Below are 72,089 nucleotides of genomic sequence, written 5' to 3'. Positions count from 1 at the left end.
TGACTGGCCTCGGCTGTCGGTCCTTGATAGCGTATCCACATTCATTTTCCTGATCCTTTTTGGAACACACGATGGTTTATTATCGCCGATGCGTACAGCAGACATCCATTAGTCATCCCAATGTTTGGCTTGCCACAAACTATCGTTTCAGATGATGGGACGCAGTTTTCTTCATTGGAATTTCAACAGTTTTGACAATAAAATGGGATTCATCATGTATGAATGACTCTGTTCTGTCTTCAGTCAAACGGGGTAGAGCCAAACGTCGGAGATCATCGCCATTGTTTCTTTGTGTGTGCCATCGTGCTAGTGCTTCAGTGTTTCACAGCCGACGCTCCATCGTTCACGTGTATCATTTCAGTCATCAGTGTTCGTGTACAAATGCCGAACTTTTTTTCTTTGACTACACTTGTGAACAGCTCCTTGTTTTTTACTCTTGTGTCTACTGTTTCTTTTTTTGTCCACCATTGTTTTGTTTTTCTGTATCTTCCTTGTTTCTATTTGTACTGTCTGTGGCCGAAGAGCGGCGCAATATTGCCGCTGCCGGCCCACCTTTTTGTATAAGGTGTTAAAATAACAATAAAGAAAATAAATAACTAAATAAATTCTTTAGTCTCCTGCCACACCTTGGCAGACGTGACACCACCAGCAGTCGACCAGCGACGTAATTCACCCAAGACGGTTGTCAGTAGTTTTGTGTAAGATGTATATTGTAATTAATCGACCATGTCTTATTACGATTCATAAAAACGTAGCGGTTGGTATTGAGGCACCAGCACATGGAACAGGAGCACGTTTACCTCACAAGGTTGGAAACGCTGAACACCCCATCGCATTCGCATCTAAGATGTTCAACAACGCTCAAATCAACTACGCTCAGCTGGAAAAGAAATCCCTAGCTTATGGAGTCATGAAATTTCATCGCTAACTGGATGGCAGAATTTTTTTTTTCTCGTGAATGATCATAATTCACGGTCTACTCTTTCTCATCTGACCAAAGATGTGCCTGAGCGTGCAGCACAGAAACTGCATCGTTGGTCATCCCGTGTTTCGGATTACCAGTAAGAAATTCTTTAAAGCTCCACGGCACAGAAAGCAAACACGGACGCTCTGTCTGGCTTACCTATAGTAAGTGATACGGAATTGGATGCTTCTCGCCTTCAGATAGATCAGGCCGATTCGCAAGCACTGCAGACTTTTCTGACAGATTGTCTGTGGATCGCACAAGATACTGAACGCAATCTGTCGCTACGCTCAAGTATTACATTCAGATTCGTTAGCCTCGTAACCCGAAATCAACTTTACATCCAGCAGTGTGCTAACACCACGGACACCACAACAGCCTCTCTCTTGAAGATGCTGTGACTTTACTGCATACTGCTAAACAAACGTCATGATTCCCGTATCATTGCAACAAAACGTTTTGAGACTTCGAGACAGAAAGCAGTGGAAAATCGTTCAGACAGAACTGCCTGCACAGCTCACTGTTGAAAAGCGCTTTCAGCAGATGACTGCTCACTACAATGGTTGCGTGGACGACCAGGAAGTGCTGTGACTGGCCTCGGCTGTCGGTCCTTGATAGCGTATCCACATTCATTTTCCTGATCCTTTTTGGAACACACGATGGTTTATTATCGCCGATGCGTACAGCAGACATCCATTAGTCATCCCAATGTTTGGCTTGCCACAAACTATCGTTTCAGATGATGGGACGCAGTTTTCTTCATTGGAATTTCAACAGTTTTGACAATAAAATGGGATTCATCATGTATGAATGACTCTGTTCTGTCTTCAGTCAAACGGGGTAGAGCCAAACGTTTCGTTGACACTTCCAAGGCCCAGATGTCCAACCTTCATGCTTTCCACTCGAAAGAAAATGCTTTGTTATTAATAAAATTTTCTCGGTCTTCCAGCCGCGTCAGGTGGCTAAAATCCCACGAGCTTTCGACCGAGCTCTCCTCAGCCACTGTCAGGTGGTGAATGACTGCCGTGTCACCGTGGCCTCGCCGCTACAAAGCCGTGCTGCTGGCTGTGACCTCACTGGTGCCCTCTTCCTCGCCAAACATGGTATTGTTTTCGTCCCGCATTCGGTGCACCCGCTTCAACCCCGTGATGTGAAGAGTCGCGAACCGCCATCCTTGTTGATGGTGTTCTCAGATATTTTTATTTCTATCGCTTCTTTTATGACGCTATCCCAAAATTCCTTCGCCCTCATAATGACAGATGTTTCGTCGAACAAAAATCGGAGTCGATTTTCTAAACTGTGTTCCGCCAAGGCTGAATTTTCAGGACAGTATAGGCGTAAGCACGTCTCGCGTTGCTCCACAGTGACATAGTGTATTCTGTAAACTCCATGGGTTCTAAGCCCTAGATCGTCCTTCACAGGCCTCATAAGCTGCAATATTTTTGCTGGGGGCCTGAACGCTGATGACACGTTGTGTCTCTTCAGGAGAGCCTAATCTTTCTTGACACTTTATCACAGAAAGGCAAAAACGCAAGTTTCTTGTCCTCTTCTTTGGTGGAGTTTCTCCTGGGTGTCTCACCAGAAATGGCCTCCTGTGATACCTGGCCGTGATCGTAGCCATTTGCCCGGAAGACTTTTCGGAAATGGCTTAGTTCTAGTGGCAGACTTTCATCGCCTGAGACTACTTTAGCACGGCGGACGATGGTGTCCAGAAGGACGTGTTTTTGTGCCGGATGTTGCTGGCTAAGAGAGTGCAGGTACTGATCCGTGTTTATAGGCTTGCTGCAGACACTGAGACTGATGTGTCCATTTGTTTTCCGGCGAACAAGGACGTCAAGGAAGGGCAAGCACCATGTATGTCTACTTCCGTCGTAAAAGGAATGTTGGTGAATGCCGTTCAGATGCTCTAAGAATTCTTTCAGTTTTTCACTTCCGTGGGGCCAGAAGATGAAAGTGTCGTCAACGTAACGATAAAAGCAACTTGGCTTATCTGGAGCATGTCCAAAGTCACGTCTTCGAATTTCTCCATAAAAAGGTTGGCTATGGATGGAGCTAACGGATTTCCCATCGCCACACGATCCAACGGGTTGAAATATTGGCCTCCCAGATAGGAAATACGATGATACCAACGTGTGTTCAAATGGTCCCACAATTGTGCGATTGATAAAAACATGAGTATACTTGATGTGATGCACACAGCGACCCACATGCAGCGTAAGGAGGTTGGCCAGACGTTTTGCCAGTTTGTAAGTTGGTGGCCCAGTAGTGTTCACAATGGGGCGGAGAGGGGAACCGATTTTGTCGATCTTTGGTAGCCAATAAAGCGCGGGTGGTCTCGGCGCCTGCCCGGGAATATTTCATTCATGTCGCTGTGAGACCATGCATGTTGTTTTGTTTTGTTATGTTTTCCAGCACGTTTCCCACTCTGTCTTTCCACGACGGTTCCCTGGCAAAATTGTTGCATCGTCCTGCATCGTCCTGCATCAGCCTGCTTCAGATGTCGACTTCGCAATGAAATCGTGCACAGACGGCAGAGATTTCTGTTGTTGTTGTTGTTGTTGTTGTTGTGGTCTTCAGTCCAAAGACTGGTTTGATGCAGCTCTCCATGCTACTGTATCCTGTGCAAGCTTCTTCGTCTCCTAGTACCTACTGAAACTTACATCCTTCTGAATCTGCTTAGTGTATTTTTACCCTCCACGTTGCCCTGCAATACTAATCCCTCCAGAGATTTCTATCGCGCTATAACAGACCCCAGAACTGGAAATCAGGTGTTGTCATTCAGACGGTTGGGCAAGCTTGTATAAATTCGCGGCAAATTAGGCACCGAACGACGTCACCAAAGCCCACTTCTTTTTCATGAGCATAGTGACCCTGCCATATATTTTCCTTTTTCAGAAACGCTGGCTGCATCCCAGAGTGCTGCTGGCAGCCTTTGCCAGTGCCTGATGTTGGGGCACGTGTGTCAGCAGACGACTCTGGCACGGATGTTGACCACTGCCCGCCTGCCGCAGCCACCACGTCTGTCGCTGTTTGCAGCGGCGTCAGTCACGGACAGCGAGTCCGCATCAGGCATAGCGCCACTCAACTGCTGCACCCATATGTGGCGCTGGATCTGCTCTCTATGTCCGTTTCTTTTTTTTTCAGAATTTTCCGGTGGTTCGTAATGCAAATGTCAGGATGCTGGTTGGCGCCATCTGCCATCGTTCGCATCCAGCTCCGTCAGCTGCAGAAGGGCCCTTCCCCAGGACATCGCCCGCATCCCCACTATATGACTACGGCGCGCAATTTGTTTTCGGGGGAGTAGAGGAAGGGATGCGACATCGACGGTGTCTGTGCCGACCGCACACATTTTCGCAGAAGATGGCTCAACACAGAAGTTTTGTCTCAAGTACAGATAGTGTTGAGGATCAGTGGACTAAGTTCATAACCATCGTACAATATGCGTTAGATGAGTATGTGCCAATCAAGATCGTAAGAGATGGAAAAGAGCCACCGTGGTACAACAACCGAGTTAGAAAACTGCTGCGGAAGCAAAGGGTACTTCACAGCAAACATAAACATAGCCAAAGCCTTGCAGACAAACAAATATTACGCGAAGCGAAATGTAGTGTGAGGAGTGCTATGCGAGAGGCGTTCAATGAATTCGAAAGTAAACTTCTATGTACTGATTTGGCAGAAAATCCTAAGAAATTTTGGTCCTATGTCAAAGCGGTAGGTGGATCAAAACAAAATGTCCAGACACCCTGTGACCAAAATGGTACTGAAACAGAGGATGACAGACTAAAGGCCGAAATACTAAATGTCTTCTTCCAAAGCTGTTTCACAGAGGAAGACAGCACTGTAGTTCCTTCTCTAGATTGTCGCACAGATGACAAAATGGTAGGTATCGAAATAGACGACAAAGGGATAGAGAAACAATTAAAATCGCTCAAAAGAGGAAAGGCCGCTGGACCTGATGGGATACCAGTTCGATTTTACACAGAGTACGCGAAGGAACTTGCCCCCCTTCTTGCAGCGGTGTACCGTAGGTCTCTAGAAGAGCGAAGCGTTCCAAAGGATTGGAAAAGGGCACAGGTCATCCCCGTTTTCAAGAAGGGGCGTCGAACAGATGTGCAGATCTATAGACCTATATATCTAAAGTCGATCAGTTGTAGAATTTTGAAACAAGTATTATGTTCGAGTATAATGACTTTTCTGGAGACTAGAAATCTAGTCTGTAGGAATCAGCATGGGTTTCGAAAGAGACGGTCGTGTGAAACCCAGCTCGCGCTATTCGTCCACGAGACTCACAGGGCCGTAGACACGGGTTCACAGGTAGATGCCGTGTTTCTTGACTTCCGCAAGGCGTTTGACACAGTTCCCCACAGTCGTTTAATGAACAAAGTAAGAGCATACGGACTATCAGAACAATTGTGTGATTGGATTGAGGAGTTCCTAGATCACAGAACGCAGCATGTCATTCTCAATGGAGAGAAGTCTTCCGAAGTAAGAGTGATTTCAGGTGTGCCGCAGGGGAGTGTCATAGCGTAAGTAGGCTGTTTAGGTTTTCTTATTGGTAACGCCACATAGCGCTCTGTATGAAAAATCACTGGCTGTGCTGTGCGCAGTCTGTGGCTAGTTTGCATTGTTGTCTGCCATTGTAGTGTCGGGCAGCGGAAGCTGGATGCTAACAGCGCGTAGCGTTGTGCAGTTGGAGGTGAGCCGCCAGCAGTGGTGGACGTGGGGAGAGAGATGGCGGAGTTTTGAAATTTGTAAGAATTGGTGTCATGAACTGATATATATATATATATATATATATATATATATATATATATATATATATATATATATATATATATATATATATATTATGACTATTAAGGTAAATACATTGTTTGTTATGTATTAAAATCTTTCATTTGCTAACTATGCCTATTAGTAGTTAGTGCCTTCAGTAGTTTGAATCTTTTATTTAGCTGGCAGTAGTGGCGCTCGCTGTATTGCAGTAGCTTGAGTATCGAAGATTTTTGTAAGGTAAGTGATTTTTGAAACGTATAAGTTAATGTTAGTCAGGGCCATTCTTTCGTAGGGATTTTTGGAAGTCAGATTGCGTTGCGCCAAAAATATTGTGTTTCAGTTTAAGCACAGTCTTGTATACATTTTTCAAAGGGGACGTTTCATATGTCGACCCTTAGCCAAGGATACCTCACTGGAATCTTCTGATTTTTTCTTGTAGTTTGTGTAATTAATGTAGATTTTGTTTATTGCTAGCGCGTAATTGTAGAGAGAATCTCCTTTGTAGTTGTAGTCTTTCATTGTTGTACAGTACAACAGTTGTGGCATGCACGTAAAGTTGCACCAAGTATTTCGCAGCTGCGCTTGCAATTGACTAGATATTATTTACAATGCTACGTTAATGTGTTCTCTTATTTTTGCTCTTCAAATTGTGCTTTTCTGTGTTGACGTGTGAAATATTGTGACAATAATGGCGTGTGAAAAACGTAATACTAGGCTCCAAAGTAAACTGAGAAATGACAATGAAGACGAAAGCAGTGTGTTAGCACCACCGAGTAATGAATTAACTAATGTACAGAGTAGTAATTTGGTAATAGTGCATAGGGAAATGGAGCGGGCTGCAAACAATGGTGTAGACAGTGAAACAAGTAGTGAACAGGGAACAATTATCGATCGATCAGTCGGCAACAGCTCGCCTCAGGATTCCGAAATGACAGGACACATTCTTGCAAATACTGTAGATTCAGGTTTTGCGTCCTCACCGTTTTCTCAAATAAGTCAAGACACTTTTTCTGTTTTTCAAACTGCGAATATTGCCGGTTCAAATGCATCGCCGAATAGCACTAAGGAACATGTTTCAGACACCAGTGCATTGTTATTACAATTAATGCAACAAATGGGACAAAAGCTTCAAAAGTTAGACACAATGGAACAAAATCAGAGACAAACACAGCAAAAGCTTCAAAAGTTGGACACAATGGAACAAAATCAGAGACAAACACAGCAAAAGCTTCAAAAGTTAGACACAATGGAACAAAATCTTCAAAAGTTAAACGCAATGGAACAAAAGCTTCAAAAGTTAGACTCAGTGGAACATACGCTTGAACAAACACGGCATGAAAATGCATTACAGAATCACGAAGCAGCCATAAAAGAACTGCAAACTATTGTTCATGAAAATCATGAGACCTTGCAAGCTAAAATTGACTCAGTTGCATCTACCAATTCGGTTACGCAACTTGCAAAAACTCAAGCGAACTTAAAGGACACAGTAGATACTCTGAAAATTGGTTCAGAAAGACACATGGAGGACATTAGTTCATTATCAGAGAAGGTAGTTGAACTTTCGGATCAGCTAAATAATTTATCTACGAAGGTAGATGATAATCTGAATGACACAAAACCGGTAGTCTTTAATGACACAGAAGAGTTCGAACAAATTAGGAAATCCAAACAAAATCAGAATCAAATTAATACGCAACACCAAAGAGAAATCCGAGAAGTACAAGATCAGCTGACACAGGTAATACAAGAATTACGTATTTCAGAGGACACTCGCACTCCAATACGGGAAGAGGGACATAAAAATACGGAACTGCCACAAAATAATAACACAGGGCACTTTGGAGATTATGAAAGAAATTGGCAAAGTACACCGAATTTTGAGATGGAACCGCCGAAACGACGTAACAATGACCGACATGCGACTCGCCGACACGATGATTTTGACTATAAGCTGTTCATTACTACACGTAAATTCAAAACATTTAAGAATTCTGGCAACGACATTCATCCACAAGCGTGGCTTCATCAATTCTCTCATTGTCCCCCCCCCCCCCCCAACTGTTCATTAGAGCACAGATTAGAATTTATGTGTGGCTATTTAGAGAATGAACCAGCTGTAAGAATGCGATCGGTCATTCACAATTGCCACAGTGAAGGAGAATTTTACCATGCCTTCCTCTCAGCATATTGGTCTCAAGCCACACAAGACCGAGTAAAACATAGCATCATAATGATGAAAAATTTCGAACAATCCGAATTTTCAAGTCTTGTGAAATATTTTGAAGACATGTTACATAAGAATCAGTATCTTTCAACCCATACAGCCCGTCAGAACTCATCCGCATTTGCTTAATCAAATTGCCTGAACATATACGGCATATTATTTTGGCAGGCCGTTGCAAAGACGACATTGAAGCTTTTCAGGGACTCTTACAAGAATTAGAAATTGACACTGACAATCGCGGAACGCGAAAACAGGAACACAACAATTACAGGTCACATCCGTCGCAATTCCGCGATGAAAGAAATAATAACTGGACACGACAAGGGAATTCTCACAACACAAATCGTGACCAAAACAGACACCACCCATATGACAACCACTGGCGGAGTAATAATAGTAACAGAGAAAGATCGCATTTCAGTAGTAATGAATATCGCAGAGACAATCAGAGAAACAGACAATATGGCAACCAGAACTATTATTATCACGGGAGGCAGAATAATTTCAGACGCAAGGGTCCACCACGCAGTTACGATTCAGGGAGAAATTCTCCACCACATCACCGACAAACAAGAAACTATGTAACCTACCGACAAAACGACAGACCTGAATTCCATCAGCGCTGGCGAGCGTCAAACAGGGCAGGGCCTTCTCGTCAAGGTGAATTTGTAGAAGTTAGGTCTCCTAATCCCAATAACGGCGCGCGCCAACAAAGAGACACACAATGACTCGCACCGTAGGCAGCCGCGTGCGCCGGCTGGCTCAGAGAAAAATAACATAGACGCTAACCTTGAGAAAAATTCCAGTATCTTCACCGTCGTATACCGCATGATAATTGCGTTCAAGTAACACTGAGCTCTAGGAAAAGTAAAGGATTGTACTACATTTCACACGTAAATCCGTTTATTGATGGATAATCTGCTTTTTAACTTTGTCTTTGCCATAAAATTTTTCGCTTCACGCTACTAGAACAATTTGTCACACTGAGAAACTGTTAATATGTAACAATGTTTTGAAGTTAACTATCCAGTCTAGAACCTAGGGAACATATTTAAGCAGAAATTACGAATGCATTGTTATAGTGAACAGACGACACAGTGTTGTTATTTGTACTTTCTTGCTTGTTAGTTGTACGATTACGTAACGACTATAAGGCTGACATACTTAGAACATTTATCAGTACTGCTAATGAGATTTTAATGCAACATTTTGGTTTACTTGAAAATAAATTCTGGATTTAAAGTACTTTCTGTGAGATACCAGATGACTCAGTGGTTAGTTTATGTGACAGCTACACGATTTTATCACGACGCTACTAATGAGTGACAATTTACAATGTTGCTTTTGCAGTTTATCTGTTTTATATCTGCACAGTTTTTCTGAATTTTTCTGGAAAGTAAAACATGTTTTAGTAGTAACTTTTGTGGTATAGGTACAAGGAGACAGTCTTTTCCGTAGCACAACAATACGTTACAGCACAGTCCTTTCTTCATCACGGCAATAAGCGTAATAACTAAGATATCTATACCCAAAGTATTTCACTTTTGTTTATCATGAGGTCAGTACATTGACTTCTGCAGAACTTAGCTATCGGAGGACGATAACTAAGACACTCCCACAGAGATTATCTTACAACATGACGCACAGTTTAGCGCTACAGTACACGTATATGAGTGATTAATTTTGTACTTAAAACATTTATTTTTAAAGATATTTGAAATACAATGATACAAAAGGGTTTCCGTGATACATTTCATTACATTGCTGTAACCTGTAACATCTGAGGACATAATTGCATTAATCCTCAGGGGGGTAGACGCTTACTTTGTGTACCATGTGTTTGGCAAGCACAAGGAGCCCTAGCTAATATGGTATTTGCTTATACAACTCTACACATCGGTACCATATTTATCTAACACATAAATTACACAGCTATCTGATCATTTAACTGAGAGAAACAAACATTTATTATACTACATCAGTGACAGATGTTTACGTAATTACACAGTTGGATAACTTCACACTTACGAAATTGTATTTTTTTCTGTACTTTGTGAACTGTTCATATTTTTTCGGAACCATTGTGATACTATGAGAGCTTTGAATGACGTATTTGGTATGGGATCATGATTTTTAAAGTACGTTTGAGGTAGATGACACTTTTGACATGAGCAGAGAATTTTTTTTAGGTTTTGAAATTATTGGAGGAAGCTACGACGATTTTGAGAATTTAATTGAGGTGTTATGATGTTATTATTACGATGACTATGTGTATTATGCTGTTGTGATATGTTTATGATCAATAAGCTGTTGCTGTATGAGTTATTTGATTATGCTACGTATCTGTTATGATGAAATATTGAAGAAGTGTCGACGAATAATGTAAGGAATAATGGGTAGTGGTTAGGGACTCTGGTTTGTGGAAAAGGATGTTGGAAACCGAGAATCGTACTTTAAGAGTTATGAAATGTGTGCATATGCGTGAATGTATCACTATGCTGGCGAAAATTTTTTGGACACTATTCTATTTAAAGGATTTTGTTTCTACATATTTGTAACGCAAATTCTTGACCTGTGAATTTTTTTATATGAGACTGTCACTGTAGCGGAAACTACTGTCGTAAATTTTTCAGTAAGAAAGGTAAGTGGCCACCTGCACGTAATGCGTCGAGGGCACCCAACTGTGCGACAGTTGCCTGGGAAAAAAGCCATTAGTGTGTGCCTTTCAGAGGCACAGGTAAAAGAAAAAAAAGTGCCATTATCCTCGCTATTGACATTTCTTTGTAGAAAGTGTTGCAAATACGACAAGCTCAAACTTGAAAACATATGATTACACTTTGGAGTTCTTAATTTATGATATTTACTGAAATGAAATGATGAGAAACATTTCATGTCTATTGTCTTGCTAGTTGGAAGATTGTTTACTGCATTATGAAATGACTTATGGCTAGCGAATGATGTTTCACGCCTTGCTTTGCCTATTTTGTTTAATATCTAGTTTATAGCTGCACTGCAGCATTGGTTACAGTAAAATTTAATGGATGCACTAATATAGATATTTTATGCCTACAGATCCAGTAAATAATTATGATGTACTTAAAAAAACGAAGGAGCACAAAAAGACTTCCCTTCACAGGAACTGCATACATAATTTTCTTTTCAAGTACTTGGTAATTTTTATGGTAGAATAAGTTGTGGTGCACCACTTTAATTATATAGACATTAAGATGTGAATCAACATCTCCCTTTTCTGCATTGTTGTCTTTACTGTAATATTTTTTCTGCTTGAGCGTTGTCATGTTTAGTTATAAGCTGTTGCATTTGCTTCTACTGTGTGCCAGGCATAGTGCTACTGAATTTCACAATGTATTACTCTGTTAAGCCAGTTTTACTGCGGATTTATTTTTCTTGTTTGCTGTGCATTGCCTTATATTAGTTTTAATATTGCTGCTTCTTTGACAACTTCCATTTTATTTCATTGTTGTTTGTATAAATTGTTTTGCGCTGCTGCATTGCCTCGTCCCTTAGTTTAGCATCTGAGCTCAGTAGCTTTAAGTTAGCTTAAGAGGGGATAGACTATATAAGAAACTAACTATGATGAATTGGAAGAAAAGCATTGAGAAGCTATAAGAAAATGGTTTGGCCAAAAAAGTAGTGTACAGTGGAGAAAAACTATTTTTGAAAGAGGATGTGAACAGAAAACAGAAAGCAGGTTTAGATAGGACTTTTTGGGAATAATGATGAACTAAGGGAGATCTCTATGCAAAATACTGCAGTAAAACAAACCGTGTCCTTTCCTTTCGTATTATCCCTCTATGTGTTTATGTACCCTTGTGTATTTGTCTTTTTCCTGTCTTTATGTGTTTAGCTAATAAGATTTATGTTGTGGAATTTTTCAAATACTATGTTATTTTCTTTGTAAATATGTTCAGACATTATTTATTGTGTTTTGTTTTAATGCTCATGTGTGAAGTTGATGTTTCAAAAGTTATTCTGATCTTTTATGTATTTACTTATGTCTAATTTTTGTAACACTGATGTATTTGCTATTTCGATTCTTTTGTAAAGCCTGTACTCCTGCAAATGTTATCTGTATTGTTATGTTCTTTAAAGATGTATTTTGTACCTTTGTTATTGCATTCTTATGTTATAAAATTGTAATTGACACCAGTTCATCAAATTAAGTAACTTGTAAAATACATTTCACTGCACACGTTTCTGTTGGTCATAGTATATGGACAATATGTGAGAAGTAGGGACTGATAGTGTTTGCACATGTGTTAATAATTCAGCAAGGGACTGGATAACAGCATTGCTGGTTCTAAGGACATTTCAAACAAATTCTTTGTGAGTGGACAAGTGGTGGTTTATGGACTTGCTGTATTCTGTGCAAGACTCTTCAATGGTGATTGTGCACCTGCACATTTGCAACAGATGGCTGCTAGCCGTCTCTACAAGGACTACAGTGGGTCTGCACCTTTGATGACTCACCAATACCATTATTTCTACAAGGAATGCAATGGGTCTGCACCTCTGGTGGCCCACCAATACCGTAATCTCTACCAGGACTACAGTGGGTCTGCTCTGTGATGACCTACCTACCGATAGTCATCAACGTCGACTGGCTCTGTTGTCGCCCAATACCTGTCTGCATGTCAAGAGTCAGCACTGTCTTTCCGTTGGAAGGACAACACTACTTCTTCAAGACTGCATGGAGATCCACTACTTCCGCGTGGATTTTCTTTTATTGCTCAGTCTTTGAGCAAAACACTACTATTTTACTGTGATGAATGATCAGGACTGTCTATATGGACTGTGAGAAAATTTTAGCTTTTGACCAACATTGTATCAATAAGTGTGTGCATTTGATATCTTTGTTATAGTAATTGTGAAAAATTTTATCAAATCATTATTGGCCACTGCCCAAAACAATTTGTAAAATTTTTTTGTGGGGAGCATGGGGGCTATGTAAGTAGGCTGTTTAGGTTTTCTTATTGGTAACGCCACATAACGCTCTGTATGAAAAATCACTGGCTGTGCTGTGCGCAGTCTGTGGCTAGTTTGCATTGTTGTCTGCCATTGTAGTGTCGGGCAGCGGCAGCTGGATGCTAACAGCGCGTAGCGTTGTGCAGTTGGAGGTGAGCCGCCAGCAGTGGTGGACGTGGGAAGAGAGATGGCGGAGTTTTGAAATTTGTAAGAATTGGTGTCATGAACTGATATATATATTATGACTATTAAGGTAAATACATTGTTTGTTATGTATTAAAATCTTTCATTTGCTAACTATGCCTATCAGTAGTTAGTGCCGTCAGTAGTTTGAATCTTTTATTTAGCTGGGAGTAGTGGCGCTCGCTGTATTGCAGTAGCTTCAGTATCGAAGATTTTTGTGAGGTAAGTGATTTTTGAAACGTATAGGTTAATGTTAGTCAGGGCCATTCTTTCGTAGGGATTTTTGGAAGTCAGATTGCGTTGCGCCAAAAATATTGTGTTTCAGTTTAAGCACAGTCTTGTATAATTTTTCAAAGGGGACGTTTCAATAGGACCGTTGCTATTCACAATATACATAAATGACCTGGTGGATGACATCGGAAATTCACTGAGGCTTTTTGCAGATGATGCTGTGGTGTGTCGAGAGGTTGCAACAATGAAAAATTGTACTGAAATGCAGGAGAATCTGCAGCGAATTGGCGCATGGTGCAGGGAATGGCAATTGAATCTCAATGTAGACAAGTGTAATGTGCTGCGAATACATAGAAAGATAGATCCCTTATCATTTAGCTACAAAATAGCAGGTCAGCAACTGGAATCAGTTAATTCCATAAATTATCTGGGAGAACGCATTCGGATTGATTTAAAATTGAATGATCACATTAAGTTGATCGTCGGTAAAGCAGATGCCAGACTGAGATTCATAGGAAGAATCCTAAGGAAATGCAATCCGAAAACAAAGGAAGTAGGTTACAGTACGCTTGTTCGCCCACTGCTTGAATACTGCTCAACAGTGTGGGATCCGTACCAGATAGAGTTGATAGAAGAGATAGAGAAGATCAAACGGAGAGCAGTGCGCTTCGTTACAGGATCATTTAGTAATCGTGAAAGCGTTACGGAGATGATAGATAAACTCCAGTGGAAGACTCTGCAGGAGAGACGCTCAGTAGCTCGGTACGAGCTTTTGTTAAAGTTTCGAGAACATACCTTCACCGAAGAGTAAAGCAGTATATTGCTCCCTCCTACGTATATCTCGCGAAGAGACCATGAGGATAAAATCAGAGAGATTAGAGCCCACACAGAAGCATACCGACAATCCTTCTTTCCACAAACAATACGAGACTGGAATAGAAGGGAGAACCGATAGAGATACTCAGGGTACCCTCCGCCACACACCGTCAGGTGGCTTGCAGAGTATGGATGTAGATGTAGAAGATGCTTCATTTATACACCCCGCCAGCAGATGGCGCCGCTATCTACAGGGCTCACTGTGTCCCGCTGGATGGCGCTACGGAGCCACCAGAGTAAGCTGTCTATGTTTCTGCTCACTGCGTGCAAATGTATCCGTCCACACATCTCTTTAGGGTGCTGCACACCAAATCTCAGTATGCTGTGCACACTATAATTAAAAGTGCCGATTTCTTAGTCATTTACGAGGGTACGTTAACTGAAAAACATAAATATTTTTTTAAATATTATTTATTGTTCAGAAGTGGTACAAAGCTGTATCACTTTTCAACATAATCTCCCCAAAGCTCAATTGCAATTCCTCAAGCACTTACAAAGTGCATAAATTCCGTTAGAAAAAAATTCTTTTGGTAGTCCGCACAACCACTCATGCACCGCGTGGAGTACCTCTTCATCAGAACGGAACTTCTTTCCTCCCATTGCGTCTTTGAGTGATCCAAACATATGGAAATCACTTGGTGATGAGGAATGGCGCCATTCTTTGCTCGCTCTCTTCGTTTCCGGTTGATATAAGTGAACCCAGGTTTCGTCCCCAGTAACGATTCTTGCAAGGAAGCCATCACCTTCTCGTTCAAAGTGCCGATGGAGTTCTTCACAAGCGTCAACACGTCGTTCTCTCATTTCATGAGTCAGCTGCCGTGGTACCCATCTTGCAGACACTTTGTGAATCTGGAGCACATCATGCACGATGCCGTGTGCTCAACCAAGACTAATCTGTAAACATGCTGCAATGTCATCCAGTTCCACTCGGAGGTTTTCCTTCACTATGGCTTCAACTGCTGCAATGCTCTATGGAGTCACAACTCGTTGTGCCTGGCCTGGACGAGGAGCATCTTCCACTGAAGTCCCACCATTTGCGAACTTCCTACTCCATTCGTAGACTTGCTGCTGTGACAAACATGCATCACCGTACTGAACCTTCATTCATCGATGAATTTCGATAGGTTTCACACCTTCACTACGCAAAATCGAATAACAGAACGCTGTTCTTAACTGGTGCAAGTCGCAAGTGGAGCGGCCATCTTTATACTGATATTGCGACGGTATATGTGCACCTACATTATGCTGCCACCCACAGGCCATTCTGCACGCTGTTTGTAGCACGGTTACTAACTTAAAGGATGTTGTTGTTGTTGTGGTCTTCAGTCCTGAGACTGGTTTGATGAAGCTCTCCATGCTACTCTATCCTGTGCAAGCTTCTTCATCTCCCAGTACCCACTGCAACCCACGTCCTTCTGAATCTGCTTAGTGTAGTCATCTCTTGGGCTCCCTCTACGTTTTTTTACCCTCTACGCTGCCCTCCAATACTAAATTGGCGATCCCTTGATGCCTCAGAACATGTCCTACCAAACGAAATCTTCTTCTGGTCAAGTTGTGCCACAAACTTCGCTTCTGCCCAATCCTATTCAATACTTCCTCATTAGTTATGTGATCTACCCATTTAATCTTCAGCATTCTTCTGTAGCACCACATTTCGAAAGCTTCTGTTCTCTTCTTGTCCAAACAATTTATCGTCCATGTTTCACTTCCATACAGGGCTACACTCCATACAAATACTTTCAGAAATGACTTCCGGACACTTAAATCTATACTCGATGTTAACAAATTTCTCTTCTTCAGAAACGCTTTCCTTGCCATTTCCAGTCTACATTTTATATCCTCTCTACTTCGACCATCAGCAGTTATTTTGCTCCCCAAATAGCAAAACTCCTTTACTACTTTAAGTGTCTCATTTCCTAATCTAATTCCCTCAGCATCACCCAACTTAATTCGATTACATTCCATTATCCTCGTTTTGCTTTTGTTGATGTTCATCTTATATCCTCCTTTCAAGGCACTATCCATTCCGTTCAACTGCTCTTCCAAGTCCTTTGCTGTCTCTGACAGAATTACGATGTCATCGGCGAACCTCAACATTTTTATTTCTTCTCCATGGATTTTAATACCTACTCCAAATTTTTCTTTTGTTTCCTTTACCGCTTGCTCAATATACAGATTGAATAACATCGGGGAGAGACTACAACCCTGTCTCACTCCCTTCCCAACCACTGCTTCCCTTTCATGTCGCTCGACTCTTGTAACTGCCATCTGCTTTCGGTACAAATTGTAAATAGCCTTTCGCTCCCTGTATTTTACCCATGCCACCTTCAGAATTTGAAAGAGAGTATTCCAGTCAACATTGTCAAAAGCTTTCTCTAAGTCTACAAATGCTAGAAACGTAGGTTTGCCCTTCCTTAATCTAGCTTCTAATATAAGTCGTAGGGTTAGTATTGCCTCACGTGTTCCAACATTTCTACGGAATCCAAACTGATCTTCCCCGAGGTCGGCTTCTACTAGTTCTACCATTCGTCTGTAAAGAATTCGCGTTAGTATTTTGCATCTGTGACTTATTAAACTGATAGTTCGGTAATTTTCACATCTGTCAACACCTGCGTTCTTTGGGATTGGAATTATTATATTCTTCTTGAAGTCTGAGGGTATTTCGCCAGTCTCATACATCTTGCTCACCAGATGGTAGAGTTTTGTCAGGACTGGCTCTCCCAAGGCTGTCAGTAGTTCCAATGGAATGTTGTCTACTCCGGGGGCCTTGTTTCGACTCAAGTCTTTCAGTGCTCTGTCAAACTCTACACGCAGTATTGTATCTCCCATTTCATCTTCATCTACATTCTCTTCCATCTCTTGATGTTCATACAAGTGGTTCTCTTTTCTCCAAAGGTCTCTTTGATTTTCCTGTAGGCAATATCTATCTTACCCCTAGTGAGATAAACCTCTACATCCTTACATTTGTCCTCTAGCCATCCCTGCTGTTTGTATTCCTTTTTGCCTGCTTCATTTACTGCATTTTTATATTTTCTCCTTTCATCAATTAAATTCAATATTTCCTCTGTTACCCAAGGATTTCTACTAGCCCTTTTTACCTACTTGATCCTCTGCTCCCTTCAGTACTTCATCCCTCAAAGCTACCCATTCTTCTTCTACTGTATTTCTTTCCCCCATTTCTGTCAATTGGTCCCTTATGCTCTCCCTGAAACTCTGCACTACCTCTGGTTCTTTTAGTTTATCCATGTCCAATCTCCTTAAATTTCCGCCTTTTTGCAGTTTCTTCAGTTTTAATCTACAAGTCATAACCAATAGATTGTGGTCAGAGTCCACATCTGCCCCTGGAAATGTCTTACAATTTAAAACCTGGTTCCTAAATCTCTGTCTTACCATTATATAATCTATCTGATACCTTTTAGTATCTCCAGGCTTCTTCCATGTATACAGCCTTCTTTTATGATTCTTGAACCAAGTGTTACCTATGATTAAGTTGTGCTCTGTGCAAAATTCTACCAGGCGGCTTCCTCTTTCATTTCTTTGCCCCAGTCCATATTCACCTACTACGTTCCCTTCTCTCCCTTTTCCTACGACCGAATTCCAGTCACCCATGACTATTAAATTTTCATCTCCCTTCACTATCTGAATAATTTCTTTTATTTGATCATACATTTCTTCAATTTCTTCGTCATCTGTAGAGCTAGTTGGCATATAAACTTGTACTACTGTAGTAGGTGTGGTCTTCGTATCTATCTTGGCCACAGTAATGCGTTCACTAAGCTGTTTGTAATAGCATACCCGCATTCCTATTTTCCTATTCATTATTAAACCTGCTCCTGCATTACCCCTATTTGATTTTGTGTTTGTAACCCTGTAGTCACCTGACCAGATGTCTTGCTCCTCCTACCACCGAACTTCACTAATTCCCACTATATCTGACATTAACCTATCCATTTCCCTTTTTAAATTTTCTAACCTACCTGCCCGATTAAGGGATCTGACATTCCACGTTCCTATCCGTAGAACACTTAAAGGATAACAGCGCGAAATTTCGATTTGTTATTACAAATTTATGGTTTTCATTTGACTCACCCTCGTATTAAATGTTCGGGGCGTTAAAAGTTTGCCCAACTACCTCACACAAAAACGAACACAACAAGACCTACAGAGCATCCCCTAAATCTTCACACAGACCTGTACAATTCGCTATTCCGGTTCTGCAACTGTATTATGATGTGCGGCTATATTTTATTTGTCATAATCCGGAGTCATCTGATCCTAAACCAGTGATTTTAATCTATGATTCTGTTTGAGAATACGCAAAAATGGGACTTGAATATATTAACTTAATCCCTATTGCTTTTTTATGACATCCACTGATGCTGGTGTCATGCCCTACAAGTGCAGTTGTCACACTGTGGTTAATTAAAGTAGGAGAAATTTGTGCCATAAAAGTTCCGACGCAGTGGAACGAAGAAGCACAGTGTAGCTTAAGGGCGGAGGGGGTCGTAAGCAAGAAGAGCGCAGTACCTCACGTAACTCTCAATCTGTTGCCTGATGGACCAGAAAATGATCTGGGAGATTGCCTCATGGACATGAAAATGATCTGGGAGGTGTTAGTTTAAACCTTGGGATTTGTTACAGTTACTTGTACATGAATGAAGTTTAACTGTGTAAAAAACAACGTTCTTACATGCTACTGTCTCTTACGATATGCAGACTTGACAAAGTGCTCAACATGGGACGGGGGGGGGGGGGGGGCGTGGGATGCCTGTATGGGAACTAGGGAAAAGAAAGATTGTATAAGGTTGTGCGTGATCCAACATGCCGCAACAAAGATCAGCATTGTTGAGGGTAAAGAACAGGAGGGAAAGTTGTTATTACTCATTCACAGAAATTCGCACAGTTCATGAACTTAAAACTTCTTTAACCGATTTGCATTGGACGAGAGAAAAATTGAAGCTAATTGCAGTCATCGAAGTAAGAGAAGAGCGCACTGCTCGACACAAGACAGGGGAGTGTACAGAATTTAGCTAACGACACACGTGGCAAAGATTTCTCCATTCTTAGAGTATTTGATAGAAAGAGTTGTGACTGCTAACAAGCTCTGATCGTGACATAACTAATGGTACGCCAGCAAGCAGTTGCATTGCGTCTCACCAGCAATGCCTCGTGGTACAGCTGCACACCGTGTCCCCATCGGCCAACAGCATCTCCAATGTTTTCCGCCCGTAGCACGTCCAGTCTTCCACTGCCCATTCACTCTCCTACACCTTTGAGAGGACCCACTTTTTGGCGCACCTGCCGGTCAGCTACAACCCTAGCTTCTAGGCACAAAACAAAGGCCCAATCAGCTCGCGTCCGAAGTTAAAGTTTTGGTGGCAAGTTCCTATGGGACCAAATTGCTGAGGTCATCGGTCGCTAGGGTTAAACACTACTCAGTCTAACTTACGCTAAGGACAAGATACACATCCATGCCCCAGGGAGGGCTCGAACCTCCGACGGGGGGAGCCGTGCGGACTTGGGAAGACCCCTAAGACCTCGCGTCCAAAGCGCGCCCAATGGATTCGTGGTGTCGTGGTGTACCTATTTTAATGGACAGACTCTCTCGAAAGATCCCAAATCTTCTACCGCTAGCTTCCAGCAACCGATGGAAACACATGCACACGATTTCAGTGCGGAAGATCGTTTCCCAAGTCACGTACGCCAAGACAGAGAGCGCTGGTTTCCTCTGCCACGATCTCTCTACTGGTTCTTGTGTTCCTCCCCCTGCTTTGGCGTATGCATTCCAACAGTTCAGCCCTCCCCTCCGTTTTTATGTTTTGAGAGAACAGAAAATTCGACTCACCCCACAGCCAGTTAAGAGAATGGATTTCATGCAAGACAGGGGTTGTTCATGAAGTACAGGCTCCTGATCACGAAGAAATTTTAGGATTAAATAAAACACATACTCCACATAACACTTCCTTTAGGCATGTGTCCGAGTAGAAAATGGTAAAGATGGCGCACACAAATGATAAAATATCATGTCTAGTTCATAGGCTAAGACTCTAATGAAAAATCCACTCAAACAAAACTGACGTCTTCCAGTATCAACTGGAATGCTAAACACTTCATTTTTGAGATGACGCCAAACAGAAAAATCCAGAGGATTGAAGTCAAGCGACCTTAGAGACCTAGGTCAGACTGTGTTCAGACTATCCCTCTGTGACCATACGGACGAGTCAGATATCTTGCTTGCACCACATTTCCAACGTTAAGCAAATAAGGCCATGGGTAAAATACGACCACACGTGGAGACGGACTGACAAATGAAAAGTGCAATATTGTGTGTGTTCTATATTATTAATTAACTTTATTAATCATTTTTCAGCTTATATAAGACACTCATCAGACTGTAACGAACTATCGCCATCAAAAAAGTGCACTGAAAACATGTTACGCATGAAGAGTGAGGTACCAGCACAGAGTAAACGTAATCACTCGCAGTGCAGTGTTTGTTCAATTAAAAATGTTAAACACTAAATAAATATTAAGGGAACATACTAGAAAAAACTGACAATAAATTCGAAAAAACGGTGCCTACGAGATGTGTGAGAAAAGTTATAAGACTGACAACGCTGAGAGCGATCTGGCACGCTGTGTTATTCTACTTGTGTAGAAGGGAGCGTTCATTCCTTCCAGATGAACATGCGAGTGTAATCTTTGAATACAAAGCAAACATTCATAATCAAGAGCACAAGTTTCTCACTGACACAAATTATTTTTGGAAGGCCGACGTCTTAAGATAACTCGCTCAGTCAGACCTTCAACTACGCCGGGCTGAGTGGCCGTGCGGTTCTAGGCGCTGCAGTCTGGAACCGAGTGACCGCTACGGTCGCAGGTTCGAATCCTGCCTCGGGCATAGATGTGTGTGATGTCCTTAAGTTAGTTAGTTTTAATTAGTTCTACGTTTTAGGCGTCTGATGACCTCAGAAGTTAAGTCGGATAGTGCTGAGAGCCATTTGAACCAGCCTTCAACTTCAAAAACCGAGGGAAAGGTCGAACGTGTGCGTGTTCTTGTGAGATCAGACTGACGATCAACAGCAAGGGTGATGGGTAACTTCTTAATCACTTCCACCGTACGTCAAATTTTGATCGAAGTTTTGCACAAGCGAAAAGTTTGTGCCAAAATAGTTCATAAAACCCTCACAACTGAGCAGAAGGACAATCGAAGACACGTGTGCGTTGGTCTGCTTGAGAGGACTGCCAATGACCACGGTTGGTATACTCGTGTGGTCACAGGTGATTCTTGGGTACGATCCTGTGAAAAAGCGGCAACGTGAGGAGTGGCACGCTAAGACATCACGTCGACCGAAAAGCTCGAATGAGCAAATCAAACATCAATACAATGCTGACTAGGTTTTATTTTTTTATTTTTTTTTGACAGCAGGTGTATCGTGCATGAAGAATTTGTTCCTCCAGGACAAACTGTCAACGAAGTGTTTTACAAATAAGTTCTTGAAAGTCTCAGGAATAGGATGACTCGAGTGAGGCCGGACATTGCAGACACGTGGATGCTGCATCATGACAACGCCCCATGTCACATGGCCACTCCAATCACGGAATACTTGACCTCAAAAGACATTCCTATTGTTCGACAGCCCCCCTGTTCACCTGATCTGAGTCCTTGTTACTTTTTCTTTTCTGGAAATTGAAAATGACATCATTTTGGGATTTTGGAGAACATTCAAAGAAAGTGATCCACATGTTAGAGGCCCTACTAGTTAAAAGCCTTCCAGCGCTGCTGCCAAGATTGGGAGCGACGACTCCATCGGTGTATGGCAGCCATGGGGAACTGCTTTGAAGGGCAGCAATATTGTTGTTTGAAAAAATAAAACCCTTGTTAGATAAAATATCAATTTCATTACTTTCCTCGCACACCTCGTACATAAAAAGTTAAATTAAATTGACGATTCCAAAACAATAAAATTAGTAGGTGACAACAGCACTGAAAAATAGGTTCAGGAGGTATTACATATGGAAGGTGTGAGTTAATGAGCATTGCGCTCTCATTTAAGTATATAGATGGAAGAGACAGCCTTCAGGAATTGTGAAACGAGTCCTGTCGTCCAGGACAGGTTGCCACAGGGGCGTAGATTCGCCACGAGATAGGGAAACTCACAGGCGTCTGTTTCACGATGAGGCTGTGTCAAATGGATATGAGCTCGAATGTAATAGTTATTCTAAATACGACCACTTTCGCGATTAGTTTGCTTTCAGAATAAACATTATTTTAATCAAATCGGAACTGTGTGGCCTATATCATTTATGCGTAGTTAATATAGTTTCCGATATTATTATTACTGTTATTATATGTTACATTAAATTTGTATTTCGCAAACTTGCCATCAGCCAGATAATTTAACCAAAGGGTCACAAGTGTCTAATTTAGGGCGTGTAATGCGACACGTGCGGTTCAACCCCTAGACGAGTTTGAGACAAGACATTTCGATGAAGAGGAACCGCATGTGAGCCCGAACATCTTTGGGATGTTAGCTCGCAGAGATGATACAGAAGCAAAGCAAAAGATAGAACTGACAATTGTAACAACAAAATATATGTGGTAAATAGTCAGTCACAATAAAAATGGAGGACTGTGATCATGGACGTCCGCAGAAATTTTTCCAAGAGTGGGTAAAATTCAAAGCTTACCAGTTGTGCCACAAGAACTAAATTTGAAAACAAGTGCATAAAATTTGTTATGTATCAAAAGGTCGATAGTTATCTATTTAGTATTTTTAAAGCAAGTTGCTTTGGTGCCTAAACAATAAGTCTATTTCAATAGTACAGGAAAAATCCATTTTTTATGTTATTAATATCAATGTAATAGTGGAAGTGGAACATTAGGGATATCACTAAAATGCTCAGTCAGAGCTTACCATAAACTGAAAAAAACACATCCACTAGTGAAGGTGAACCATCACTGTACTCGGATACGGAAAGTGTACAGCAGCATATTATCCGCTTGCTCAGGTGTACCATCGCTGCTCCCGAGCTATTAACGGTGCGTCCAATAATGCTACCATGCATCAGCATGAATGTAATTGTCGTCAGCTCGTTATTGTTATGTTATTAAGCAGTGCAGTTACGGTTGACAGTAGCTCAGTTACGGATTACAGTAGTCCAGCTGTGGCTGACAGTAGTGCAGATACCGTTCACATCAGTGCAGCTATGGTTGATTCAGTGAAGTTCTACGAACATCTTCGAGTGGAACGGGCAAATCTCAGTTATAATTCAGCCTTCATTGACAGAGAAAAGCACGAGTCACTCATCAGCAAGGCTAAATCACTAAAATCTGGACGATAGGGGAACAGCACCGACTACAATTCCTGAAGAGATATGAAGTGCTGGAAGTGAATGGAGTAACCAAATTAATACTGCCTGTAACTGAAGAAGGTTAGATTAAATACTATGTTTATGATGAAGAACTGTATAGTATTCTACATGATGCTCATGTAATGATTGCTCACGGTGGACGCATCCAAATGATGAAATGCTTCAAGTCAAAGTTCTCTAATTTAACATACAGAGAAGTCCAAATTTATCTTACTTTGTATGAATCTTGTTTACAAAAGCAAAAATGTCAGAAAAAAGGAACAGTAGGGAAGCCAATGCTGGTCAAGGAGATGTCAAGTTAAACCTCATCGACTTCCAATCGCAACCAGATGGAGATCACAAATTCGTAATGATTTATCAGGACCACCTCAATAAATTCGTTGTTCTCAGGCCACTGAAGTCCAAAACAGCTGAAGAGGTATGCGATAACATTACTGACATTTTTACGTGGTTAGGCGCTCCCTCAGTGTTACAGTCTGACAATGGTAGAGAGTTCGTTAACAAAATAATGAGCAGCTTAACTGAACTATGACCAAGTTTTAAGACTGTCCACGATAAACCTAGACAAAGTCAGAGCCAAGGCAGTGCAGAGCGAGCAAATCAAGACACAGAAAATATGCTAACTACATGGGTGCAGGAGCATAACATCGAGGAGTGGAGCCGTGCCTTAAGAGTTATACAGATAATGAAGAACAGGCTGTACATTTTGGAACTAAAAGATCTCCGTACGAAGCGATGTTTGGCTGCCCTCCTAAACAAGGTTTATCTTCAACAAGTTCACCACCTGAAGCGTTGATGAACGTTCACTCTGAGGATGACCTTGGAAATAAAATTAATGAAGTGAGTGTTAGCTGTAAGACAGGGACTGAAACTTTGCAGGACAATGATCACAGTAAATCTCGATTGCAAGAGGATAACATACCAACATGAACCGAGGAAAGAAAGTATTCCTGACAAGAATGACTACTGGCTGACGGATTCAAACGAGTCAACTCGTGCTGTTAAAAAACACAGAACTGAAGCGTACAACTGCTTAGAAGAACAAGCACAGAGAATATGGCAGTATTCAGATTGCTGCTTTCCAGCAGTGGAAAATGGCTGTACTGTGGTGGTTCCAGTTCTCGACGTAGATAGATGAAGATGAGATGCTAGGTCGGTCTTGCGTGTCGACCTCGAGACAACGGCCGATGGTTCCTGGCGAATCGGGATGAGAGAAGGTGTGCTGAGCCAACTATAAGTACAGTAATAAATCGTTTGCTTTTAAATGATTATGGAAGGAACGACAAGATATGCCACTGAGGCTACAACTAAAACATTTTGTTTCCTGTCCTAGTCCAGTACTTGGCCTCTAAGAATAATCTCAGGGGAGTAAGTTCCAGCAGAGAAAACTGTTGCGACGCCTCAGTCGATGGGAAGAGGACAGACATTCTTCAAATGCAACTGCCAGCAAAAATGGCAGACTCTGAGATGCTTTTGCAAAAGCAAAAATGTGTTGTGCACCTCAACGTGAGATAGTGCACGCCCTTGCTGCAATAAATGAATTTTACATCATATGACTATGTTTTCGAACTACAGGTGATAAATGCGACTTTCGAAGTACGGCTATTTGTTATTACAGCCATGGTTCACATTCCTTAGCTCTTGGCAGTGAAGGTATATATTCAGCAGTGATAGTGCACTATCCCTATTCAATGGGTATTATTTGACAGAACTGGAATCAGTAATCCACTGTTACTAAACTGGCCAATGAAGGTGCCCTGTCCGCAGCTCGTGGTAGTGCGGTAGCGTTCTCTTTCCCACTCCCGGGTTCCCGGGTTCGATTCCCGGCGGGACAGGGATTTTCTCTGCCTCGTGATGACTGGGTGTTGTGTGATGTCCTTAGGTTAGTTAGGTTTAAGTAGTTCTAAGTTCTAGGGGACTGATGACCATACATGTTAAGTCCCATAGTGCTCAGAGCCATTTGAACCATTTGAAGGTGCCCTATCACAAGTGATGGTATACTTTCCCTGAAACTTCCACTTTCACTATAACATCAATGTATATGCCACCTTTTGATTCAGTGATCTGAAATTACATCCTGATGTGATTAAATCCAGGGTTTCCAACGAGTTATGAAATAAAGTTAGAAAATTTTGACAAAAATTATTTCCTCATACTCCCATAATATTAGGTTGCATCTAAAAAGTAAGAATCTGAAATAGCAAAAAATTGAGAATGACTGATAAATGCTGCTGGATATAGTTAAAATGCCACAATAAACGTAATAATAAACAGGGAATAACGTCAAATTTAGGTTAAATGTAGCCAGGCTCAGTATACGAACAAATAAATGTGGGAAAAATCCTAAAAGCATTATCCAGTTCGCTGATAGAAGCAAATTTTAACTGCCTAGGCCTGCACCGACTCTACACTGGACTCGCATTTGAGAGGACGACGGTTCAATCCTGCGTCCAGTCATCGTGATTTAGGTTTTCCGTGATGTCCCTAAATTCGCTTCAGGGAAATGCCGGGATGGTTTCTTCGAAAAGGCACGGCCGACATCCTTCTCCGTCCTTCCCTAACCCGATAAAACCGATGACCTAGCAATTTGGTCTCCTCCCCCAAATCAACCCAACCCAACCCCCCCCCCCCCCTTCTAGTTGGTCACGTTATTGTGGAGCCATTCCAACGGGAAAGCAGAATTAGTAGCCGTGCGACGGCAACGGGCGCTGTATTGCTCCCATAGAGTTCGGGATGATCACAGTCCAGGAGAGAACGTTTTCAACCTTCGGATTTCACACTTTTTTCCGTCTCTTCTAGCACAGAAAATGTTATTTTCATTATTCGACTGATATGTTTTGGAGTGAGAGTAAACGTATACTTCTACATTATAGTAACCCTTTGTTTTCCCCGAGTGAAATACAAAAACTCTGTCGTGTAAAATTGAATTCAGAATCAACGTGCTGATGTGATTCCGCCGTACATCAAGGGGAGGGGGGGGGGGGGGCGTCCTTATGGGAACTGGGAACGCAAGACTGCCACATATGCTGCTGCCGTTCTTATGTGTATGGAATCAGTGATGGAAACCGTGTGCCAGGGTGTTAGATTCACTCCTTTCTTTAGCACGAAAGGGCTAAACAAGGAAGCGCCGGCAAAAGAGTGACATTATTCTGGCGAGGTTCTGCAAAGCTTCGTATCCCTCTTGAGTACAGATCAAAGTACAAGCTGCAGGGTACCGAGGAATTGGCATAACTTTTTGCTAACAAAGTGAAAACTAAGAGAACCCAAGATATACATGGTGTTTCAGAGTCTTTGCATCAAACGACTATGAGTGATGGGTCACGGCATGGAGAACAACGTTTATTAGAAGAAAAATTATGGCTGACGTTTGACACTTACCGGTGACACGAATTGGGACGGCAGTGGTTAAAACAAAGGCACTTTTCGTTGCGGTAGGACCTACTCATGAAAATTCAATCACCAAATTTTTTCCACAGAGTGTGAAAATATTTTGTTGGCGCACACCTTTATAGGGAGCAATGATCATCACAATAAAATAAGAGAAATCAGGGCTGGCACGGAAAGATATAAGTGCGTGCTATTCGAGAATGGAATGGTAGAGGGAGTAGCTTAAAGGTGGTTCAATGAACCCTCTGCCAGGTACTTAATTGTGAATTGCAGAGTAATCATGTAGATCTAGATCGAGATGAGAACTAACAGGGTATACTAATCAGGTATGCTGCTGTAACGCGTCCTCTTATATTATTATATTTTGCTATTGTTATTGTTAGAAAAATCTTTATTCAGTCGGTCGTCGAAATTTTGAAATAAAAGTTATTGTGGATTACAAATAATGTTATTAAAGAATACGGCCGACTGACTACATCAAATAAGAGGGCACGTACACTCGCGAATGAGTGGTAAAAAAAAAGCGTTAATACCCTGTAGGAAATCAGTCTTAAATATAGTTACGCTTGTACACACTCAAATGTATGCGAACATACGAACGGGATAGAGGCACGTACATTTTGAGTGCAATCATCCCCCGTGGCCTGGATAAAAACAATTACAGTTAAATGCATTTATTCATCTTAGAACGTAAATGCGTGGATTTCGAAATTAAATGAAAAGAAAGACTGCAGGTTCTGAATGTCGCGGCAAATATATTGAAATTGACGGTAGCGGCCACGAAAGGAAAAAGATGAACACATACACGTACCTCTACTGTTGAGCAGCGTCGCCGTCAAGATCGTCACCTCCATCAAAATTCTCTGCATAAAATTAAAATAATAGTAATAATTTTCCAGAATTTCAGGAGCTAGGACCCATGGTATCACAAAAGACGAAATCGCTCTGCTTCAAAATCACTTTCATTATTTTACCCAATTTTATCAGTAAGAAATGGCACAACACGTCTTAACACTAGGACAGGATAACAGCGAAAAGGTAACTTATTCTAAAACTAATAAACGAAGAGCGTAAAGCTTCTTTTGTTCAGTAAATTCAGTCTGGAACTGCGCGACCGCTACGGTCGCAGGTTTGAATCCTGCCTCGGACATGGGTGTGTGTGATGTCCTTAGGTTAGTTAGGTTTAAGTAGTTCTAAGTTCTAGGGGACTAATGACCACAGCAGTTGAGTACCATAGTGCTCAGAGCCATTTGAAGCATTTGTTCAACAAATGCTTTCTCTGGTTGTTGAACTAGTGTCTATACATTCATTTAAAAAATTTATATAATTCCTTTACACTTCGTACTGCTTACCCCAGTAAACTGATAGTGATTTTCAATAAGAAAACCTTAAGCATGTCTATAAACAGAGAAAGATATTTTAGAAGCTGGTTATGGTCATTAATTTTGCTGGACCTACCGCGTTTCATACGGAACAGGTGACAGGGTTATACGTAACATACAAAAGAAACACATCGGTCCAAAGACCTTGAAATGCCTTGTATAGTGATTGCTGAACTTCTCGTTGCGGTCGTCAATGTTTGATCTGAATTTTCGTGTAGTCGTAGACAATGATTGTTAGAAATTCGGGAGAATTCTGCGATGAATCAATAACCAGTAACCAGATTTCAAGAGCGGATAAGTGCCCCTTCTTGCCCTCTCCTCCTCTTTTGCGGACTCACAACAGAATGTAACAGACAGTGTGGGAAGTATTGGAAAACTGTGTTTAGTCATTTAATATTAAATCAGGAATGTTTCAGCAAATAAAACAGATCTCTCCTTCGGTATTCTCAAACTGAGAAAATTCTATTGAATCAGACTTTATGTCTTATGTTTGGTGATTTCCATCGTAATTTTGGCTTACGGGGAGGACAACAAAATAAAAAATAACATCTGTATAGGTTGACTCTTGCAAAGAATGTGACGTATCCAGTCACTTTTTACAGTGCTATTCATTTATTTAAACAGCGGCGTTGCCAGTTCACCATCAGACGGCTTGTTCTCGTTAAGATATATTTTTCCTTAGTTTTCCCTTTTTTCTTCCAAATGATGAAATTTCCTTGGGATAGTGGTGCCCTAAACCAAAACAAGATGTCTAGGTAATCTAATTGTGCCTCACAACGATTTTAAACGATGTAATCAAATTTTTAAAGTGAAGGTGTTCTGGTTACTTACGTTCAAAAATCTGCGCCACGCCATTATGTTCCAGTGCTGACTGTTTGTGTTGATGGAGCAGCGAATACTGTATGAAGCACTTTCTATATTCACATAACCTAAAGCACCTCTCAGACACCAAGAAGATTTATCAGATGGATTGTGTATACAAAGACGGCGATGTCACAAACATAACAATGTCAAAGACTTTCAGAACTGTTTCGATGTATATATAGACATGACAGCAAAAACTTACAAACCACCACCGTTCCACTATTTGCTATTAAAAGAAGCCCGCCCGGCTAGCCTTTCGGTCTAACGCACTGCTTCCAGAACGGGAAGGCTTGCCGGTCCCGGGCACGAATCCACCCGGCGGATTAATGTCGAGGTCCGGTGTGCCGGCCAGCCTGTGGATGGTTTTAAGGCGGTTTTCCATCTGCCTTCGCTAAAGCGGGCTGGTTCCCCTTTTTCCGCCTCAGTTACACTATGTCGGCGACTGCTGCGCAAACGGTATCTCCACATACGCGTCACCATAATTACTCTACCACACAAACACTGGAATGAGACTTTCCCGGGGGCGTCCACTGGGGGCCGAACCGCACAATAACCCTGAGTTCGGTGTGGTGCGGCGGTGGGGTGAGTGGACTGCTGTAGCCTCTTGTGGGGTTGTGTACCACTGAGGGCTACGGTGGGGACGAAGCCTCTCCCTCGTTTCTAGGTCCCCAGTTCAATACATGCATACATATATACATACATTAAAAGAGAAGTGATTAAAATTAAGATGAGTAAATAACACAGCCAGCTAGTTATAAAAGTGTTACTGTAGTGATATTATGTAACTATTATGGTATACATTGGAAGAAAAGTAAATGACAAGGGATAGACGAATATAAATTATTTATATGTATATAGCAGCATCATGGAGCTTCCAACGTTATCCACTATGTGATAATAATTACTCTGTAATGCTCAACGGTGTGCCATGAGTCTTTCAGCTGGACGTGGCTACGGCTACGTGCATGTCTCTAATACACCACCGTAACGCTACCGGGAAAAGAGGGCCTACAGCATAACACGGTAACCGAACCACGTGTCGTTCACATATTCAGGAGTGAAGGCTAGATCAAAGGCAGAATGAAACGTTCTGTAGTCTGGCGAGGCAGCTTGAACACCAGACCACCAGACCCGAAGCCGGTATAACAGGTGTCCCTCCCGAGATCCATCAGGCTCTGGCGCATTTCCTCTGATGTTTCATTAGATATTTGCGGTTGGTTTTTGCGATGTGTGGCTGCGGTCAGTCCAAGTAAATACCGCTCATCACGTTATTACCGCGACGCCCATTGTCGACACAAAGCGTCGATTTGTGTCACAAAATTATTTTTGACCATTCGATGGAGCGGTACCAAATTAACGTAGTACGATATTCGTTTTACCTATGTGTACGAACAGGGACAGCAAAATACGAAAAATAATGGCTACTCCAGCACCGACCCCCCCCCCCCCCCCATGAACCCTGGACCTTCCCGTTGGTGGGGAGGCTTGCGTGCCTCAGCGATACAGGTAGCCGTACCGTAGGTGCAACCACAACGGAGGGGTATCCGTTGAGAGGCCAGACAAACGTGTGGTTCCTGAAGAGGGGCAGCAGCCTTTTCAGTAGTTGCAGGAGCAACAGTGGATGATTGACTGATCTGGCCTTGTAACAATAACCAAAACGGCCTTGCTGTGCTGGTACTGCAAACGGCTGAAAGCAAGGGGAAACTACCTCCGTAATCTTTCCCGAGGGCATGCAGCTTTACTGTATAATTAAATGATGATGGCGTCCTCTTGGGTAAAATATTCCGGAGGTAAAATAGTCCCCCATTCGGATCTCCGGGCGGGGACTACTGAAGAGGATGTCGTTGTCAGGAGAAATAAAACTGGCGTTCTACGGATCGGAGCGTGGAATGTTAGATCCCTTAATCGGGCAGGTAGGTTAGAAAATTTAAAAAGGGAAATGGATAGGTTAAAGTTAGATATAGTGGGAATTAGTGAAGTGCTGTGGCAGGAGGAACAAGACTTTTGGTCAGGTGACTACAGGGTTATAAACACAAAATCAAATAGGAGTAGGTTTAATAATGTAGGTTTAATAATGAATAAGAAAATAGGAATGCGGGTAAGCTACTACAAACAGCATAGTGAACGCATTATTGTGGCCAAGATAGATACGAAGACCACACCTACTACAATAGTACAAGTTTATATGCCAACTAGCTCTGCAGATGACGAAGAAATTGAAGAAATGTATGATCAAATAAAAGAAATTATTCAGGTAGTGAAGGGTGACGAAAATTTAATAGTCGTGGGTGACTGGAATTCGGTAGTAGGAAAAGGGGGAGAAGGAAACGTAGTAGGTGAATATGGACTCGGGGAAAGAAATGAAAGAGGAAGTCGATTTGTAGAATTTTGCACAGAGCACAACTTAATCATAGCTAACACGTGATTCAAGAACCATAAAAGAAGGTTGTATACATGGAAGAAGCCTAGAGATACTGACAGGTTTCAGATAGATTATATAATGGTAAGACAGAGATTTAGGAACCAGGTTTTAAATTGTAAGTCATTTCCAGGGCAGATGTGGACTCTGACCACAATCTATTGGTTATGACCTGTAGATTAAAACTAAAGAAGCTGCAAAAAGGTGGGTATTTAAGGAGATGGGACATGGATAAACTGAAAGAACCAGAGGTTGTACAGAATTTCAGGGACAGCATAAGGGATCAATTGACAGAAATAGGGGAAAGAAATACAGTAGAAGAAGAATGGGTAGCTTTGAGGGATGAAGTAGTGAAGGCAGCAGAGGATCAAGTAGGTAAAAAGACAAGGGCTAGTAGAAATCCTTGGGTAACAAAAGGAATATTGAATGTAATTGATGAAAGGAGAAAATATAAAAATGCAGTCCATGAAGCAGGCAAAAAGGAAAACAAACGTCTCAAAAACGAGATGGACAGGAAGTGCAAAATGGCTAAGCAGGGATGGCTAGAGGACAAATGTAAGGATGTAGAGGCTTATCTCACTAGGGGTAAGATAGATACTGCCTACAGGAAAATTAAAGAAACCTTTGGAGATAAGAGAAGCACTTGTATGAACATCAAGAGCTCAGATGGAAACCCAGTTCTAAGCAAAGAAGGGAAAGCAGAAAGGTGGATGGACTATATAGAGGGTCTATACAAGGGCGATGTACTTGAGGACAATATTATGGAAATGGAAGAGGATGTAGATGAAGATGAAATGGGAGATACGGTACTGAGTGCAGAGTTTGACAGAGCACTGAAAGACCTGAGTCGAAACAAGGCCCCCGGAGTAGACAACATTCCATTATAACTAGCGACGCCCTTGGGAGAGAAAGTCCTGACAAAACTCTACCATCTGGTGAGCAAGATGTATGAGACAGGCGAAATACCCTCAGACTTCAAGCTGAATATAATAATTCCAATCCCAAAGAACGCAGGTGTTGACAGATGTGAAAATTACCGAACTATCAGTTTAATAAGTCACAGCTGCAAAATACTAACGCGAATTCTTTACAGACGAATGGAAAAACTAGTAGAAGCCGACCTCGGGGAAGATCAGTTTGGATTCCGTAGAAATGGTGGAACACGTGAGGCAATACTGTCCCTACGACTTATCTTAGAAGCTAGATTAAGGAAGGGCAAACCTACGTTTCTAGCATTTGTAGACTTAGAGAAAGCTTTTGACAATGTTGATTGGAATACTCTCTTTCAAATTCTGAAGGTAGCAGGGGTAAAATACAGGGAGCGAAAGGCTATTTACAATTTGTACAGAAACCAGATGGCAGTTATAAGAGTCGAGGGACATGAAGGGAAGCAGTGGTTGGGATGGGAGTGAGACAGGATTGCAGTCTCTCCCCGATGTTATTCAACCTGTATATTGAGCAAGCAGTGAAGGAAGCAAAAGAAAAATTCGGAGTAGGTATTAAAACCCATGGAGAAGAAATAAAAACGTTGAGATTCGCCGATGACATCGTAATTCTGTCAGAGACAGCAAAGGACTTGGAAGAGCAGTTGAACGGAATGGATAGTGTCTTGAAAGGAGGATATAAGATGAACATCAACAAAAGCAAAACGAGGATAGTGGAATGTAGTCGAATAAAGTCGGGTGATGCTGAGGGAATTAGATTAGGAAATGAGACAATTAAAGTAGTAAAGGAGTTTTGCTATTTGGGGAGCAAAATAACTGATGATGGTCGAAGTAGAGAGGATATAAAATGTAGACTGGCAATGGCAAGGAAAGCGTTGCTGAAGAAGAGAAATTTGTTAACATCGAGTATAGATTTAAGTGTCAGGTAGTCATTTCTGAAAGTATTTGTATGGAGTGTAGCCATGTATGGAAGTGAAACATGGACGATAACTAGTTTGGGCAAGAAGAGAATAGAAGCTTTCGAAATGTGGTGCTACAGAAGAATGCTGAAGATTAGATGGGTAGATCACATAACTAATGAGGAAGTATTGAATAGGATTGGGGAGAAGAGAAGTTTGTGGCAAAACTTGACCAGAAGAAGGGATCGGTTGGTAGGACATGTTCTGAGGCATCAAAGGATCACCAATTTAGTATTAGAGGGCAGCATGGAGGGTAAAAATCGAAGAGGGAGACCAAGAGATGTCTACACTAAGCAGATTCAGAAGGATGTAGGTTGCAGTAGGTACTGGGAGATGAAGAAGCTTGCACAGGATAGAGTAGCATGGAGAGCTGCATCAAGCCAGTCTCAGGTCTGAAGACCACAACAACAACCAGCAGCGACCGCACCTTTCCCGGCCCTCACTGACTGCCACACCACGCAACAGCTCTGCTCACTACTCGTTATTCTTCCTGTTTGGTTCGAATGGCTCTGATCACTATGGGACTTAACGTCTGAGATCATAAGTCCCCTAGAACTTAGAACTACTTAAACCTAAGTAACGTAAGGACAACACACACATCCATGCCCGAGGCAGGATTCGAACCTGCGACCGTAGCGCTCGCGCGGTTCCAGACTGTAGCGCCTAGAACCACTCGGCCACCCTGGCCGGCCTTCTTCCTGTTTCACTGTTCCTGTTAGTAATTATCGATAAAACGAATAACGCACCTGATTAATTTTGGGTCGCTCTATGGAATGGCACGTAATATTCCGTTTTATTTCATTTTGATTTGAACGAACACTTTCCGTTGGCGCTGGACGTCGCATGGATGACGTCATGAGCAATATTTGCTTGGGCTGGTTCTGCATACAGAAAAAATTGAATTGAAACTATCTGCTGAAACACCAGAGAAAGTTCGCCTGACGGCTCTTAGGACGGACGCCATGTAAACAGGGAGTTCCCAGGAGAAATGCTCGATATTCAGCGATGTGACAGTAAAGAGCATTCAAAGCAAAAAGGTCTGGTGAACATGGGCTGTGAAGTGCACAGCATTAAGAACTACGGTCACTTGCCCAGTAAAAGAGAAGTGTTTCGCAGTAGCAAAGACTAACAAGTCCTCATGGCTTTTAAGGTATGTATTTTACATCCCATGTTTATTAGACTTTTTTGTCCATACTACCCCCTCCCATAATATGGAAGGCAAAGAGCCTGCAGTACAAGAGATTTGTTTCGCAGCTGAAGTGCTCGTAGCTCGTAACGTATGCATTTTAGAGCCCATGTTTACTAAACTTTTTGCTTCAGACGATCGTTCCTACCATATCCTTGACTGTAGGCATTCCTCCTGGAACACCTTAAATGCATGGTATAAGGGTATATTTGCTTATTTTTTATACCGGGTGATCAAAAAGTCAGTATACATTTGAAAACAGAATAAATCACGGAATAATGTAGATAGAGAGGTACAAATTAACACACATGCTTGGAATGATATGGGGTTTATTAGAACAAAAAAATACAAACGTTCAAGACATGTCCGACAGATGGCGCTTCATCTGATCAGAATAGCAATAATTAGCATAACAAATTAAGACAAAGCAAAGATGATGTTCGTTACAGGAAATGCTCAATATGTCCACCATCATTCCTCAACAATAGCTGTAGTCGAGGAATAACGTTGTGAACAGCACTGTAAAGCATGTCCGAAGTTATGGTGAGGCATTGGCGTCAGATGTTGTCTTTCAGCATCCCTAGAGATGTCGGTGTCACGATACACTTGTGATTTCAGGTAACCCCAAAGCCAATAATCTCACGGACTTAGGTCTGGGGACCTGGGAGGCGAAGCATGAAGAAAGTGGTGGCTGAGCACACGATCATCACCAAACGACGCGTGCAAGAGATGTTTCACATGTCTAGCAATACTTTGTTTTTCTTTTTGGTTCTAATAAAGCCCCATGTCATTCCAAGCATGCGTGTCAATTTGTATCTATCTATCTCCATTGTTCTGTGGTTTATTAAGTTTTCAAATTTATACTGACTTTTTGATCACCTGGCATGTGGTGCATTAATATATTTCACTATATATATAAGTTTAATAGAACCGGCAAACTGCACAGTCTGATTCATGACTATAAATTGAGGAAAAAAAGTTCCTATAACAGTGTGTCCGAAATTGCATAATTGCCATGGTACATGGTGCTGACGAATGACAATTCTTCTGACCACTTGCCTCGTTTTTCCTGTCTGCTGCAGGCAGTGTGATTGACAGAGCGTAAGCAGCAGAACCGTCTGGCATTCATGTCGAGAACGAGCTAAGATGGTGTTCGCGTAAGGCCAAGCACATGGAAACTGTTGAGAGGCAGCACGACTATACCAAAACAAGTACCCTCACAGACACCAACCACATCACACAATACTTCAAGCCCTTTTTGGGCGTTTGTGTCATCATAGCTGCTCTCAGGCCTTGGGACTGTGCGTACACCAGATTTGGAGGACAGGGCATTGAGACGAACCTTAGTACACGCTCCAGGCAAGTGATCTGCCAATATGCTGTAAGCGAAAGTATGATTATTCTGTATGACAACCGATACTGTGAACGTGATTCAGGTCTGTACTATGTTCAGGGATGATTTGTTGTTGTTGCACGCACACTGTCCATTTCTGGACACGTGTTCATATAACCTTTTTTTTCCTCAATTTCCAGTCAGGAATCCGTCCCTTCAGTTTGTCGGTTTTATTAACGTTCACCTTTTGAACAGGACGTTCATAATCACAGGACATGTAAACTAATACGTTCTGCAGAAATTATTATCAGTTATTTCACCTCGGTCACCATGTATCCCGATTCCAAGTAGACACACGGCACAGGCTCCACCTTGGGCCCTGATAACTTGTTCCATGTGTGATGGTATCGACACGTATAAGGCGTTAATGGCGTCCTTCGGTATAGCCATCCATGCTGCATTCACCTGGTTTTAAAGTTCATCCGTGTTGGTTGGGATTGGGCAATAGGACTCCATCTGTCGTTTCACCATATCACACACATTTTCGACTGGCGACAGGTCTGGTGGGCCAGGGAAAAAGACTGACACCATGAAGGCACGAGTTCGTGCAGCAACATGTGGTCGTGCATTGTCTTGCTGAAAAATGGCGCCTGGAGTGTTGTGCAGAAAGGGTCGCAAGATGTCATTCACGAAAGTCACACTGTTTACAGTGCCCTGAACACGCACCAGATGTGATTTGTTCTTGTACTCAATAGCACCCCACACAATAAAGCCCTGAGTTGGCTCTTTTATGTCCTGTGCGAATGCAATCACTGTGATGCTGCTCCCTCTGTCTGCGGCTGCAAACTAAAATGCGACCATCATTTTCAAACAAACACCTCTATTCGTCTGAAAACACTATCTTAGGCAATTCCTGTCCCCGGTGACGTCGTTCCAAACACTATCGCCGTGTAACATGTTTCTGCACATTCGGCAAAGGACCATGTGCGTGTAACCCATGCCATAATAAACGGCGACAGACTGTCATCCCTGAGAGTGTACGATGTGTTACACTGTTCCATTGTTGCGCCAGAGTCGAGGATGACACAGATCTGTCCTGCAATGCCATTCGGATGGGGTATCCACCTTCTCGGGGCGGAGGACGTAGCAGGGGTTACCTGACGTATTCTAAAGGCCTTGCGTGAACCATTCTGCACACACCCTTTGCACTGCCGGAACATTTCGTCTCACACAAGCAGCAATTTCCCAGATGAATGCATCACACTCTTCCATGCGCCCTCTTTCAAACTCACTGATTTGTTGGTACAGTTCGCACACACGTCTGAGAGGCATTCTGTTCGTCTGTTCAAGTCACACTAATCCATCACCTTCGGTTTATAGCGAGGAAGAGAGCCGCAGGCCCAGTTTACAGGTTGGTGATGTTACCATGCGATATCGATGTTGACCTCGAACCCGCGGGCCAACGTGGTTAAATTTCTGCAGAACATACTAAGGTACATGTCCTGTGAATATGAACATCCTATCTCTAGTCGTTCAAAGTGCCCCGGTTTTTTGAACATGGGCTAAATAAACTGGTAAACCCTCTTAATATCGTGCAGGGGCCCGCGAGCACGACGTGGCATGGACTCGACTGATGTCTGAAATAATTCTGTAGGGAACTGAAACCATGAATCCTGCAGAGTTGTCCGTAAATCCGTAAGAGCACGACAGGGTGGAGACCTTTTCTGAACAGTACGTTTCAAGGCATCTCAGATATGCTCAATAATGTTCATGCCTGGGGACTTTTGTGGCCAACGGAAGTGTTTAAACTCAGAAGAGTGTTGCTGGAGCCATTCTCTAGTAATTCTGGACGTATGGGGTATAGCATTGTCTTGCTGGAATTGCCCAAGTCCCTCGGAATGCACAATGGACATGAATGAATGCCGGTTATCCGACAGGATGCTCACGTATGTGTCACCGGTCAGAGTCGTATCTAGACGTATCAGTGGTCCCATATCACTCCAACTGCACACGCCCCACAACATTACACAGCCTCCACTAGCCTAAACATTTCCCTGCTTACATGGATTCATGAGGTTGTCTCCATACCCGTACAGGTCCATCCGCTCGATACAATTTGAAACGAGACTCGTCCGACTTGGCCACATGTAAGAGGTCCACGAATAAGAAATTTATTGCTAGCGCATTCGAGCACATGTAACTTCGATGGAATACTCACGAGCTGCCTGCGATATGTTTGCTACAATAGAATCGCAGACCAGAGAGCAGTGTAGGAATAGTCGTTGTTGTAGCTCTAGCAGCAGTAGGAGTAGTAGCTCGCAGTCTGGCGGTTGGGCCAGTCGTGGAGAGCGATTGCGCTGTCTGGGCGATGTAGTATAAAGTAAAAGCAGCAGTGCGCATATGTAATTTGTAACAACTGATTTTGTACTACTGTTATATCAATACCCATGCAAATGTTTTTAAAAACTTTTAATAATAATCTTTATTATAAAGATAACTTTTGACAATTATTCATTTGAATTTAAAGATTTTACTAATTTCTCCTATTCATGGTCATCCGTATTATCGTAAAGAAAAATCAGTTTTTTTTTTATACATTACAAATCTAGTGGTCATTGAGGGAAGAATTTTCAATTTGTTCAGAATGATCTTTCAGGCCCATGACGCAGCACTGCTGACGTCCAAATTTTACAAGTTTAATTTCGCAGACAGTTAATTATTGGAAGTTTATATGTGAGCCACAGATTTAATTGAGAGGTTAGTCACGTTTTTATTCCGAGGATGCGGTATTAAACTGTTGGGAGGTTTCACTAAATGTGAATGCTATAATTATTTATCTGTTGAGAGATTAGAATGTCTTCAGTCATCAACAGTCCAATGTCAATGTTGACGGACCCAGGCGAGGCATGATGCTTTGTGCGGTGCAGTCATCAAAGACACACGAGTGGACCTTCGGCTCCGAAAGGCCGTATCGATGATGTTCCGTTGAGTGGTTTGCACGCTGACACTTGTTGACGGCCCAGCGTTGAAATGTGCAGCAACTTGAGGAGGAGTTGCACTTCTGTCCCTTTGAACGATTCTCTTCAATCGTCGTCGGTCCCGTTCTTGCAAGAACTTTTTCCGGTCGCAGCGATGTCGAAGATTTGATGTTTTAGCAGATTCCTGACATTCACGGTACACTCGCGAATTGGACGTACGGGAAAATACCCAATTCGTCGCTACCTCGGAGATGCTATGTCCCCATCGCTCGTCCACCGACTATAACACCACTCTGAAAAGTACTTAAATCTTGATGACCTGCCATTGTAGCAGCACTAACCGATCTAACAAGTGCGTCAGACATTTGTTGTCTTATATAGCCGTTGCCAACCGCTCGTTCATACATCTCAGTATTTGAATAAGCGTGTGCCTACCAGTTTCTTTGGCGCTTCATATATATATATATAAAATAGAAAGAAACTTCCACATGGGAAAAATATATTAAAAACAAAGATTCCAAGACTAACCAAGCGGGAAAGCGCCAGCAGACAGGCACAATGAACAAAACACACAAACACACACACAGAATTACTAGCTTTCGCAACCGATGGTTGCTTCTTCAGGAAGGAGAGGGAAAGACGAAAGGATGTGGGTTTTAAGGGAGAGGATAAGGAGTCATTTCAATCCCGGGACCGGAAAGACTTCCCTTAGGGGAAAAAAAAGGACAGGTGTACACTCACACACACACACACACACACACACACACACACATATCCATCCGCACATACACAGACACAAGCAGACACATTTAAAGGCAAAGAGTAAGAGCAGAGATGTCAGTCGAGGCGGAAGTACAGAGGCTCTGCTTGTGTCTGTGTATGTGCGGATCGATATGTGTGTGTGTGTGTGTGTGTGTGTGTGTGTGTGTGTGTGTGTGTGTGTGTGAGTGCACACCTGTCCTTTTTTTCCCCTAAGGGAAATCTTTCCGCTCCCGGGATTGGAATGACTCCTTACCCTCTCCCTTAAAACCCACATCCTTTCGTCTTTCCCTCTCCTTCCTGAAGAAGCAACCATCGGTTGCGAAAGCTAGTAATTCTGTGTGTGTGTTTGTGTGTTTTGTTCATTGTGCCTGTCTGCCGGCGCTATATATATATATATATATATATATATAGTAAATTGTAAAGGTCCTGTAGCACTCACTTGGAGTACGCCCGAAGTTACTTTTACGTCTGAGCTTTACCTCTCCATTAAGAACGACAGGCTGTTCGGAATAAAGTTCTTGAATTTACTGCCCTCCAGGAAGCGTGTGGCTCGCAAATTATTCTCGGGACTGAGGCCGGGCTGAACTCTCAAATAGGAAGTTCTGAAACATTTAGTGAGGGTTGGAACGTGTATCGGAAAGACAGATTAGACACCGTAGGAGGCGGTGTCTTCATTGCAGTTGACAAAAATATTGTGTCTACTGAGGTCGAAGTAGAGTGTGATTATGAAATTATCTGGACACGTTTAACAGGGCTAGGGGAAATAAAGTTAATTGTTGGGTGTTATTACCGGCTACCAGGTTCCACCGTGGCAGTTCTACAGTCATTCAAGGGGAGTCTTCACTCTGCATCGCAGAAGTACCCGGATCATGCTGTATTAGTCGGAGGCGACTTCAACCTACCTAGTATAGACTGCGATGTCTATGGATTCATTACATATGGTACAGACAAGCCGCCGTGTGAATTACTTTTGAACACATTATCCGAAAACTGTCTTGAGCAGCTAAAACGACATCCAACGCGTAATGGAAATATTTTAGATCTGGTAGCCACGAACAGACCAGACCTCATCCATGGTGTCAGTGTAGAGACAGGGATTAGTGATCATGAAGGTGTCATTACCACTATGGTTACGAAAGTTAAAAAGTCAGTCAAGAAGGCTAGGAGAGTATTCTTACTAGAGAGAGGAGATAAGCGGTTGTTAGTATCCCACTTAGTAAATGAATCGACTTCATTTACTTCCGGTACGATGGACGTGGAACAATTATGGGCACATTTTAAACACATTGTAAATCACGCATTGGAGAAGTATGCGCCGAAAGTGTGGGTTACGGACGGAGAAGACCCACCGTGGCTTAACAGCGCAATTCGGAGAAAGCTCAGGAAGCAAAGATAGTTGCACTCGCGGTACAAGAAAGATCGGGAGAATGGGGACAGGCAAAAGTTAGTAGAGATTCGTGCTGCTGTAAAGAGAGCGATGCGCAAAGCATACAACCACTACCACTGTCATACCTTAGCAAAGGATCTTGCTGAAAACCCAATGAAATTCTGGTCTTACTTAAAATCGGTAAGCGGGTCGAAGGCTTCCATCCAGTCACTCACTAATCAGTGTGGCCTGGCAACGGAAGAGAGCAAAACGAAAGCTGAAATTTTAAATTTAGCATTTTCACGCAGGAGAATCTTACAAACATACCGCCGTTCGAGTCTCGTACAGATTTCCGTATGGAGGACATAGTGATAGACATACCTGGGGTTGTGAAGCAGCTGAATGTGTTGAAAATAAATAAATCGACAGGTCCTGATAGGATTCCAATTCGGTTTTACAGATAGTACTCTACTGCATTGGCTCCTTACTTAGCTTGCATTTATCGCGAATCTTTTGCCCAACGTAAAGTCCCGAGCGACTGGAAAAAAGCGCAGGTGACGCCTGTATATAAGAAGGGTAGAAGGATGGATCCTCAAACTTACAGACCAATATCCTTAACAATGGTTTGTTGCAGGTTTCTCGAACATATTCTCAGTTCGAATATAATGAATTACCTTGAGACAGAGAAGTTGCTGTCCATGCATCAGCACGACTTTAGAAAGCATCGCTCCTGCGAAACGCAACTCGCCCTTTTTTCAAATGATATCTTGCGAACCATGGATGAAGGGTATCAGACGGAAGCCATATTCATTGACTTCCGGAAAGCGTTTGACTCGTTGCCCCACTGAAGACTCCTAACTAAGGTACGAGCGTATGGGATTGGTTCCCAAATATGTGAGTGGCTCGAAGACTTCTTAAGTAATAGAACCCAGTACGTTGTCCTCGATGGTGAGTGTTCATCGGAGGTGAGGGTATCATCTGGAGTGCCCCAGGGAAGTGTGGTAGGTCCGCTGTTGTTTTCTATCTACATAAATGATCTTTTGGATAGGGTGGATAGCAATGTGCGGCTGTTTGCTGATGATGCTGTGGTGTACGGGAAGGTGTCGTCGTTGAGTGTCTGTAGGAGTTTACAAGATGAGTTGGACAGGATTTGTGATTGGTGTAAAGAATGGCAGCTAACTCTAAATATAGCTAACTGTAAATTAATGCAGATGTATAGGAAAAAGTATCCCGTAATGTTTGAATACTCCATTAGTTGTGTAGCGCTTGACACCGTAACGTCGATTAAATATTTGGGCGTAGCATTGCAGAGCGATATGAAGTGGGACAAGCATGTAATGGCAGTTGTGGGGAAGGCGGATAGTCGTCTTCGGTTCATTGGTAGAATTTTGGGACGATGTGATCAATCTGTAAAGTAGACCGCTTATAAAACACTAATACGACCTATTCTTGAGTACTACTCGGGCGTTTGGGATCCCTATCAGGTCGGATTGAGGGAGGACATAGAAGCAATTCAGAGGCGAGCTGCTACATTTGTTACTGGTACGTTTGATGGTCACGCGAGTGTTACGGAGATTCTGCAGGAACTCGGAGTCTCTAGAATAAAGGAGGCGTTCTTTTCGTGAATCGCTACTGAGGAAATTTAGAGAACCAACATTTGAGGCTGAGTGCAGCACAATTTTACTGCCGCCGACTTATATTTCGCGGAAAGACCACAAAGATAAGATAAGAGAGATTAGGGCTCGTACAGAGGCATATAGGCAGTCATTTTTCCCTCTTTCTGTTTGGAAGTGGAACAGGGAGAGAAGATGCTAGTTGTGGTACGAGGTACCCTCCGCCACGCATCGTATGGTGGATTGCGGAGTATGTATGTAGATGTAGGCTGTATTATGTATTCTGAGGTCATGCCAATCGCATTATAAAACTACATCCCCTACACTCTAATTTTCTTCTTTACGTGACAGTGCACAACTTCATCGAAAGCCTTCTGGAACTTTAACACTAGCAGTTTGTAGGATTACGCTACGTGCGTCACTGCTTTCGCATTCGGATCGGAGCGCTTGGCCTGCGAGTCGAAGCCGCAATGGAAAGCGACCGCGAACCGCCGCGCCGCGAGGATCTGTGTGACCCGGTAACGGCGCGGGCTGCCAGCAAGGTCAGGCGCGAGCTGGCGCGCCCGCAGACCGCCGGATTGGCGAACGGCCGCGCCGCTCTCGCGGGTTCGTCGCCCGCGGAGACCGCCAGCCGGAGCAGTGGCTCGCCATGCTGCGCCGGCTCCGCGTCGCCCCGCTGCTTTTCGCAGCCCTCGCCCTTCAGCTGGCGGCGCCGCTCCGGGCCCTGGGGCAGGAGGCCGCGGCTGCCGCCGACGGCACAGGTAACCAGGCGGCTGCCAGCTGTCTGCAAAGCGCTGCTAGGCTATCTGCGTTACAGAGAGTGGCCATAGGTGAAGTTGCGCGTCATTTGTTGATTAGCTTTGGCACCATTTTTCTGCCAAACGTCTCTCGCGGTTCCTATGTTCGCCGTGCTTTTGAGTTGAATTGAAGTTCAGAGGACTTTCGGGAACGATTAAAAGGTATTTGAATTATTGAGACACTTGTTATGCGTTGTGCATGCATGTTCTATTTAGTTGTATGTCGATTTTAGTACGTAATTAGCGTATGGTTGAAGTAAACACGTTAGTAAATGTTGTGCCATGCTCATTCGACTTTATAACGTCAAACTTTATTTCGTTCCGAATCAGAACACTAGGTATTATTTTGATTTCAGTATTATTGCCTAACTGTTGACGCAGGCAAGTTGTAAGCACGTTTTCCAAAGTTGTCGTGGTTGCTGAAACATTATTCGTAGTAAATAATTGTAGGTACTCTTGAAGACAGTTTTCAATAGGCCTACTTACTGTGGGGTAGAAGGGATAAGGTAGTTTTCTTGTTATATTAGGTCGTTATTACAGTAGCCTACATTTAACATTACCTGATTTTTGAAAGAAAGTCGTAAGTAGTTGTTTACTTGTGACATGCAAAAAGTTTGAAGAGGTGACACGTCTCACACTTCTTGCATGTCACAAGTAAACAAATGCTTACGACTTTCATTCATCTGACGTAATACAGGTACGTTAAATCTTTAGCGTTATGCACTTCCGATACAAAACAAATGCTCCACACTATATTTTCTCATTTACATTACTTTCATTGCAATATGTCTAGTAAACGAACTTTAACGGAGATAAATGCAAGTAACGAATAATTTTTACAGCCACTGTATCAAATTTTTCTGTGCTGTACGAAGTAGGCCACTATGAGTATATTATAGCTGTAAGGAAAGGCATTTAACGAATGATTTCGCTATATTGTCTTGTGCTTTTGATTCGGTGAGTGTGTACACTACTCCACTACTGGCCATTCAAAAGTCCTGCCCGCAGTTTGGCAGAAAAATGGCCGCCGTATCGTCCGGCTGGCCACTCTCTCCCTATACATGCTCTCTAATCTGCGTGTGCCGTGGGTCACAATGTATGAGGAAGTTGCAACGATACAAAATTGTAGCGAAATGCAGAAATACCTGAAGGGACTACCAGTCCACCCTCAACGTAACTAAATGTGAAGTGTTGCCCATAAACAGGAGGAAAAGACCCCTTATTGCATGATTGCACGATTGGCGAACAAGCACAGGAAACTGCAACATCCATTCAATATTTGGGAGTGTGGATATGGAGAGATTAAAAGTGGGACGGCAATATAAAACAAACAACAGGAAAGGGAGAGCCAGAATGAGATTAATTGGAAGACTCCTCTGGAAGGAGGAGGTGGCTCACAGACCACGGGAAACTTCTTGGTAGATTAAAACTGTACGCTGGAGCAAGACTCGAACCCGGATCAAGGGGTCTGACTGCCGAATGGGCACTGCAAATCGTAGTATCACTTAAATACGAGGGTTGGAATTTTAATAGTGGCATCTATTTATTTACACCTCGTACAAAATAGACACGTGTTTCAAAATTTCACTGACCTGCAGAGTAGTCACCATCATTGTGTATAACCCGTTGCTAGCGATGTGGAAGTCGTAGGATACTCTTAGCAGTGCCAGTGGTGTTGAAAGTTCAAGTGGCGTGGTCTGATGACTGACGAATTTGCAGCAGTTCTGAAGCGAACGCCGTGAAGTGTTTCCTCCAGTTTAGAAATCGAGTTGAACTTACGAGGGCTTAAGTCAGGAGAGTGCAGTAGGTGGTATAGCACTAGCCGCCCCATCAGTCAAACAAATCAGTAACAGCTTACGCTTACGTGTTTGAGCACCTTCTTGCAAAATGATGGTCAGGTCCTGTCATCACTTCTGTCTCTATGCTGTTCATTTATGGAACACAGTCTACTACCAGCTTAGAGACAGAAGAGGTGACACTTTCTGCAGGACATGATCATCATTTTGTAGGAGAGAACTATGTTTCAGATGAGCACAAACGACGCTATTCGAATTCGTCAGGCAACAGTGTGGCTGACGGGTCGCTGAACGTGCTGCTGTCGCAGGTATAACAGTGCTGTCACAACTGTATGTGTAAAGCCCCTTTTACGAGAGCGACTTTCTTGTCTCAATCGACTGGTCTTGGTAAGCAGGTCAACCGCAGCGCCCCTGGCGTTTTGGTCCTGTACTGAGTCTCGTCTGTCACGAATCGTCGTTTTCACTTACAGGGCAACGCCAAAACTGTTAGTATTGTCAGAGCTCTCTGCTGTGGAGTTTGGCACCTGACCGGTGAAAGTGAGGTTATGGGGGCCCTCTTTTTTCTGTCCAGAAAAAGGATCGATGTGTAGTACTAGAAGGTAGGAACAAGACTAATAGGAGACTTTACTAATGACAAATGCAAAGTTCGTAGCGGATGTTTTTGAAAAAGATCGTATGGTTATTTCTCCACGCTTTTGAGAGCACAAAGAATAGGAAACAAGTCATCCAAACATTTCAAAAGATCTACATTTATATCCTCGAGAAAATATAAACTGGGTGTCCGTAATTAAAGTTCCAAACACTGTAAAAAGAGAACCATTGGTCAGAATTGCATCAAATTTGTACAGCATATTATATCCATAGGGGGAAACATCATGGAACAAAAAAAAAATTTACTAAAATATTAGCAACAGATGGCGCTGTAAGCTTCTTAACTTAAATGTGTAAGTAGGTTGTTTAGGTTTTTATCTTGGTAACGCCACGTAGTGCTCTGTATGAAAATCGCTGACTGCGCTATGTGCAGTCTGTGGTTGGTTGGACTCGTTGTTGGAATATTCTCTTGTGTAGTGTTGGGCAGATAGATGTGAACAGCGTGTAGCGTTGGGCAAAGAGAGATGCCAGAATTTTGAGAGGTTACTATAAGCAGACGATTTGGACATTGTTAAGGTAAATACATTGTTTCTTCTGTATCAAAATCTTTCCTTTGCTAACTATGCCTATCTGTAGTTAGTGTCTTCAGTAGCTATAATCTTTTATTTAGCTAGCAGTATTGGGGCTCGCTGTATTTTAGTAGTTCGAATAATGAAGATTTTTATGAGGTAAGTGATTCATGAAAGGTATTGGTTATTATTAGCCAGGGCCATTCTTTTGTAGGGATTACTGAAAGTCAGACTGCGTTGCTCTAAAATATTGTGTGTCAGTTTAGTGATGATGAGAATAAGTAAAGAGAGAAATGTCTGTGCACGTTCAGCTTTGTTCAGCTGTTTGAAAGTAAAATAACGTAAGAGTTTTTCCAGCACTGTCATTCTTAATTTCCAAAAGGGATGTTTGAAATGGAGTCGGCTACAAATGACAGATGAAGGCTAATGGTTTGAGTTGCACGTTACACCATCAGTGCTGTCAAATGTGCATGACGTAACAACTTCGGCAGTCAACGTTTGTGGCAGTAATAATTAGGTAATCCCACCCACCACAGCATGGTCGTAACAATAATTATGGGAAAAATCGAAGTGTCCTGATGTCAAAAACTGCACAAAAATCAAAATAATATCGGTTTCTAACTGTCGTAGAACTGACACAAGACACGTTCAATATGCTGTCACAAGTTGAAATCGGGAAGCAGCACGTTCCACAACAGATCGAAGTGTCTCGAGGGTCACGTTGAGAATACGTTGCGTAATTCGTGCCTTCGGTCCAAGTACGTTCGTACGAGGGTAATCCCAAAACTAGTTTCCTATTTTTTTATTAGTACATATACCTCTTTATTTCTACAATGGTTTACATCAGTTTACAGTTTGAACATTTAGCTATTTTTTGACATTATCATAATTTTTGTCGCTGCATTTTTGTAGACGCTGTGGCTGTTTTTGTATGCCCATGTCATACCAGCTCGCCGTCGTACTGTTTAGAAAACTATGAACCTCTTCTGTCACCTCGCCGTCGGAACTGAATCGCTTTCTGGCCAAATGTTCTTTTAACTTAGGGAACAGGCGAAAGTCACTGGGCGCCAAGTCAGGACTATAGGGTGGATGGGTGATTATGTTCCACTGAAACTGTTGCAGGAGAGCAACGGTTTGCCCAGCGATGTGTGGGCGAGCGTTGTCATGGAGAATGTGTGCGTCCTTGCTCAACATTCCTTTTCTCCGGTTCTGAATTGCCCGTTTAAATTTTTTCAGAGTCTCACAATACCTGTCAGCATTAATTGTGGTCACAGTAGGCGTAACGTCGACCAACAATACTCCTTTCCGGTGCCAAAAAACGGTTGCCATGACTTTACCGTCAGACTGTGTTTGTTTGAATTGCCGCGGCTTTGGTGAAGAAGGATGGCGCCACTGGCGTGATTGTTGCTTGGTCTCAGGTGTAAAGTGGTATGCCCAGGTTTCGTCACCCGTGACAATTGAGTCCAGAAAGTTGTCCTGTTCGGCTGCAAGGCGGCGAAGAAATGCGCCGGAAGCATCAACTCGTTGCCGCATGTGTTCCTCAGTCAGCATGCGTGGCACCCATCTTGCGCACACCTTCCGGTAGTTCAATGTTTCCGTTAAAATTTTGTGAGTGGTGCTTCGGGACACCTCAGGTACCAATGTGCAGAGATCATCCAGGGTGATCCGCCAAACGTCACGCATGCTTTGCTCAACCTTCAACACTGTCTCCTCAGAAATTGACGGCCTCCCGCTCCTTTGTTCGTCGTGAATTTCGGTCCTACCAGCTGCAAACTCTCTAAACCACTTACGAACATTTTTGACATCAATGCACAACTCACCATACACTTCCGTCAATTGGCGATGGATTTCAATCGGCACATTGCCCTTTGCGTTCAGAACCTGAATAACTGCGCACAATTCGCATTTAGCGGTAACATCCAATGGGAGCTCCATTCTCAACAGCTGCCAAGCCAAAACTGAGCGCCACAGCGCGGCGTGCGCATGTTTACACATAGAGCGTTGAAGCATTCTTCATAACAGTGCGACCAACTGCCACACAAGCAGAGTTCTGTACTTATAAAAAAAAAGTAGGAGACCTTGCTTTTGGGATTACCCTCGTAATTGGAGCACTCAGCACCTGTCAGCCAAACCCACGCGGGCTAAGATCAAGTGATGTGGACAGCCAGGCTGTAGTGTAATGGCGGCTGCTAATACTAGCATTTCCCAAATGGCTCTGGCGCTTCACTGGCGCGATATCTTCCATAGAAATAATCCTAGCCAAACACTCACGCCGTTGAAGGGTTCGAATGATGCTGATGGGCAAAACACCCTCATAACCGTCACCAGTGACGGTATAGGTAATAGGACCCCAAGGACTCATCTCCTCGAACAAATACGGTCCTACGATAAACGATGGCGTCCACCCGCACCACACAGTCACCTTATCCGAGTGAAGGGGTATCGACTAATATGCATGCGGATTTTCCGTAGCCCATATTCTGCAATTCTGCGTATTTAACATGTCGTTGGAGATGGAAATAGGCTCCGTCTGTCCACAGAATGTTCCATTGCCATTCATTGTCCACTTCCAAGGGAACGTTTGTGTTGCTGGCATGTCAGTAGGCAGCAATTCCTGAACATGGGTGATTTTGTATGGATTGTAATACACGATGTTTTTGTAGGATTTCACGCACCGTGCTCTCTGGCATGTCCAATATTTGCACAATTTCCCGTGCTTTGCATGTTTAAACACCACAGTTCTAGTAATGCTGTGGTCGCATCTTCGACAGACGTCGGATCAACCGCTTTCTTCCTACTGCCACGCTGCACTTCAAATGAACCTGTCTTTTCGAATTTCGTGATCATTTTCTCCAGACCCTAAGCAGACATCGGACCAATGTCCTTTTTCCACAGCCTTGAGCGTCCGGAACTCTCGAGGGACTAGTGGCGCAGAGTCACCATTCCTGTGAAGAGCATTGCCGGCAGTGCTCGGTCCTTCATGGAGACAGTCAAGTTGGGCGTTTCGGACGCAAACTGGACAACAGCCGTATTCTGCCTGTGGTATGGGGGAAATAAATACAGTAGAAGAAGAATGGGTAGCTTTCAGGAATCAAATAGTGAAGGCAGCAGAGAGAGGATCAAGTAGGTAAAAGACGAGGGCTAGTAGAAATCCTTGGGTAACAGAAGAGGTACTGAATGTAATTGATGAAAGGAGAAAATACAAAAATACAGTAAATGAAGTGGGCACAAAACGAATACAAACGTCTCAATTATGAGATCAACAGGAAGTGCAAAAAGGTTAGGCAGGGATGGCTAGAGGCCATATGGAAGGATGTAGAGGCTTATATCACTAGGAGTAAGATAGATACTGCCTACAGGAAAATCAAAGAGACCTTTGGACAAAAGAGAACCGCATGCATGAATATCAAGAGCTCAGATGGAAACCCAGTTCTAAGCAAAGAAGGGAAAGCAGAAAGGTGGAAGGAGTATATAGAGAGTCTACACAAGGGCGATATTGTTGAGAACAATATTATGGAAATGGAAGAGGATGTAGATGAAGATGAAATGGAAGATACGATACTGCGTGAAGAGATCGACTGAGCACTGAAAGACCTAAGTCGAAACAAGGCCCTGGGACTAGACAACATTCCATTAGAACTTCTGACAGCCTTGGGAGAGCCAGCCCTGACAAAACTCTACCATCTGGTGAGAAAGATGTATGAGACAGGCGAAATACCCTCAGACTTCAAGAAGAATATAATAATTCCAATACCAAAGAAAGCAGGTGTTGACAGATGTGAAAATTACCGAACTATCAGCTTAATAAGCCACGACTGCAAAATACTAACACGAATTCTTTACAGTCGAATGGAAAAACTAGTAGAAGCCGACCTCAGGGAAGCTCAGTTTGGATTTCGTAAAAACGTTGGAGAAGAAATAAGAACTTTGCTGTTTGCCGATGACATTGTAATTCTGTCAGAAACAGCATAGAACATGGAAGAGCAGCTTAATGGAACAGACAGTGTCTTGAAAGGAGGATATAAGATGAGCATCAACAAAAACAAAACGAGGATAATGGAATGTAGTGGAATTAAATGGGTGATACTGAGGGAATTACATTAGCATATGAGACGCTTTAAGTACTAAAGAAGTTTTGCTATTTAGGGTGGTGGTGGTGGTTAGTGTTTAACGTCCCGTCGACAACGAGGTCATTAGAGACGGAGCGGAAGCTCGGGTTAGGGAAGGATTGGGAAGGAAATCGGCCGTGCCCTTTCAAAGGAATCATCCCGGCATTTGCCTGAAACGATTTAGGGAAATCATTGCTATTTAGGGAGCAAAATAACTGATGACGGTCGAAGTAGAGAGCATATAATATGTAGACTGGCAATGGCAAGGAAAGCGTTTCTGAAGAAGAGAAATTTGTTAACAAATAGATTTAAGTGTCAGGAAGTCGTTTCTAAAAGAATTTATATGGAGTGTAGCTACGCATGGAAGTGAATTGTGGACGATAAATAGACAATAAGAGAATAGAAGCTTTCGAAATATGGTGCTACAGAAATATGCTGAAGATTAGATGGGTAGGTCACATAACTAATGATGAGGTATTGAATAGAATTGGGGAGAAGAGAAATTTGTAGCACAACTTGACTAGAAGAAGGGATCGGTTGGTAGGACATGTTCTGAGACATCAAGGGATCACCAATTTAGTATTGGAGGGCAGCGCGGAGGGTAAAAATCGTAGAGGGAGACCAGGAGATGAATACAGTAAACAGATTCAGAAGGATGTAGGTTGCAGTCGGTACGGGGAGATGAAGAATCTTGCACAGGATAGAGGAGCATGGAGAGCTGCATCAAGCCAGTCTCTGGACTGAAGACTACAACAACAACAATCCTGACGCTTAGAGGGTCAAATTGTCGTTAATTTTTTTTCCTGATGCACCTCCCCTTCCGTATTCCCTTGCACCAATAATATGTTCATACGTGACGCCATTCTGAGCAGTGGTTCTCTTTCTACAACGTTTACAGACTGGAACTTTAATTATATACACTCTGTTCTTACGAAAGAAGGCAAAGTGTCTTGTTCCTGCGCATGCGCAGTCTGCAGCGTAATCGAGATATCAGAACTCCTCGCTCGTCACAGTCATTGTTCACTGACGTCACTGAACAGCTTTTAGAACTCCTCTCTCGGCACAGTTAGTCGATTACTGACGTCACTGGACCACTGGCGAGCTGGTTGGCGTCTGTTTCGCACACAGCCACGAGACGAGTAGTCGGTTGAGGCCAGAAAGTCGCCCGCCTTTAGCCGTAAGCGAGCAGCAGGCAGCCAGCGATCGGCGTGTGTTGCAGCGGGCGGCGTGCGGTGTTCCAGAGCCGCGCCTGGAGCTGCTGGACATCCGGCGGCGGCCGCCGACGCGACTGCTGGGGTCGCGGCTGCGCATGCCCTGCTCCTGCCAGGACCTCACCTGCGGCTGCTGCGTCGGCATGCGGATACAGGCCTTCAGCTTCGACCGGACCGGCAAGTAACGCGGCGCTTCCCTCGCCTTCCTCATTACCTGTTGTCTCCTCTCTGTGAAGCTTCTCTCTTCATCTCGCAGATACAGCTCACTCGTTCCTGAAGGCTTAAATGCAAACTCACGATATGATGTCCCATGAGAGTCTAGTGCCTATTAAGCCGTCTTTATTCTGAAGAATAACAATATATATATATATATATATATATATATATATATATATATATATATATATTGTTATTCTTCAGAATAAAGACGGAAGGTAATGTTAACTTCGGTGCTTGTGTCGACATGCGATTCATTGCTCTACAGTACTAGCATCAAGCTCATCAGTATGTAGAATCAACAGGTTAGTGTTCATTACGGATGTGGTTTTGCAGTCAGAGCAATGTTTACAAATGCAGAGTTGGCAGATGCCCATTTGATGTATGGATTAGCACGGGGCAATAGCCGTGGCGCGGTACTTTTGTATCGAAACAGATTTCCAGAACGAAGGTGTCCCGACGGGAAGACGTTCGAAGCAATTGATCGGCGTCTTAGGGAGCACGGAACATTCGGGCCTATGACTCGCGACTGGGAAAGACCTAGAACGACGAGGACACCTGCAATGGACGAGGCAACTCTTCGTGCGGTTGGCGATAACCCTAATGTCAGCGTCAGAGAAGTTGCTGCTGTACAAGGTAACGTTGACCACGTCACTGTATGGAGAGTGCTACGGGAGAACCAGTTGTTTCTGTACCATTTACAGCGTGTGCAGGCACTCTCAGCAGCTCATTGGCCTCCACGGGTACACTTCTGCGAATGGTTCATCCAACAATTTGTCAATCCTCATTTCAGTGCAAATGTTCTGTTTCTGTGTTTCCATTCCATGATTAATGTGATTTGAAGAGAAGTAATAAAATGAGCTCTGACATGGAAAGTAAGCGTTTCTGGACACATGTCCACATAACATATTTTCTTTCTTTGAGTGTGAGGAATGTTTCCTGAAAGTTTGGCCGTACCTTTTTGTAACACCCTATATATATATATATAACAAAGGAAAGGAAGAAAAACACATCCATCACATCCATGAAAGAAGAAGAAAAAGCAGAATAAAGACGATACTCCTCCTGTGAAAGTCCCCAGGAGTCAGGGAATTAAAGATATCCAGCACACTATGTGACGCCGGCGCGTGGCATCAGCCCATTCGCCGTCATCCTCTCGAAGATACGGTAGCTGATGCAGCTCTCGGGGTCGGAACCCCATGTGGATTAGGTCCCTCGCCGACGCGGGAGACCACGTCCCCCTCCAGTTCAACGCCGTGGTGGACACTAGCATCTTCTGGACTTCTAGTTGCAGGCTGGAGACTGCACGCTAGATGGACGGCGTGTCATAGTAGGTCGCCTTCTGTGTGTGACACCAGTCAAGCCGAAGATGTTCGCCGACTACCTGGGCGTCTATCAAGCGGGCGATGCCGTCTTTTACCGCCACCACATCAGCCTATCGTAGTCCCTCAGGCGTTCGGAGGTGGGGCTCCAAGGATACATTGAAGCCCCTCTGCACGAGCCCACGAGCGACATACCGCACGATAGCGTCATGTCGCTTGACTCGGGACCCGTGCGTCCTGTAGCAAGCCTGTTGGACGTGGTTGGCTGTCACGACAGTCTGGCAGCCCGTGCACCTTCGGGTGTCCGCCTCACGCCCCAGATTGCACTGCGCCCTCGTTGGGAAGGCGTTGATGCGGGCGTGGATGGCGTTGATGTAGTCACGTCCAGATAGTAGTCGACTGGTGTCGGCGACCCACTGATGCTGCCCTTGGATGGCGGTGGATGAAGACAGCACCGCACCGTCCATGGCCATGTGCAGGCGCGCGGCCCACATCTCTACAACCATCGTGCCGGTGCATCACCTCGATCTTGCGGTGCTCCCCGTCCAGGCCTGCAACGTCGAAGGCTGGCCCTATCTTCTTCAGCGCCAGGAGACGGGAACACCAGAGGGTTGGCCCCATGCAGTGGCATGAAGGAATGCCGAGACCCCCCTGAGCAACATGAGCATGGAAGTAGCCCAGGAGAGTGTCCTGATGGTGATGTCCGCCAACTTCAGGGCACCCACCCGGGTGCGGCTGAGAACCAACCCATGGCACAGGCCAGGGAGAAGTATGTTGACGAGAGCGTAGAGCCGCTGTTGCAGCTTCAGCAGAGCTTGGGAGATGACATCCAGCTGTTCCCCCAGGTGGCGTCGGGGGTTGAAGATGCAGCAACCCGAGGTGGAGAACTGCAGTCCCAGGTACTGGAAGGTCTCACCCACGCGCAGGGCAGGCACAGTGGTGTTGCCTGCCTTGAAGGTGACGTCGCCGTCAACCTTCACCTTCTTTTCGCGCCCTGACACGACCATGGCGAGGGTGAAACACTTCTGGGCGTTGATCTGCAGCCCCAGGTGTGTGAGTGCTGCGACTGCTGCATCTATGAGGGACTGCAAGCCCCTCGGAGTCGACGCGAACAACAAGATGTCATCTGCAAAGGCCGCAGCGTTGATTCTGCAGCCGAGAATCCGAGCTCTGATGTGGGAGGGGAGTTTACCTAAGACATAGTCCACCATAAAGTTGAACAGCAGGGGGGAAGAGGGGATAGCCCTGGCGGACGCCCTGTGACGGCTGCACAGACACGCCCACCCGCTGTCACCGTCGCAGTGCCCTCGTAGCACCGCTCGATGTATTCAACAAAACAGTGCAGCAGGTCATGTGCCCTCAGCACAGGGCGAAGGGCGGCATGATGCACCGAACCTAACGCCTTAGAAACGTCGATCGACGCCACAAAGACAGAGCGGCAGGAGCGGACTGCATAGGTGAGAGCAGTGTCCAGGATGAAAGTATTCTCCAACATCCCATCCCGAGGGATGAATGCCCGCTGACGTTCGTCCACAGCACACGCACGCATGAGGCAAAATGCGAGAACCTTATGAAAGGTCCACGCCAGCACCGAGCAGACTGTAATGGGGCGAAAGTCACCGGGGGATGTTTGTGCAGCCGTTTTGTGGAGATGGGACGTGCGCGCGCGAAGCAGACGCTCGGAAAGGGTTCTGGCCAGAAGGAAGAGGAGCTTAACGAGGACTCCGTGCGGCAGGCGCTGCAGCTCAGCAGGCCGTCCGGACCCGCTGCTGATTCCCTGGGTGGCAAGGCGGCCGCAACATCCTCGGCGGAGACCGGCCCCCACAGGCTCCGAGTGCGGCAGGAGGCGGTCACGGATGAAGCCCGCGGTGGAAATGGGCTTCTTCGTGAAGAGGTCCACACAGAAGTCCAGCCGACAGGGGATGTCAGGTGGCGGCTGTAGCAGGGTGCCATCCAAGAGGCCATACACGAAGCGCGTGCGAACTTTGGAAGGCATCCTACGTCTATGGTAGTCCCGATGGCGCCGTTTGCGCATCTGCTGCGGCGGCCCTGCAAACGGCCACTTCGGTGGTTGGTGCGGCCTCTGCGTCCTCTTCCTCATCCTCGTCCTCTCCCCTCTGGACCCGACTGACACAAGAGCATCCGGGAGCATGCCCAGGATGACGTCAGGTGGCGTCCCCAGCCTCAGACTGATGACACGGTCCAGGGCCGAGAAGCGCTGAGCGGATGCGGGTTGCCCCGCTAGATGCTCCCAGATGGCGGCGTCAGTCGGCTCCTCCGGCGGCGGCCCAGTGGTGTCGGCCGCCAAGTCCTCAGCTGCGTCAGCGGCTGGCGCAGCCACGTCGCCCGCGTCGGGCGGCGACCTCTCCGCTCCCCGGCGGGACGCCGGCTCTTCCCCCCTGACTGATCTCAAGTGCCTCCATAAACTCTCGGGCAAGCTGCTTGTGGGCAGCCTTCCGCCGCTGGCACTTGATCGCTTCGAGTTTTCGGTCGGGGAACATCTGTGTCAGTTCTTGGTTGACAAAGAAGAACCGTGTGTCCCTCTCGAGAAACAGTTCGGCCTCCGCTTTGGCGAGCGACAAGACCTCTTCCTCCGACCACCTCGCGCGGTGTCTCTCCGTGACGATCTCCCCGTTGGCGGCCGCTGGGTGATGGCGGCGGCGGTGGACCCCAAGGCCGTTATTGATTGTGAAGCTTCTCTGTGAAGTCTATCGTCTACACTAATGCGAAGTTTGAGAAGTCCCTCTTCTAACCTCTTTGATCTGGCACTCCCAACTGTGGCTCAGCTCTCTTGGGTGTGACAGTCGCTCTTGTGCGTCAATAAAAGATAATTTATCACATAAACGTATTTCAGTAGTATGTTAACAAACTTCTGACAAGGACATTCACTTCCAGTCTCTCATTGGTTGCTTAAGTCCACGTCTGCTTTTCGGGTGGGCACGTGTGCCGGTACCCAGCACGAATCCCCCGGCGGATTAGTATCGAGGTCTCGGTATGCCTGCCAGTCTGTGGAAGGTTTTTAAGGCCGTTTTCCGTCTGCCTAGGCGAATGCTGGCTGATTCCCCTTATTCCACCTCAGTTACACTATGTCGGCGATTGCTGCGCAAACACTTTCTGCATGTATGCGTACGCCATAATTACTCTACCACGCAAACACTGGGGTTACACTCGTTTGGTGTGAGACGTTCCCGGGGGGCCCTGGGGGCCGAACCGCACAATAACTCTGGGTTCGGTGTGGGCGGCGATGGGGTGAGTAGACTGCTGTAGCCTGTTGTGGTGTTGTGTACCACTTCAGACTACAGTGGGGACGGATCCCCTCCATCGTTTCTAGGTCCCCCGTTCCATACAATACAATAAGTTCATGTTCCGTTGATCACAAAACAATTGAAAGGGTTTTTAATTTACTAATCTCTTCTATTGAAGAATTCATCTATAACACTGAAGGTGTTGTTAAGGAGGAAAAACAGCTTTAATGGCTCTGAGCACTATGGGACTTAACATCTGTGGTCATCAGTCCCCTAGAACTTAGAACTACTTAAACCTAACTGACCTATGGACATCACACACATCCATGTCCGAGGAAAAACAGCTTTAATCATTTGAAAAAATTTCTACTATGCGTGAAACATTTTATTTCAATGAGCAGATTATCAGAGAGTTTCATAGGCAAGTATTGTACTTCCTTCTGTGCCAAAGTTAAATTCACTTCTAGTACAACCATCAAAGCGCAATGAGATATTGACAATTTATTTTAAGTATACTGCGAGGCCGTCGTTAAAATTCCCATTTGTTTAAACAAATGTCTTATGTATCGTGTGGACTCTGCATATAATTTTACATATTTTATTTTGTGTAATGAATACTTTTTTTCCTTATTGGTAAATTACCACAGAGTATTATGCTGCAAGGCGTCAGTGAATAAAAATTTGTAAAATGAGTTAATTTAGTGATTTATATGTTCCCAAAGTTTTTGATTATTCTTATGACACACGTTGCTAAACATAATGTTTTAGCAGGTCTACTATTTTTTTTTAATTTAAATTTTCATCAATATTCACAGCCAAGGACTTTCTACTCTATGATTTTTTGTCGGTAAACTTCTTAAATTTGTTGGTTGGTGTGTGTGACTATACAAAACCGGATGAGATGTATTTTTCCCAGTTATATGTTCGTCGATTTGTGCAAAAGCAGTCAAGAACATTAACAAAAACATCATTTAGTATGTTCTCTTTCGATCCTTCTTCTTGTATCAACTGCAAAGAAGACTGACTGGGCAAATACCCTCAACTAATGACGTATTACACCTGTGATTGAGAACATAAAAACTTGCAGGGCGCCGGCCGGTGTGGCCGTGCGGTTTATGCACTTCAGTCTGGAACCGCGTGACCGCAACGGTCGCAGGTTCGAATGCTGCCTCGGGCATGGATGTGTGTGATGTCCTTTGGTTAGTTAGGTTTTAAGTAGTTCTAAGTTCTAGGGGACTGATGACCACAGATGTTAAGTCCCATAGTGCTCAGAGCCATTTGAACTTTGAACTTGTAGGGCCATGCTAGTTTTTAACGTTTTAGCGGAGATTATATCAACTCCATATAAACTTATCCCTTTCAGGGACACCTTGATATTAGTCACCTTAGATGGGGATGTATGACAGATTTTAAGTTCACTAAATTTCCTCTATATTGGTTCTTAACTGTACGGTGTTGCTTTCATTTCTGAGCTTCTTGGACCGATTTTCTCGCCTGCTTTTAAAAACAAGCTAGTAAAAATACCTGCTTGCTTGAACTGCCGTTTATAACACTCCCATTCTCTTTGTTAGAAATAGTGTTATCTTCTAAGACTTCATTCCCCGTCTCTCTTTTAACACAATTACGTATTGATGTGTTTTTAGTGTCTGATCTAGAAATTTCTGACAAGTGTGCATACTCGTGGATTTTTAGAACTTCTTAAAAAATGTTGCAGATCTATTTACCTGTCAATATATTGCTATTCTGAGCTGCTCAAGCAAGAAAATGTGTAACTTACACTAAACCATATGTTGCTAGCAATATCTCCGTTTACCTTTCCTGCCCATTCCCTGCAAGAAATTTACATTAAAATCGTCACAAATCACCGACCCGCAATTTACTTGAATTATACGACCTGTACATAGATATCTGGTAATACTTGCCTTCTTTTTTCCGCATATGTTGACATTTTGGTGTTTGAAATGTCACCAAAAAGGAAGATAGCGTTAGAAGGCACCACGTTTTTACACCATTATAGAGAAAGTTGTAGGCATCGAGTCAAATTTCGAACTTCTGCGTCGCAATGGGAGAATATCGTGTTTCAAAAAAAAAAAAAAAATTGACCCTAATTGTGTTGCGCAATGTATATATGACAGTACTAGCTGTCACTCGTGGCTGCACTCGCATATCACCAGTTGTTTTATCATGAGTGATGGTGAGTAAGTAAGTTACTGTACGCGCAATAACGTCAGGTGCCCTCAAGTGTCCGCCTTTTCGGGCAAGCACTCTTCCCCCTCCCACGCCCCTCGAATTCTATCACCAAGCACGATGCGTCGGCATGCGCAGTGCTGCTGCCGAGCAGGATGTAGGCTACAGAGGGGCATGAGCAGGAGCGCGCATCTCTACATCATGCTACTGAAATACCTATGCATAATACAGTGTGTACATTACACTCAAATAGTGTGAAAGGATTACTGTGAATCGTATCATGCAACACATATCAACCAATAAACATGTTTTCGTAAATATGATAAAAGTCAAAAATCAAAGAGTAAATAGCTTTTCTCAAAGGATAAATATTTTACATCATTCACGTAATTTTCTTCAAATCAATAAGAATCTTGTACTACACACTTACTAAAGTAGCGCATGTTCTTCCTCACTGTTGGGTCTATCTCCGTGCCAAATTTCATCAAAATCGGTTCGGCTGATAATCTCACTGCTGAAACCATACCATTGCTATTCACACTGCCTATTCGTCACACCCATAAGTAATTATCTTTCATTCGTTGCATAACTTAGCACTGATTTCCACAACACAGAACAGACTGCCTCAAGTTTCCATCATATACCTTTGAATAATTCTACTACAGGAGTGGTTCACAACCTGGGTGTTAATTACCACTTCACGGGAAAAATGAAGCATTGAGAGGGTAAAAACTAAGAGATTCGATTCTGTTTCAGTCAAGAAACTACATTGTTTTCAAAAGATCACTACCATTATCGCAATTTTGTAAGCCTAATATTTATTGTAAGTTGTTGTGGTTTCACTCCTCAGATATGTTTGATGCAGCTCTCCATGCTACTCTATCCTGTGCAAGCTTTTTCATCTCCTAGTACCTACTGCAACCGACATCCTTCTGAATCTGTTTAGTCTATTCATCTCTTGGCCTCCCCCTATGATTTTTAACCTCCACGCTGCCCTCCGATATTAAATTGGTGATCCCTTGATGTCTCAGAACATGTCCTAAAAACCGATCCCTTCCTCTAGTCAAGTTGTCCCACAAACTCCTATTCTCTCCAATTCTACTCAATACCTCCTCATTAGTAATGTGATCTACCCATCTAATCTTCAGCATTCTTCTGTAGCACCACATTTTGAAAGCTTATATTTTATTCTTTTCTAAACTATTTATCGTCCATGTTTCACTTCCATACATGGCTACACTCCATACAAATACTTTCAGAAACGACTTCCTCACACTTGAATCTATACTCGATGTTAACAAATTTCTCTTCTCCAAAAACACTTTCTTTGCCATTGCCAGACTACATTTTATATCCTCTTTACTTCGGCTATCATCAGTTATTTTGCTCCCCAAATCGCAAAACTCATTTACTACTTTAAGTCTCTCAATTCCTAATCTAAATCCCGCAGCATCACCCGATTTAATTCGACTACATTCCATTATCCTCGTTTTGCTTCTGTCGATGTTCAGATTATATCCTCCTTTCAAGAGACACTGTCCATTCCGTTCAGCTGGTCTTCCAGGTCGTTTGCTGTCTCTGACAGAATAACAATAACATTCGCGAACCTCAAAGTTTTTATTTCTTCTCCATGGATTTTAATTCCTGCTCCATATTTTTCTTTGGTTTCCTTTACTGCTTGCTCAATACACAGATTGAATAACGTGGGCGATAGGCTTCAACCCTGTCTCAATTTCCCCCCCCCCCCCCCAACCACTGCTTCCCTTTCATGCCCCTCGACTCTTATAACTGCCATATGGTTTCTGTACAAATTGTAAATAGCCTTTCGCTCCCGGTATTTTACCCCTGCCACCTTTAGAATTTGAAAGAGAGTATTCTAGTCATTATTGTCAAAAACTTTCTCTAAGTCTACAAATGCTAGAAATGTAGGTTTGCCTTTCCTTAATCTTTCTTCTAAGATAAGTCGTAAGGTCAGTATTGCCTCACGTGTTCCAGTATTTCTACAAAATCCAAACTGGTCTTCCCCGAGGTCAGCTTCTACTAGTTTTTCCATTCATCTGTAAAGAATTTGTGTTAGTACTTTGCAGCCGTGGCTTATTAAACTGATAGTTCGGTAATTTTCACATCTGTCAACACCTGCTTTCTTCGGGATTGGAATTATTATATTCTTCTTGAAGTCTGAGGGTATTTCGCCTGTTTCATACATCTTGCTCACCAGAGTTTTGTCAGGGCTGGCTCTCCCAAGGCCGTCAGTAGTTCAAATGGAATGTTGTCTACTCCGGGGGCCTTGTTTCGACTCAGGTCTTTCAGTGCTCTGTCAAACTCTTCACGCAGTATCATATCTCCCATTTCATCTTCATCTTCATCTATATCATCTTCCAATTCCATAATACTGTCCTTAAGTACATCGCCCTTGTATAGACCCTCTACGTATTCCTTCCATCTTTCTGCTTTCTCTTCTTTGCTTGGAACTGGGTTTCCATCTGAGATCTTGATTTTCATACAAGTGGCTCTCTCTCCTCCAAAGGTCTCTTTAATTTTCCTGTAGGCAGTATCTATCTTACCCCCAGTGAGATAAGCCTCTACATCCTTACATTTGCCCTCTAGCCATCCCGGCTCAGCATAATGACTTAAAAATATGTTGTTGTTGTTGTTGTGGCTTCAGTCTTGAGACTGGTTTGATGCAGCTCTCCATGCTACTCTATCCTGTGCAAGCTTCTTCATCCCCCAGTATCTACTACAACTTACATCCTTCTGAATCTGCTTAGTGTATTCATCTCTTGGTCTCCCTCTACGATATTTACCCCACACGCTGCCCTCCAATACTAAATTGGTGATCCCTTGATACCTCAGAACATGTCCTACCATCCGATCCCTTCTTCTAGCCAAATTATGTCAGAAACTCCTCTTCCCTCCAATTCTATTCAATACCTCCTCACTAGTTATGTGATCTACCCATCTAATCTTCAGCATTTTTCTGTAGCTCTCTCACTCCTTTCCCAACCACTGCTTCCCTTTCATGTCCCACGACTCTTATAACTGCCATCTGCTTTCTGTACAAATTGAAAATAGCCTTTCGCTCCAGGTATTTTACCCCTGCCACCTTTAGAATTTGAAAGAGAGTATTCTAGTCAACATTGTCAAAAGCTTTCTCTAAGTCTAGAAATGTAGGTTTGCCTTTCCTTAATCTATTTTCTGAGATAAGTCGTAGAGTCAGTATTGCCTCACGTGTTCCAACATTTCTACGGAATCCAAATTGATCTTCCCCGAGGTCGGCTTCTACCAGTTTTTCCATTCGTCTGTAAAGAATTCGCGTTAGTATTTTGCAGCTGTGACTTATTAAAATGATAGTTCGGTATTATTCTCATCTTCAACACCTGCTTTCTTTGGGATTGGAATTATTATATTCTTCTTGAAGTCTGAGGGTATTTCGCCTGTCTCATACATCTTGTTCATCAAATGGTAGAGTTTTGTTAGGACTGGCTCTTCCAAGGCTGTCAGTAGTTCTAATGGAATGTTGTCTACTCATGGGGCCTTGTTTCGACTCAGGTCTTTCAGTGCTCTGTCAACTCTGCACGCATTGAAAATATAGTTGACATAAATATTAATACATTGGAAAATTACGTGAATTCCACTGAAAACCACTAGCAGGTTTCCCTGTTAAATCTGCCTCGTTGCGACGGAATAAAACTTCTGAATGCACTCATATTACACTGCATATAGTGGCCTGCCACAAAAGTATCGTAAACAGTTCAAGATATCCAAACAAGAGTCAGGTGTTTTGCCGTACGGTAACGAAGCGCTTGCATTAAAGAAGTACGTAATTCTTTAACTGGATTCAAGGAACTAAAAGGAAATGTTCAATGATATAACATTCATTAATGTTTACAGTAAATCTTTTCTCTAAAAGATAATTGTAAGGTGTTAAATGTGAAGGTACAGGTTATTCAGTGAGCAATGTTTCATCTCTGTCACAGTATAAGCGTAACAAATCGGAGAAGAAACTACACCGAGCTAGCGGCCTGGATGACCATAATTAGGTCACTACATACTTCTTTTACATAAGAGTTTCATTGAAAACACTTCCATGAGCTGCGCCTGCAATTTTTTTGTCATTTTATGTGCTATTATGTTCCGGAAAGGTGGTTTCGATGTTTCGGAAGGTGTCAACGTTACATGTCAATGTGTGTGTGTGTGTGTGTGTGTGCGTGTGTGTGTGTGTGTGTGTTTAGATGAAATGATGTTTCTCTATTTTGCGTGCCTTCCTTACAATATTGCTTATTTTTTCTGTATTACCAAGTTTTCAGCACAGATGTCTATTTTGTGCTGGGCCGCCTATTTTAGTACACACGTTTGTTGCTAGAGTCCACGTCTTGACGATAAAAAAGAGCCAACACTGCCACACTCGATCGCACTTTTGGCGACAGGTGCTTGAAATGCTATGAGCGGCGCTCCTTAATTACGGTCGCTGGCGCCCCGCGCAGCACGTCACGGCCCGGCCGGCGACCGACTGATCCACAATGGCTAACGCGTCGCGCTTGTGTTGCAGCGTGCATGAACCTCACGTACGACCCGTACGAGTTCGCGCTGGTGGCCGACGTGCTGATGGACGGCGACTCTCTCTACCAGCAGACCATGTCAGGTGAGTGAACGACCGACCCACAGCCCCATTCACTGAGGAGTACAGTGACAGCCATGTGGTCTCGCGGTTCTAGGCGCGCAGTCCGGAACCGCGCGACTGCTACGGTCGCAGGTTCGAATCCTGCCTCGGGCATGGATGTGTGTGATGTCCTTAGGTTAATTAGGTTTAAGTAGTTCTAAGTTCTAGGGGACTGATGACCACAGCAGTTAAGTCCCATAGTGCTCAGAGCTATTTGAACCATTTTTTCTTTTGTCGTTTTCCTTTTAGTGCTGACTGCCTAGTGATTTTCGAACACGAAACTCAAGCTATTTGGGGGCTGATTCTAAAGATACACTGGCGGAAAGAAATGGCAACACCATGAAGGAATTGTGCGACATAAATGAAAGTTGGTGCACGTATTTCTGAACCTCAAAGATGATGTCTATTCAGATTTGGCGCCAGTGGCGGCACTACGAGGATACAAATCCGATTTGCTGTAAATACAAGCCGTAACAATCTAGAGCGTTAGTTCAAATGATTCAGATGGCTCTGAGCACTATGGGACTTACCTTCAGAGGTCATCAAGGCCCTAGAACTTAGAACTACTTAAACCTAACTAACGTAAGGGGGGTAGGACGTTAAACGGGCCGTCTTGGAGCAGGAGATACACCACAGGACTTTTTAATTCCCACTGTCTATAATTTTACGAATAAATTCATAAAACTTTGTCAGCATGACCAGGAAGGATTCAGGATTCACACTCATAGCAGTGGAAGTTCAAAAACATAACAAAATTAATTTTGTTTTACATGTGAACGTTCATCATTTTTTCACTTACTATTGGCTGCGTTTGTTGCTGTAGATAAACGTTTCTTCATAAGTAAGATAGATTATTCGATGAATTTTGTATAGCATACAAACCATACTTACAGGTGTATGAAACTCTAGAAATTATTCAATTTACGAAAAATTGAAGGTGCTGTAACATTTTAAACCTCATGTTTAGAAAAAAACTCAATTTTTATAGTTTATTATCTCAATTTTTACCACAGTTTTCAATAGATTTGGAAAATTCTAGAGTTTCATACACCTGTAAGTATGGTTTGTATGCTCTGCAAAATTCATCGAAGAATCTCCCTTACTTATGAAGAAAAGTGTACCTATAGCAACAAATGCGGCCAATGGTAAGTGAAAAAAGGTCAAATTTCAAATGTAAAAAAAAAAAAAATTCTTATAGTTTTGAACTTCAACTGCTATGAGTGTAAATCCTGAACCCTTTCTGGTCATTTTGACAAAGTTTTATGAATTTATTCGTAAAAGTATAGACAGCGGAAATTAAAATGTCCTCTGGTGCCTCTCCTGCTCCAAGTCATCCGGTTTGACGTCATACCCCCGTTAAGGACATCACACACATCCAAGCCCGAGGCAGGATTCGAACCTGAACCGTAGCGGTCGCGTGGTTCCAGACTGTAGTGCTTAGAACCGCTCGGTCACTCCAGCTGGCCGGCGGGTGTGGACGAGCGGTTCTAGGCGCTTCAGTCTGGAAAAACGAGACCGCTACGATCGCAGGTTCGAATCCTGCCTCGGGCACGGATGTGTGTGATGTCCTTAGGTTAGTTAGGTTTAAGTAGTTCTAAGTTCTAGGGGACTGATGACCTCAGCTGTTAAGTCCCATAGTGCTCAGAGCCACTCCGGCCGGTTAGAGCGTTAGTTACCTTTGAGATTGGACTTGGTGAGTTGACGTTAGTCCAGAACGCCTCTAAGGCGAGGTCGTGTAATAGGGCTACCAGAAGTTGGATGTTCCTTTTGCGCTTTTGCACAAAGACTTGGCAGCAGTGTAGCCCCTGTACATGATACCTGGCAGCAGTGGTTACGGGAAGGTACGGTCACAAGATGACCGGTCTCAAAACGGCCACGTGTTCCTACCGAGAGGGGTGAAAGTCGTCTTCGGCAAATGGCGATGGCGCATCGTATTGCGTCTGTAGCAACAATTTAAGCAGCAGTTGGCATCATAGTGACACAAAGAATTGTTACAAATAGGTTACTTCGAAGACAGCTCTGAGCCAGACTCCCTGTGGCGTGCTTTATACTGCCCTCCAACCACCGCCACTTTGGTGGGGTCAAGCAAAACCTCATTGGAGGAGAGGGTGGAGGTCTGTTGTGTTTTATGATGAAAGCTGGTTCGGACTCGGTACCAGTGATCGCCGTGCTTTGGTTAGGAGGAGACCACTTAAGGGCATGTAACCAACCTACCTTTGCGCTAGAAACACTGGACCAATACCTGGAGTTGTGATCTGTGATGGAATATCTTTTGACAGCAGGAGCGCTCTCATGGTTATCCCATGCAGTCTGACTGCAAATTTGTACGTCATTCGGGTGATACGATAAGTTTTGCTACTAGTCATGAACACCATTCCAGGGGCTATTTTACAACAGGATAACTCTCGCCCAAATACCGCTGTTGTAACCCAACATGATCTACTGAGTGCCGACATGTTGCCTTGGTCTGCTCGATCACCAAATCTGTCTCCAATCGATCACATATAGGACATCATCGGACGCCAACTCCAGCATCTCCCACAAACAGCATTAACTGTCCCTGTACTGACCGACGAAGCGCAACACGTATGGAACTCTATCCCACAAACTGACATCCGGCACCTGTACAACACAATGCATTGCAAGTACGCATTCTTGCGTTCAACATTCTGCCGTTTCCACCGGTTATTAATGTACCAGAAGTTCACATCTCCAATGGCTTACCTCGCACTTAAACTAGTCTGTGATCTTATAATGTTAATGACTTAAACCTGTTACCTAGACAAATGTCTTCCTGAAATTTCATTACTTTACATTAATTATTTTTTGATGTTGCGTTTTTTTCCCGTCAGTGTATATCGTTAGAATGCAGTCGTATCTTGAGGGTGTCTCTAGCCTTTAGGGCTACAGTTAAATACATCGTAGAGAACCCTAAAATAAATGTCTCGAGATTTGTAATGATCGTTGTTGTTTTTCTTGTCGTCTTCAGTCCGAAGACTGGTCTGATGTAGCTCTGCAAAGTGGTCCATCCTGTGCAAGCCTCTTCATCTCTACACAACTATTGCAACCTACAGCCATTTCAGGTTCTCATTACACTCAAGCCTTGGCCTTGTTCTACAAATTTAACCCCTCACGCTTCCTTCCATTGCCAAATAGAGATACGATTACTACGAACTGCGATCTTCCTGATAGGAAATCACGAATCCAGTCGCACAACTGAGACAATACGCCATAGGCCCGCAGTTTGATTAGAAGTCGCTTTTGAGGAATGGTGTCAAAAGCTTTCCGGAAATCCAGAAATACGGAATCAATCTGAGATCCCCTGTCGATAGCGGCCATTACTTAGTGTGAATAAAGAGCTAGCTGCGTTGCACAAGAACGATGTTTTCTGAAACCGTGCTGATTACGTATCAATAGATCGTTCCCTTCAAGGTTATTCATAATGTTTGAATACAGTATATGCTCCAAAACCCAACTGCAAACCAACGTCAATGATATAGGTCTGTAGTTCGATGGATTACTCCTACTACCCTTCTTAAACACTGGTGCGACCTGCGCAATTTTCCAATCTGTAGGTGCAAATCTATCGGTGAGCGAGCGATTGTATATGATTGCTAAGTGAGGAGCTATTGTATCAGCGTAATCTGAAAGGAACCTAATCGGTATACAATCTGGACCTGAAGACTTGTCCGTATCAAGCGATTTGAGTTGCTTCGCAACCCCTAAGGTATCTACTTCTAAGAAACTCATGCCAACAGCTGTTCGTGTTTCAAATTCTGGAATTTTCCATTCGTCCTCCCTGGTGAAGGAATTTCGGAAAACTGCGTTCAATAACTCCGCTTTAGCGGCACAGTCGTCGGTAACAGTACCATCGGCACTGCGCAGCGAAGGTATTGACTGCGTCTTGCCGCTTGTGTACTTTACATACGACCAGAACGTCTTCGGATTTTCTACCAAATCCTTTGGCACTTCGGTGTATGACGCTCTGCCGTTCATGCTCAAATAAACAGCGCAACCTGCAGGCTTGAATAGCGTCCATGTTTGTCGCGGTTTTTTCGTGTATTTGTCCAACCACTGCGTTCCCCTGTTGCAGCGAAGAACCCGCCGCCGTTGTGCATGCCGGTGCCGATCCCGTACGCGCCGTCTATGGACATGTGCATGCGGCTGTGGGACGTGTACACGCCGGGGCTGAACCTGCACGCGTGTCTGGACATGGAGGCGCGCCTGCAGAGGGCGCCCGTGCTCGTGCTGCACTTCGACTGCATGGTGATGGGGCGCGACGGCGTGGCGCTCGTCAAGCCGGGCGAGGAGGGCCTGCCGCCCGTCGACGAGCCGACGGCGGGGGGCGGCGCCGACGACATCTACGACGAGGTGACCGAGGACCGCAAGCAGGCGTCACCGGCGACAGCGCGGCTGGCCCCGTAGCAGGCGCTGCTGCGGCGCAGGTCCGACACCAGGACGACGAGGCAACACTACAGGCGCTGTCCCACACCAGAGCGACCGTGGAGAGTGTTGACGAGGCTAAAACACTGTCCAGTCCAGCCACGGAATCTAATCAGCAACATGCACCTCTCAAAGCTTCACCGCTGTCTACAAAATTTGTAACCGCCGAGCAGCATCAAATGCCAGTGGTCAGAAAAGGTATTATTGGAGCCCTTCACGGTAGTCGCATCACAAACATTTACTCACGAGGTAAACCGATAAAATACATCTTCTCGCCGTCTGTTGAAGATAACGGAAATGCAACAGGCGGCATAACAATTGCAGTAAATGATCTAGTGAACAAAAGTGAGGGACTCATGGCGGCATTTCTCAGTTACCTCCGTGGAGCTCAAGTTCATTCTGGACCGCATGTGCCGCCCAATGGCACAGCAACCAACGTCATAAAAAAGAATACGGTTACAAAGACTGTTATTCAACATCTCGCACATGAAGAACATAGCAATGAGACAGTGACTACGTCTTCGGAACGTCCCACACTCTTCAACGGGACGAAAGTGACCGCTAAATTCGAAGAGAAAACGACGACTGCTTCAAAAATTTACGCTCATTTCGAAGCTCACAACTCAACTATACAAGAATATAATGAGACTGTTCATGCAATTAAGTTTCCGCCCGTACGAAAGTTTGTGTTTCTGCCAAACAATACGTTAGACTACCAAAAGAACAGTGCGGCTTTTGCAATATTTTCGCCTAGTGGTAAACCAAATAATCCTTTCTCAATCATTTTTCCGCTGTTACATATAGGAGTAGCTCACTCTTTGATGAATCCATTGACCCGAATTACTTCTCTAAAAGACGATACCTCTACTTTAACGTGCTTGCAGAGTTCTCTTGGGACTGGGAATCGAGTCAAATGTTTAAAAGAAAATGGAGGGCCACTTTCGGGCAGATACAACAAGACTAACGAAATAGCACACGGCAGCTTGGGGTTTCGCGCGCAGCATGTTAGAGTGAAACGGTCTTCAGACTTTAGCCCCGCCCATATTCTGGCAACAAGTGCAGGAGAATCCTCGCGAGACGTAGAGCTGCGAAGGCCGGATGGATCTGGAATGGATCAGCAGTCGCAAACATCCAAATATCTTCCGTCTAGTGCCAATAAACCAGATTTTCCGACTGACGGTACTAGATGGACATCCGACGACGGCGAAGCCAGCAGGCACCACACAGGAACAGACCTGCTTCCCCGGGATTTTGGGTTTCAGGCGAGGCAGGCCTGGGGCAGCATGCTGGGCATCATGTGGTGTGCGGCCGGCGTTCTCTTCTCCGGACCCTCGTTCTGGAACGTCATGGCCTGTTTGCTCCAGGCGGGACAGGCGTTCATCGGCTGACAGGGCTCCAGCTCACGGCACAGTTACGGCTTTCGTGTCGTGTTCCTCTCTCTGGACTGAATGAGTGATGGAAACTGTCATTCATTCGAACCTTAACTACTTACTTCAAGCAGATATACTTCGTCATGCTGTGTATTTCAATATTTATTATTTATTTATTTGTATTTATTGCTTAATAAAAAATTTAACTGTATTGCTGTGTCCTGATAAAGTCAAGCTAAAGCTTACACTTAGCAGCGTATAAAATGATGAAATTTTTGGAAGTAATTCACCCCTAGTGTACATAATACACTACCAGCCATTAAAATGTCTACACCACAAAGATGACGTGCTACAGACGCGAAATTTAACCGACAGGAAGAAAATGCAGTGTTATGCAAATGATTAGCTTTACAGAGCATTCACACAAGGTTCGCGCCGGTGGCGACACCTACAACGTGCTGACATGAGGAAAGTTTCCAAACGATTTCTCATACACAAACAGCAGCTGACCGGCGTTGCCTGGGGAAACGTTGTTGTGATGCCTCGTGTAAGGAGGAGAAATACGTACCATCACGTTTTCGACTTTGATAAAGGTCGGATTGTAGACTATCACGATTGCGGTTTATCGTATCGCGCAACATTGCTGCTCGCGCTGGTCGAGATCCAATGACTGTTACCAGAATATCGAATCGGTGGGTTCAGGAGGGTAATATGGAACGCCGCGCTGGATCCCAACGGCCTCGTATCACTAGCAGTCGAGATGACAGGCATCTTATCTGCATCGCTGTAACGGATCGTGCAGCCACGTCTCGATCCCTGAGTCAACAGATGGGGACGTTTGCAAGGTAACAACCATCTGCACGAACAGTTCGACGACGTTTGCAGCAGCATGCACTATCAGCTCGGAGACCGTGGCTGCGGTTACCCTTGACGCTGCATCACAGACAGGAGTGCCTGCGAAGTTGAACTCAACGACGAACCTGGGTGCACGAATGGCAAAACGTCATTTTTTCGATTGAATCCAGGTTCTGTTTACAGCATCCTGATTGTCGCATACATGTTGGCGACATCACGATGAACGCACATTGGAAGCGTGTATTGGTCATCGCCATACTGGCGTATCACCCTGCGTGATGGTATGGGGTGCCATTGGTTACACGTCTCGGTTACCACTTGTTCGCATTGACGGCACTTTGAACAGTGGACGTTACATTTCAGATGTGCCCTACCCTTCATTCGATCCCTGCGAAACCCTACATTTCAGCAGGATAATGCACCACCGCATGTTGCAGGTCCTGTACTGGCCTTTCTGCATACAGAAAATGTTCTACTGCTGCCCTGGGCAGCACATTCTCCAGATCTCTCACCAATTGAAAACGTCTGGTCAATGATGGCCGAGCAACTGGCTCGCCAAAATACGCCAGTCACTACTCTTGATGAACTGTGGTATCGTGTTGAAGCTGCATGGGCAGCTGTACCTGTACACGGCATCCAAGCTCTGTTTGACAGAATGCCCAGGCGTATCTAGGCCCTTATTACAGCCAGAGGTGGTTGTTCTGAGTACTGATTTCTCAGGATCTATGCATTCAACCTGCGTGAAAATGTAATCACAAGTCAGTTCTAGTATATTTGTCCAATGAATACCCGTTTATCATCTGCTTTTCTTCTTGGTGTAACAATTTTAATGGTCAGTAGTGTATAATGAAATATAAGGCATGGTAATAAAGTTGTAATTGACACCTAGGAAAAAATCAAGATTCGACCAGATAACATCGTATTTACCAAAGTAATGTTACAAAACAGCCGTAAATTCTCAGGAGTTGGTATTTTATTTACACAACCAGTTTCGGCATTTTATTTATACGACCAGTTCCGGCAGCTTTTTAATGCCGTCTTCAGACCATTAACGTCAAGAGAATCAGCTTCATCATTGCATGCATAACCAGATTCATCAATACCTAGATTCCGTAAATCTTTTGTGGGGTGTGCATTTCTATGACTTCACAAGAAACTGTCAGACAACAAACTGTCAAGATTTAGAAGTGTACATTGCACAAAAAAATTCGCGGAATCCGGATAATCATGGCTCCGGTTATGCATGCATCGGGGTATCTGATTCTCTATACATGGAATGCATAGGGGTCTGAAGATGTCATTAATGAGATGCCGAAACCGGTCGTGTAAATAAAATTACTTTTGAAAATATACAGCTGTTTGCTGATTTTGCTTTGATAAATATATAACCGGCTGCTGTCCCGTATCCACGATGGATCAACGCTGACTAAATGTTTTATTAGTTCTGCTCTGCATAGGTATACACACACATCAAAAAAAGTTTTGCATCACCTCGGTTCCGAAAGTTCCAGAACTTGTACAGAAAATTGGAATAGAGATCAACATAAATATCATTTCCGCCCTTTTTATTGCTCATGAAAACCACACATTGCATGTTACACCACCAAACAGTGAGGCCTTCAGGGGTGGTGGACCAGATTGCCGTACACACCAGTATCTCTAATACCCAGTAGCACGTCGTGTTGCATTCATGTATGCTTGTATTCGTCGTAGCATACTATTCACAGTTCATCAAGATACTGTTGGTCCAGTTTGCCCCACTCCTGAACGGCGATTCGTCGTGGATCCCTCAAAGTGGTTGGTTGGTCATGTCGTCCATAAACAGCCCTTTTCAATTTATCCGAGGCATGTTCGATAGGGTTCATGTGTGGAGAACATGCTGGCCGCTCTAGTCGAGCGATGTCGTT

General features: G+C 43.8%; 1 protein-coding gene across 1 annotated transcript; it reads left to right on the top strand.

Moving 5' to 3' along the window:
- Nucleotides 1-43,405: 43,405 nt before the first annotated feature.
- LOC126273011 (uncharacterized) lies at nt 43,406-69,697 on the top strand. Its single transcript, XM_049976379.1, has 4 exons — nt 43,406-43,572; nt 51,915-52,061; nt 63,404-63,496; nt 67,608-69,697. The coding sequence occupies exons 1-4, from the start codon at nt 43,461-43,463 to the stop codon at nt 67,937-67,939; spliced, it is 684 nt and encodes a 227-aa protein (XP_049832336.1). The 5' UTR covers nt 43,406-43,460; the 3' UTR covers nt 67,940-69,697.
- The last annotated feature ends 2,392 nt before the right edge of the window (nt 69,698-72,089 follow it).

The sequence above is a fragment of the Schistocerca gregaria genome, chromosome 5 (assembly GCF_023897955.1).
Source record: "Schistocerca gregaria isolate iqSchGreg1 chromosome 5, iqSchGreg1.2, whole genome shotgun sequence".
Lineage (NCBI taxonomy): Eukaryota > Metazoa > Arthropoda > Insecta > Orthoptera > Acrididae > Schistocerca > Schistocerca gregaria.
This window is presented reverse-complemented; position numbering and strand designations above follow the sequence as displayed.

Excerpts from the sequence above, each read along its gene's own strand:
- LOC126273011 (XM_049976379.1), top strand. The coding sequence starts at position 43,461 with ATGCTGCGCCGGCTCCGCGTCGCCCCGCTGCTTTTCGCAGCCCTCGCC. Across the intron at positions 52,062-63,403 it reads CTTCAGCTTCGACCGGACCG|CGTGCATGAACCTCACGTAC; the intron begins GCAAGTAACGCG and ends CTTGTGTTGCAG. Across the intron at positions 63,497-67,607 it reads CTACCAGCAGACCATGTCAG|CGAAGAACCCGCCGCCGTTG; the intron begins GTGAGTGAACGA and ends CCCCTGTTGCAG.